The sequence below is a fragment of the Artemia franciscana genome, unplaced genomic scaffold, assembly GCF_032884065.1.
Source record: "Artemia franciscana unplaced genomic scaffold, ASM3288406v1 Scaffold_1338, whole genome shotgun sequence".
In the NCBI taxonomy this organism is placed as follows: Eukaryota; Metazoa; Arthropoda; class Branchiopoda; order Anostraca; family Artemiidae; genus Artemia; species Artemia franciscana.
In genome coordinates, this window is record NW_027062797.1 from 1 (window position 1) to 72,089 (window position 72,089).

The 72,089-nt window shown below is 34.8% G+C and overlaps 1 protein-coding gene and 1 long non-coding RNA gene across 2 annotated transcripts; both read left to right on the top strand.

Annotated features, from left to right (window-relative positions):
• Positions 1 to 2,090: 2,090 nt before the first annotated feature.
• LOC136042473 (uncharacterized) lies at positions 2,091 to 5,182 on the top strand. The gene is made up of 2 exons (XR_010621319.1): positions 2,091 to 2,559; positions 4,748 to 5,182. It is a non-coding gene; the product is annotated as an uncharacterized LOC136042473 (long non-coding RNA).
• A 1,556-nt stretch (positions 5,183 to 6,738) lies between these two features.
• Positions 6,739 to 51,391, top strand: LOC136042474 (kinesin-like protein CG14535). Its single transcript, XM_065727431.1, has 6 exons — positions 6,739 to 6,745; positions 12,345 to 12,384; positions 12,766 to 12,898; positions 16,385 to 16,511; positions 36,130 to 36,282; positions 51,216 to 51,391. The coding sequence occupies exons 1-5, from the start codon at positions 6,739 to 6,741 to the stop codon at positions 36,153 to 36,155; spliced, it is 333 nt and encodes a 110-aa protein (XP_065583503.1). The 3' UTR covers positions 36,156 to 36,282; positions 51,216 to 51,391.
• The last annotated feature ends 20,698 nt before the right edge of the window (positions 51,392 to 72,089 follow it).

The window sequence follows — 72,089 nt, forward strand, 5'->3', positions numbered from 1 at the left end:
AAAAAAAAATTTTTTTAATTTTATATTATTTCCAGAAAATTCCCTTGGGAAGAAGAGATGAATAAAATTAAAATTTCTTGCAAAAGTCAAGCAAATCCTCAACTTTTTTTTTCGAATTTTCGATACGATTTTAGATTTGATTCGGCTTTAACTATATTTGATAACTAGGCATGTCGCTGCAAGACTTCCTTTGCATAATTTACAAATTGTGCTACTGAATTTTGGACCTTAACTTCTGGATCTTGGAATTGGTGATGAAATCGAATTTGAATTTTCGACACTCTGAGATTCCATTTTAGCTTCTCTGTTTTTCCGGAATCATTGTAATTTTTGCTTCACATTTCACTGAATCTCAAAAATTTTGGGTTGCTCCCCCCCTCCCTTGTGACGCCCCTACCTGGTATAATGTAGACAGAAAGCAGAATCAACTCGCATTTACATGCATTGTGGCTTCCATTCGAGTTTGGCTTCTGAATAATTTCTTAGACCACACTGCTTTTCTTTTTACGAAAAATTAAGCAAGTAAAAACAGGTTTTAATTTCAACAAAGCACTGGATAATACTTTTCTATTAACGGAAAATTAAGCAAGAAAAAACGGGTTTTAATTTCAACAAAGCATTGAAAGTAGAGTTGTGAGAAATAGTCAAACTTTAGCGTAAAGAGTGGGGCGTTGAGGAAGGGACAGCCCCTTTCATATACGAAATGATTTCTATTCATTTTAATTGTTAATGTCAGTCCTTGCGCTTTCACCAAGGCATCAAACACTTTGTGGTAACGAACTGAAATAAGGAGCGACCCGGCTCAATAGTAACTGAACTGTAAAAACGGAATATTGATACCGATAGGTAAATCAAAAAAAATTTTTTTTTATGCTGATTTTAAATATATAAGTTTTGTCAAGTTTAGTCTTACCCATCAAAAGTTACAAGCCTGAGAAAATTTGTCTTATTTTAGAAAATGGGGGGAAACACCCCCAAAAAGTCATAGCTCACAAAAGTCGACAATCACACCATCAGATTCAGCATCTCAGAGAACCCTATTGTAGAAATTTCAAGCTGCTATCTACAAAAATGCGGAATTTTGTATTTTTTGCCACCTACTCACTCCTGAAATCCAATGGTCGTTTGATTAGAATAAGAACCTTTTTTAAAGTACTGATACTAAAAACCTTTAGCTTGAAGAGCAAGAGATTAAGGAGGTAGCAGCCCTAATCATATATGGAGTAATTTGTGTTCGTTTTAATTATAATGTTGCTCCTTACTTTCAACTCTAGTTTCTAGTATATTTCATAGCATAATTTTGATTTTTTCAATTTTAATCTTAGATTAACAGTTATCAGTTGCCATATTTCAAGTCACTTAGCATTTCGCGCTGGAATGTGTTTTGGTGCGCTGGATTTAGGATCGTTTTTTCGAGAGGGCGATGGTTCAAATTCTAGTGTACCCAATTATTTGGTTTGGGATAGGGGTCAGTGGTGTGACTGTAAGCTCAGACACAGTCGACCCAGCTCTAAATGGGTAAAGTGGCGTGCGAAAGCACAGGATGGATCGCCCCTAACCCCCCCATTGCACTTCCTGGCTGAAGGGCTGAGAAATGGATATCAGCACCGCCAGTAGGGACTCTTAAAGTCCATTACCATATTCTTTACCTTTACCTTACAGCAAGTATTTGGAATTTAAAGAATTACAAAGTGTCCTTTTTTATACTTTTATACTTTCTCTCTCTCTCTCTCTCTCTCTCTCTCTCTCTCTCTCTCTCTCTCTCTCTCTCTCTCTCTCTCTCTCTCACTCTCTTTCACTCCCTCTCTCTCTCACTCTCTCTCAGGCCTCAAGTTTTAGAAATAGTACTAGTACTAGAAATAAAAATAATACTCTAATACCAGTTATTCTAGTTTCCATGTATTGCTCATGGGATTGTATTGTGTTAGCTAATATATTATGAGCTTATATAATATGAGCTAATATGGAAATAATGGGGCAATGGTTATTATTACACGTTCATAATATTGTAAACCTTTTCCATTATATCTCTGCGATCTGTATGCATCAAGAATAACAGTAAATTCAAACCCCCCCCCCCCCTCTGTGCAAGACAACTAATCAAGATTTTGAGAGGGGCCTCTTGTTTACAAGGGAAGAGAGGGGTGAAACCGTGCATTTAAAGGATTTTGACCCCTACAAGGTTTGTCTCTAAAGATACCAACTTCCTTTTTACACAAATTGATGAAACAAAATCACGAAGAAAGGAGAAAATGAGGACAATAAACAGCCAGTTTTGGTCAAGATTTCGCTTGACCATCCTCAGTACAGAACAAACCTTAAGCAAAACAAAAAACCAAAATAGATTGACCCTTTCTAGGATGGGATTATTATTTAGAAGTTATTTGTAAATATTTCTTTCCTTTGCAGGTTGGGACCTGTTGTACCAGTTGCTGCGTTCAGATTTTTGAAGCCTTTGGCTCTTGTTGTTCGAAACCCAAATTTCAGTTGGAAGCTCCAGGTGTACATGTAGAGTTAAATTAGTACATTAGTATTTTACAAAATTAAAAAAAAAAAAAGGTAAGAAACAGATTTAATTTCCTAGTTTAAATTAGGCTGATTTGGCAACTGTACAAAAATAAAAAAAATAATTTTTTTTAAATTTTATCATATCATTTCCAGAAAATTCCCTTGGGAAGAAGAGATGAATAAAATTAAAATTTCTTGCAAAAGTCAAGCAAATCCTCAACTTTTTTTCGGATTTTCGATACGATTTTCGATTTGATTCGGCTTTAACTATATTTGATAACTAGGCATGTCGCTGCAAGACTTCCTTTGCATAATTTACAAATTGTGCTACTGAATTTTGGACCTTAACTTCTGGATCTTGGAATTGGTGTTGAAATCGAATTTGAATTTTCGACCCTCTGAGATTCCATTTTAGCTTCTCTGTTTTTCCGGAATCATTGTAATTTTTGCTTCGCATTTCACTGAATCTCAAAAATTTTGGGTTGCTCCCCCCCCCCTCCCTTGTGACGCCCCTACCTGGTATAATGTAGACAGAAAGCAGAATCAACTCGCATTTACATGCATTGTGGCTTCCATTGTTCAAATCTTGTCCTAATTAAAGCCTCCAAACTGGGTCTAGTTTAAATGTTATGAGGTATTTGAAAACTGTAGTTGTCTGTTGTTTTTCTTCTTCTTCCTCCAAGGAAACTGAGTCCAAGCTTCTTCTGTTTTCTTCTGCACCTGCACCCAAAGAACAAAAGCTGCTTCGCTATTGTGACAAACGCTAGGTTAAAAGATGTGATACTGTCATTACTTGGTTTTATTTCATATGGAAAGAACAGTCGAGTTTGGCTTCTGAATAATTTCTTAGACCACACTGCTTTTCTTTTTACGAAAAATTAAGCAAGTAAAAACAGGTTTTAATTTCAACAAAGCACTGAACAATACTTTTCTATTAATGGAAAATTAAGCAAGAAAAAACGGGTTTTAATTTCAACAAAGCATTGAAAGTAGAGTTGTGAGAAATAGTCAAACTTTAGCGTAAAGAGCGGGGCGTTGAGGAAGGGACAGCCCCTTTCATATACGAAATGATTTCTATTCGTTTTAACTGTTAATGTCACTTCTTGCGCTTTCACCAAGGCATCAAACACTTTGTGGTAACGAACTGTAATAAGGAGCGACCCGGCTCAATAGTAACTGAACTGTAAAAACGGAATATTGATACCAATAGGTAAATAAAAAAAAGTGTTTTTTAATGCTGATTTTAAATATATAAGTTTTGTCAAGTTTAGTCTTACGCATCAAAAGTTACAAGCCTGAGAAAATTTGTCTTATTTTAGAAAATAGGGGGAAACACCCCCAAAAAGTCATAGCTCACAAAAGTCGACAATCACACCATCAGATTCAGCATCTCAGAGAACCCTACTGTAGAAATTTCAAGATGCTATCTACAAAAATGCGGAATTTTGTATTTTTTGCCACCTACTCACTCCTGAAATCCAATGGTCGTTTGATTAGAATTACATAAAAACTTGTTTTTTAATTGAAAGTAAGGAGTAACATTAAAACTTACAACGAACAGAAATTACTCCGTATATGAAATGGGTTGTCCCCTCCGCAATCCCTTGCTCTTTACGCTAAAGTTTTTAATTTGTTTAAAAAGCAGCATTGTGGCAAAGAGTCTGAAGTTATAGTGCCCTCTTTAAGAGCTAAAGTGATTTATATATATGATAAAATGATATATATATATATATATATATATATATATATATATATATATATATATATTGTATAATATATTAGTTCTTCATCAATTTTTTGATGGTTTTATCTTCGTGGGGCTCTTAGAAAATGTAAATTTTTTAAATCATACCTTATCTACTCATGAAAGTTTTTGCCCAGAAAATTTCTTTTCCGCCAAAAACTTATCTATGCTACCCCCGCCCCTCCTTAGGTAGTGCTCTTTTTCACATTTAGCATTTCTCTTGTATTGACTAATTTAGATTTAAGGAACACATTTGTATCTGTGATTTTCCTATATCACAAAATGTTCCAGGAAAGTCTAAAAGGATCTGTTAATAGCAAGCATAATTACATATGAAGAAAAAAGGTCTTGACCAGACATCGCAACCATCTTGAGGTTATCGCTCTTGTAATGTATTTAGCCAGTCTTCAAAATTTATCCTTTTATAAATTTTTTAGTTCGGAAAAACATATTGTCTATTGTCTGCAAATGATTGACTTTCCTTTTCTTTTCTAGATAATGAAGTAGCTGGGCAGTAAATTTCGTAACTCTGTATAAGCCTGTTTTCTGTTGCATTCGTCTTTTTGTGTATAGACGCTTATTTTTACATAAAAAGACAGTGCAGCAGAACTGGTTTCTTATAATTTTAAAGTTTAAATAAAAAAAACAAGGGTTCTAAACCTCAAGTTAAATAGAATCTGAGTAAAATTCGCGTATATTTTTTTTGCTCCCCTTTTTATATTTTACTAAAAAAATAGAACCCTTAAAAAAATTTTAATCAATTTTCTTTTTTGCTCATCCTTCACCTAACGAATTTACTGCTCATTGAAGCTGTGCAATTATGTGGCCTCTGCTCCTGCCAAAGAACCTCTTCCTGACTCAACATACAAGAACATTTTTTTATTTTATATTTATATATAAATTTAATCAATAAAATATTGTTTCTTTGTATTCTTGCAAACTGCTTGTTGTTCTTAGATTTAGGGATAGTTCATAGGGACGGAGTACAAAATAGGGAAAATTAAAATAAATACATAACTATGTTTATCAAAATAATTAATGAAGAGCATTTATTATACACGAACAACTATTGTATACTTTCAACTTTAAGCATCCCCTTTTAAGAAGGGGATGCCATGGAGGAAAAGTGATTTTGTGGTTATGTTTCAAAAACAGTTTCGACAGACCTATTTCTGGGCCCGCCATTTTATTTTTGTGGATTAATGCTATAACTTAAAAAATGTAGCTAGGACTTTTTTTTATATATAGAGTGAACCTGATAAAAGTAGGAAGGGGATCTTGCTTGTCCAAAAACCCCAATGCTAGGGTTTACTGTATCTATATGCTCACTAATGGCGAAGTTATAATAATTATAAAATGACTAAAATAATTCATTCTGTCAAATATATTGACCATCGGGTAAAGAATAATTTCAATTGAAAATATATTGCGTATTCATTGAAGAGCCAATGCCACTAATTGTTTTGGGGAGTTAAATGAGGGTTGCACTACTCATATTAATGGCCTTTTCCGTTTCTTTTTGTGCTGGATTTCTACTTTCAATATAGGCTGTTTGGTTTAAGATTGTTAACTTAGTGGATTCGACATATGCCCGCTCTGATCTCTAAAATTGTGTCTTTTCTTTCGCAAAAATGTATCGTTTTCATGCATTGAATTTTTAAATGAAATAACAATGTATACAGTACTTTTGCGTTGACGATAGCTTCTGGTCTATGGATGAGCATACTAACCCCAAAAAACCTTTGGGCGTTTTCGTGAGTATCTAGGCTTGTATGAAAAGCCTAGAGGACACTTTTAAGAACCAAATAAAATTATTGAAGAAGAATTTTGATTTTTCAAAAGAACTTTGCAGTAAGGTCGTGGAAATACGGCATATATTTAATGACATTTTCCAAAATGTTGAAGATTAGCAAAAAAATATATAAAACGCCTTTTAAACCGTCGATTGTTGAAAAGACGTTACACTTTTGACTGTGGGGGGAGACCTGTACTTAACGCTTTTGGTCGGTAAAACTCGTGAAAATTTTGTTATAGTAGATTTTGAGTTGATCGTAAATCGAAAGTAACTCTAGAACAAAAGAGGTTATATTATTAAGCGTTAATTATTTATAGCATAAGTGCAATAGTATTTTTCATAAGCTTGCTATATGAGTGGGATCGAATATTAAACCTATTCCAATTTTCGGAATAGACCCTAAAACTTACTTAAAGATGCAAATCAGTGTTGTCAGCTAAGTCATACCACATCTGAAAACTTATACAATTATTGAAAAAATTTAACTCGAGTATAGAATATGAAAAATGGATTCTTAAGAATGTCAAAATTTTAGTTATTTTAGAAACTGCTTAGAGGTCAGAATCAAAATCCTACGGGCAAAACAATAAAATTCTACGGTTGAATCATAGGGTTTCAATGTCACGTGACCCATACGACATCGTTTATTGCTTGATAGCCAATGATTAACGCAGGGGTGGGGAATAAGTGCATGCATGGTAAGTGCAAACAAACACTACTTAGGAACAGTAGGGACATTTTTCCAAGACAGTGGAATTCAATTCAGTGGATATTGATTCAATCCAGTGCATATTATAAGCGCCTGAAAAAAAATGCAGAATAAGCTACTATCGCAATGATCATTTAGAGGATTAGCTCTTAATGTGAGACAAGTCTATATTTAATCATCTTATTGGTACATGCGCAGTTAGTGAATGCTCTATGTTTACTTAGTAATTCAATAATAAAACATAAAACCAGTGAAAGTCGTGCAACCAATGCCAAATTTCCACCGTGCAGGCGTAGTATTTCAGCCCCCCCCCCAATAAAAAAATATTAATAATCTATACCAACTTGCTTCGTTTTAGCTTATACTAGAATCTAATTAACAGAAAAATCACAGAAATTCTATTACGGATAAACCAAAACATGTTGACCATGCTGAAAAAACACATGCTTACCAGGTGTGGAAAAAGTCACCATGCTCTTTGGGAAACAAGTTCTTTCTGCTGTTGTAATTGAAAATACCCTTTATAACAATTTTTTGCCATACCCTTTTAACAATTGATTCGAGATATAAAGCTCAACCCCCTTTTCATAGATTGTTGGCAACTGTAGTATTTTTTTTAGTAATGACCTTAGTGCAATCAGGCTGTCTAAACATAGGAATTGACTATCCCTTGTGAGGTGTTTCTTTACCTACCGTAACGGTGATACTAGTATATAGCTAGTAAGATTGGTGGATACTCAGAAGAATATCCATTGATATCCTGTTATATCTCTAGAAGCCGTATTATTAATCCTTTGGATGAGTATAAACAGCTTTCTATGAGCTCTGCAGAACACGGGCATTCATTTTTGGGAACAAGCTTTGTGTAAAATTTGAAGAGAAATCCCTGCTGGTGTAGAACAAAACAGTAATTGTAATAACAATATCACCCAGATCAGTCGGTAAAGATGACCAGCCAATAAGTAGAAATCCATTGCCCCCAGACATTCTGGCTAAGGCCACCTTTGGTTGGTGCCAGACCAAATCAACGAGGGAGTAATTACTCGTATTCTTTTGTCCCACCTTGTTATTTCTGTGCACTTCTAACATAGGGCAACTCTTCTACAGTTTCCAGTAATTTCGCAGGTTCAAATTATTTTTTTGAACCTAGCTATGATACCATTACTTGAACCCTCCTATGATAACTCCACCCCAAAAACAAGAAAAAAAAATCAAGATAAATAAGAATGTAAAATAAATACTATAGGATATTCTGCCTATATTTTGAAAAGTAGGCAAAATATTTCAAGATTCTTTCTTTTGTTCATATTTTCTTTTTGGCTGTTTAGTTTTGCACGTGGTGAAATTTTCGGCTAGGGGGGGGGGGGGCTCATGGAGGGAAATATTGGAGGAGTTTTCAGAGGGCCACTTTGTTTGATTGGGAATTTTTTTACAGGAGGATATTTCCAAGGGAAAATTTTCCGAGGGAATATAACATCCATTAATCTAAAGGAAAAGCTTATATTTTAACGAGGCTTATTTTGACACGTCGAATTGACGAGTATTTTCACAAGGCCCTATTACCATAAGGTATCCATGCAAATATTTATGTGTTGTGTAATATTTAACACATAAACGCTAAAATAAGCTGAATAAGCTAACTATAAATAAACCACTTTTTATTTCCTTAATCATGTCCAAAGACTATTTGTATAAAACCCAAAAGCACATATATACACTTATTAAAAAAAAAGAAAAAAAAAAGCAAATTTGACATCATGTTACACGTTTAAGGCTAAAAGCCATTTCAATCAAAATGCTTGAGCATTGTGCAAGTTAGGTTTACTTTTGCAGCCATTAGGGTAGCCATTAGTCATTAGGGCAAGGGCCCCCAAGGGTATGAGTAACTACTTATTTTATTCAGAAGGACTAATAAATAAATCCTTGAGGATAAATAAATTTGTTAGACATTGTCGAATTCAAGATCATAAGGCTATTTTTATCCTGAGATGAATATATGTTGTTTTCCAAAAGACATCTCAGGAAAATGACCAAAAGTTATAGAAATAATATTTCTTATGAAAATATTAATTTGTCAATTATATTAGAAAGATGAGAACGTTATACCTTGATAGACTACGAATCGAACAGAAATCTCACTGATTTTTTTTTAAAGATTCCCTTTTTTATACAAAAGAAAAAAAAATGAGGTACATAGCATATTTTAGGGCAAAGGCTCATTGATAAATTTTAAAAGAAACAAAGACAAAGTAACATTTCGAATAAAACATTGAGCAAAAGTAAATCCAATTGCTTGACGGATTATATTCCCTACTATTCTCTATATCCTCTATCAAACTAAGATCAAATAGAGCCTAAATTTTGGAATATTTGGAAAGGACTCTTCTGAAATGGAATAAAAAGTTTTAATGTTTTTTTGTTTTTTTTAATAAGTCAGAAGTGATTGAAAGGTAACAAGGCTCATTAATTAACTCTTTGGCATATAGTCCATTCGCTACAAAACACTAAGTGAAACTGGAGGTCAAAATAGTTTTTTGAATGAGAAAGAATGAAGTGATGTCAAAATTTACTGCTCATGGGCCCACTCCCCTCTATTTGTGCTGTTATTTAGCTCAAATGGCCCACTTATTACGTGTAAGCTTAGACTTCAAGCCGAATCTTCCGATATACCATATCAATACAATTCTACTTACTCTTATCTTACGTCTGCGAACACGATGAAGCCGCGTTGCCAACTGGACAGTGTTCAGCGTCTGGTGATATTCTGTCTGCCCACCAGAAACCCGAGCGTGAGCAATGACTGTTGTCTGGCACGTGACAACAATCCTAGAAAAATTCCATAATAAATCAATTTAGCGATTTAATTCCAAGGTTTTGTTGGAATGGAACCGCAAGAACTGGTAAGAATAATACGGTAAATGTTTAGATTCGTTCCAAGTGCTCTAAAGTGGGTATTATTGCATATAGCAAGATTCTGACGATCGCATATTATTTCTTTTGACGATTATTTCTTTGTCATTATTAGAGAAGCGTAGGCTATTCATTTTTTAGGTTTCTAAAATCCCCCTCCAACGAGACTAAAAATGCGTAAAGTGGGTTTCCTTAGATGTAACATTACCAATAGAGTGAAGGGTATTAGTCCATGAGCCCCGTGGGCAGCGGGCCGAGGTCTGTATTCTGTATTTATTTAAAAGATTGATAAAACTAAAAAAACTCAAACGAGGCTTATTGAATAAATATAGAATACAGACCTCGGCCTGCTACCCACAGGTCTCATAGACTAGTATGCTTCGCTCTATAGGAAATGTTTACTGTAAGAAGGCCCAATTTATACATTTTTAGTTTGCCCCATGGATGAGGAGGGTCAACCAGAAATGGATGCGCTTCCAGAATTGACATTTCTAAGTGCTCTAAACTGGAACGAAACTAAACATTTACCAAGAATACTCTTCCATTCAATTTAAATTCCACCCCCAGGAGTCTTCTTTGCCTAATTGGGAAAGAGGTTGGTATAGGTTACTTCTGCCGACTGGGTTAGGGAGCGGTTTAAATTTGAAAAAAAAAACTGTACTTTCGTTGAAAAGATTAAGAAAAGGAACATATTCTTCATCTCCCAACATTTTCATTAATTTACGCCTTGGCAGGGGAAGGGGCTCAAGTCTAATGGATCAGAATCTTAGAGGTCACAGTTAGATGTGGCTTCGCCTACTAGTCATAAACTATCTGTAAATTTTCCCCTGCATCCTCTCACTCCCCACCCCTAATTGTTTTACAGAAGTAACTTTTTCATTTACCAAATTCACCTTTATTTTTTATCCTCGCCTTTCAGAAATATTGGCTAAGGGCTCCGAGAAGCAAAGAAATCTGATATGGATTCAAAGAATATGCCGACACTCGTCTATTTTCTAGCTAAAACGCTCACTCGGCACCCTGAATGCCTTGTATTCTATGAGGCACTAGCCTACATGATCATAGCTATCAACCCCCATTGGACAGTCCCCCGCCTTAAAAGAGTAGGCTATTCTTACTAAAGGGACGTACAATGTTTTTTTTGGATCGAATAATCATAACAAATCGATGGGGAAGTCAATAATAAAAAATAAATGGTAAAATTCTAGTTAATTGACTTCTTGCTATCTCAGAAAGAGTTTAGGTTAGGAAAATTAAACTTTCAGGGATGAATCTACAGACTAAAGTATGTCCCGGGAAGGTATTTTAAAGTATCCACCTCCACTCCTTCTCCCTCTAGAGGGCCCTGAAATTTGCCTACATGACAGGTCTAAACCTATTGAAATTTTGACAAAACAACATTTTATCTTAATTTTCAGTTACTAGTTGCTTTTTCTCTGCCTTTAGTTCTGAAAATGCAATTCCTGTTATTTGAGTAGAATTTTGAGCCATATCAACATTTTTTTTCAAAATTTAGGAAATATATTTGCATATCTTTAAAACCTTATAAAATAGAACTGAGCAAAGTTATGAAGCTGAAAACAATTTTGTTGTACTTCAATTAAGCAGAAGATCTATTTTGCAAGGTTTCAATTTTATAAGACACATATTTTTAAAGGTCAGCAAAGGTCAGGGCCCTCTAGAGGGAGAAAGAGTAGAGGTAGTTGCTTCAAAATACCTTCCCGGAACATACTTTAGTCTGTAGATTCATCCCTGAAAGTTTCATTCTCTTAACATAAACCCTTTCCGAGATATCGAACGAGATAGTGGGGCGAGGTCTGTAATTCTATATTTATTCAATAAGCCTCGTTTGAGTTTTTTTTTAGTTTTATCAATCTTTTAAATAAATACAGAATACAGTGTAATGACATTGTAGATGATTTATTTATGCATAGAAATAAACTGAGAAAATTTGCAATTTTATAAGAAAGATGTAAAAAAAATGAGACATGGCTCTATTTCATGGTGCTCACGAAAAGATACTACCCTGTTGACATATAGTCAGAGCAAAATTAGAAGTTCAAAATAGCATAAACTGTTCTTCATAAAATGGGGCCAATGCCCCTCAAACTAATGCTGTAACACTATAGCATAATTATCCTTTAACGAAAAAAATGGTGTTCGGAACATCTCTCTAAAATTAGTTTTGAATCTCATCGCCGATTAGAATCATAAATATTTTGTTTCGGCTTTTTAAAGTTGTCGTTAAAGCATTCATTACGATGCAGCATTTCATCAGAAAGTTGGGGTCTCCATATGGCACCCCACTTTCCTCCTGTTCATCCTAGACCCCACGCTGCTGTTTAAAAATTTGTTAGTTGTTTGATTGATGAATTGTGGATACAAAAGGGTTGACTTAGTAAAGATTAATGTTTCTCTTAGCATATGGCCTTATTTATTGTTTATGAAGAAACCCTTTTGTATGTGTCGCAACAAGAGCTGCTCTGACCTTGTTTTGCCAAGTTTTCATCTTCTCTTCAAGTTCAGTGTTGTTCAGAGATTGAAAAGACCTTGTTTTTCAAGCTGCTCTGACCTTGTTTTGCCAAGTTTTCATCTTCTCTTCAAGTTCAGTGTTGTTCAGAGATTAAATATAGAATTACAGACCTCGCCCCACTACCCACGGGTCAGAGATTGAAAAGAAAATAATGTGCATGGATTTTCTTATGTGTTACACAATAGGTAACGAAATATAACACATCCTAGCGATGAGACTGTGGCATTTTTTCCTGTTGTGAGGTAGTCCATTGAGGATTTTATATTACAATTATTTATGCGTTATAGAATAAGCTTAACAACATTCTAAAGGAGGCTCCTCATAGCAATTTCACGATCGGTATAGCCAAACGCAGTTAAAACGGTATAAAAGTACCCGGGGTGGGGGGGGGGAGGTTGGGGTCTTTTCTCTCCGAAATTCTGGATTTTATTTAATTTCTGTTCACATCTTCTTGAAATTAACAAATAACTATTTATTTGGTAAAATTCTTACCGGTTCTTGCGATTCCATTCCAACAAAACCTTGGAATTAAATCGCTAAATTGATTTATTATGGAATTTTTCTAGGATTGTTGTCACGTGCCAGACAACAGTCATTGCTCACGCTCGGGTTTCTGGTGGGCAGACAGAATATCACCAGGCGCTGAACACTGTCCAGTTGGCAACGCGGCTTCATCGTGTTCGCAGACGTAAGATAAGAGTAAGTAGAATTGTATTGATATGGTATATCGGAAGATTCGGCTTGAAGTCTCAGCTTACACGTAATAAGTGGGCCATTTGAGCTAAATAACAGCACAAATAGAGGGGAGTGGGCCCATGAGCAGCAAATTTTGACATCATTTCATTCTTTCTCATTCAAAAAACCATTTTGACCTCCAGTTTCACTTATTGTTTTGTAGCGAATGGACTATATGCCAAAGAGTTAATTAATGAGCCTTGTTACCTTTCAATCACTTCTGACTTATTAAAAAAAAAAAAAATATTAAAACTTTTTATTCCATTTCAGAAGAGTCCTTTCCAAATATTCCAAAATTTAGGCTCTATTTGATCTTAGTTTGATAGAGGATATAGAGAATAGTAGGGAATATAATCCGTCAAGCAATTGGATTTACTTTTGCTCAATGTTTTATTCGAAACGTTACTTTGTCTTTGTTTCTTTTAAAATTTATCAATGAGCCTTTGCCCTAAAATATGCTATGTACCTCATTTTTTTTTCTTTTGTATAAAAAAGGGAATCTTTAAAAAAAAATCAGTGAGATTTCTGTTCGATTCGTAGTCTATCAAGGTATAACGTTCTCATCTTTCTAATATAATTGACAAATTAATATTTTCATAAGAAATATTATTTCTATAACTTTTGGTCATTTTCCTGAGATGTCTTTTGGAAAACAACATATATTCATCTCAGGATAAAAATAGCCTTATGATCTTGAATTCAACAATGTCTAACAAATTTATTTATCCTCAAGGATTTATTTATTAGTCCTTCTGAATAAAATAAGTAGTTACTCATACCCTTGGGGGCCCTTGCCCTAATGACTAATGGCTACCCTAATGGCTGCAAAAGTAAACCTAACTTGCACAATGCTCAAGCATTTTGATTGAAATGGCTTTTTGCCTTAAACGAGTAACATGATGTCAAATTTGTTTTTTTTTCTTTTTTTTTCTTTTTTTTGAATAAGTGTATATATGTGCTTTTGGGTTTTATACAAATAGTCTTTGGACATGATTAAGGAAATAAAAAGTGGTTTATTTATAGTTAGCTTATTCAGCTTATTTTAGCGTTTATGTGTTAAATATTACACAACACATAAATATTTGCATGGATACCTTATGGTAATAGGGCCTTGTGAAAATACTCGTCAATTCGACGTGTCAAAATAAGCCTCGTTAAAATATAAGCTTTTCCTTTAGATTAATGGATGTTATATTCCCTCGGTAAATTTTCCCTTGGAAATATCCTCCTGTAAAAAAATTCCCAATCAAACAAAGTGGCCCTCTGAAAACTCCTCCAATATTTCCCTCCGTGAGCCCCCCCCCCCTAGCCGAAAATTTCACCACGTGCAAAACTAAACAGCCAAAAAGAAAATATGAACACAAGAAAGAATCTTGAAATATTTTGCCTACTTTTCAAAATATAGGGAGAATACCCTATAGTATTTATTTTACATTCTTATTTATCTTGATTTTTTTTTCTTGTTTTTGGGGTGGAGTTATCATAGGAGGGTTCAAGTAATGGTATCATAGCTAGGTTCAAAAAAATAATTTGAACCTGCGAAAGAGTTGCCCTATGTTAGAAGTGCACTGAAATAACAAGGTGGGACAAAAGAATACGAGTAATTACTCCCTCGTTGATTTGGTCTGGCACCAACCAAAGGTGGCCTTAGCCAGAATGTCTGGGGGCAATGGATTTCTACTTATTGGCTGGTCATCTTTACCGACTGATCTGGGTGATATTGTTATTACAATTACTGTTTTGTTCTACACCAGCTGGGATTTCTCTTCTTTCATTGATCAGTCCATTTGCCCTAATACAAAAATTTGAGCGAGGGTACTTTTTACCCTCTAGTACCAAAAGTGGTACTTTGCGTTGATATTTTACCGACTCAAATTTTTCACCCGACTGGCTTGAAACACATAGGTAGGGCTGTCTTCCCTCCACCCGTACGTGACACCTATGTCGACAACTATAGTGTATGATACCAGTTCACCCCTTGCAATCGAGTACATGACCACTAGTTGGGTATCAGAAGGTTTTTCTATTCGAAAAGCCATTAAAGGGTAATTTTTTTTACTTAATTAAATAACAGGCAATCAGACTTTCAAGTCAGAACCAAGCAAATTTTGAATTGACAGATCTTTATTAGAACTAAGCAATCAATAGTTTAAACAAAGAAACTTTTCAAAAAGTCATCAAGCCCTATTCAAAAAAAGTATTGGGTATCGTCCAACAGACGTAAATCAGAAGATTTTCCGGTCTTGAGAGACTTTACTTGAACGGACAACGTGACTTTTTACGAAAGAATGCGCAAAACGCGTGGCATTACTTCCTCTGCAACCGGGAAGCTCAATATCTACTTTTTATATACTTCTAAATTTAATAGACTATCTCGGAATTTTAAATTAACAGCAATTTAGTCCTCAATGGAGCGAAATCGTAGTTTAGTGCCCCAAATTGGCAGAAAACGCTACTTTCTCGTTGCAGAATCTTTTTGATCACTTTGAAAGGGCTTTAGATCATTTTATTTCCGTTCAAAGAAGCCCTCTTCCGATATCCGAGGCCGTCGGTTTGATACAATTGCCCCAGGGAAAAAAAAAAAAAAAAATAAGCACGTATCCTAGATCTTTCATCTGGAAAAAAATTCTACGTTTTTGTAGATTAGAGCTTGAAACCACCATAGTAGGGCTTTCTAATATTCTGGGATTTAATTCTGGGATTTTCATTAATATTTTGTGCCTTTTATGGAGGTCTCTCCGAAGTTCTCGACAATCAGGCAAATTTTCTCTGGCTCGTAGCGATTAATACGTAATATTAGCTTAATGAGCTTTATATATTTAAAATCAGTATAAAAAGTGAATTCTTTTGATGTATCATTTGTCATCAAAAGTTATTTTTTTTAGAGTCGAAATCGCTCCTTACTTAATGTTCGCTGCCACGAACTGTTTGATTTTACAAATTTATTCTAGGCGTGTTTTGGAATATAGTTAGAATTGTCCCGAGTTCCTTCTTCTCTTCTTTCTTTTTTATTTATCTTAATTTCCCTTTGGTTTCTCTATTTTACAATTAGATAAAAATTTTCAAGGGGAATGAGGAGGAAGGGTTATTTTGTAGGAAGAATATCAAATTAAGCCAAAAAAGTATGGGACAACTTCTGCTTTAATTATTTTTCCACATAATTTTTTCCTTTTTTGATATTTTATGATGTGTCAAGATTATATAACAGGACCACTTGAATGAAAGGATGGTGGTTTAGTTATATTTTTATATCTGGTTTAAAGTAAATCTACAAAAACCTCCCAAAAACCAATACAGCAGAGTAACTTATGCACACGTCATTGACTAGAAACAGTTGTAACTTTTAAATTATCTTCAAATTCTTTTGAACTTTGTGTGTTCCATAGATTTTCAACGCTTTATTAGTTTGTCCTTTTTACTGGAATTGATTTGCTTAATGTTTATGTTTAGGGTTTACCAACGTCCTACATGCGAGGAGGATCTCCAGATAATTATATGAAGACCTCTGGAGATGAGGGATCAACCTCTGCTGAAATATCGAGCAGTGAAATGAGTTGTGATACTGTTATTTACCTAGGTAAGTGTGCGTTTCTACGAATAATCCTTGCCTTATTTACCGTGCATAATTTTTGCTGAAAATTGCTTGGGAGTTGAGCCGTATAGATGCCAAAATAAATCTCTCCACGATGGAACTATCTCGATATGATTCGGTCCTCTTGTACGAGAAAGTTGAGTGTGATTCTTTCTTGAGGAAACCTGTAGACATCCAGCTCGATCATCGCTCTGTATTATTCTTGTCTTAGGCTTATTGCCAAATGTGGAAGCTTGCATTTTGCCGAGACTCCTAAAACCCCAGTGGCACCAATCACCTTAACTCTTTGAGCTATCTCGACCAGTGCCACCGTTTTTTTTGGCAAATACTTAGAAACATAATATGGCCAGATTAGCTACAAGTGAAAACATCCTTTACTTTTTTTTCCATTTTTTTTTATTGGCTGAACCCTGATGATTTATTTTGATACATTTTGTTACTTGTGCAGACTGTTGAATGGCTAGACAAAGCATAGACACAACATTGCAAAAATAAATCCTCTTAGACAAACGTGACAGTGAATTTGGTTCATTAACACAAATAAAAAAAGTTATTTTTATTAAAAAAATACGGTAATTTGGTTTAAAAATTTTATTTACACTTCCAAAATATATTTAAATTTGATTTTATCATATTTAGCTACTGCTCGCAAGACATTAAAAAGTACGACTGCTTCGAGCAGCTCACTGGCATCACAATCATTAGCCTTGTTCTAATAATACTGAATTTACTAAAATATCTTCTGCATCTTACTTCTGAAAAAGATCACATTAAAAATTACACTTGGCTAATGAAGATTAATACAAAGGAGGTAACATACAAATTCAATACCAGCGAGAGTCTATATATAAATTTCAGAAATTCATTGTGTAATTGACATAACTTAAAACTTGCTCTTCTTTTATGAGATGTTCAACGTTTGGTGCGAGTCTAAAATTTTTATCCTCTTCATCGTATTGTAATTCCAACATGCTCAAATTTGCACACGCCCAAAATTGTGCTAAGTGGCAACATATTCTGTTACAGAATATCTGTAACAGTCGTTGCCACTTTCCCTATGACTAAAATTCTTCCTGGGATAGTGGCAATCAATCATAAGGAGCATTTATTAGAACTTCATGGTTACATTTTACATTAAAGGAGCATATCTTGGTTACATTTTGAGCATTCTTGGCTATTTTTGGTTCAGTTTGGCGCAAAAGAAAGTCTATTTAGCTATGATTCATTCAGAGGAGTGGAATGCTTTATTTAGTTGTGCTTTTTACCTTGCTTATTTACTCATTTTCTAAAATTTAAGTAAGCGGAAAAAGGCTGTGTCTTAGACAATTTTGAATCTATTTTTGCTTTGTAGGCAAAAGATCTACTCACAGTAGCGTTTTATCGTGGAGAATTTACTGATACTAGACGGCCCCATTAAACTTGCAAAAAAAAAAGTCTGATTCGGGTTGAGTGTAGCAAACAAATAAAACAGAGCAGTAAATAAAGTAATTTCTGTTTTTTAAGTTTTAATGTCGCTCCTTACTTTCAGTTAAAAAAACTAGTTTTTTTTTATGTAATTTCTGAACGTTTCTGAATTAATGCATGTTTGATTTTGGCTCTCCACACATAAATTATTAAAATGAAATTTGCATATTAATTCCTTTTTTGGCTAAATGGCTTTCTCTTAGTTTTGATCAGGATTTTGAGAAATAAGGGATGGGGAAGGAGGCCTAGTTGCCATGCAATTTTTCGGTTACATAAAAAGGCAACCATAAATTTTCATTTTTAACGAATTTTTTTATTAGTAAAAAATATACGTAACTTAAGAAGTAACTTACGTAAACTTTTATATTCTTTAATTTTTATTATGTATATGAGGGGGTTTGTACCCTCGTTAATACCTCGTTCTTTACACTAAATCGTAAGTTTTCTCCCAATTCTTTAAGAATGAACCATGAATCAGAAAGGCCGTAGAATAAATAGTTGAAATTACTAAAAATTCTATAGCATAAAGAGCGAGGTATTTATCTTCTCCTAAATACATCGCTCTTTATGCTAAAGTATTTTTAGAACCCCTCATATGCGTAATAATCTCTATTCGTTTTAAGTTTCAATGCTACTCTTTACTTTCAATTGAAAAAACTTTTCCATGTTTATTTTTTCATTGTTTTTTATAGTAATTTTAGAAAATCCTGCGCCCTTTTCATTGAATTTCTGTTCCCCCATGACATATTTCTCTAAAGAAAGATCCTCCCACGTAGCCCTTCCCCTCAACCCCACCCCCCAAACCAAAAAAGCCCCCTGAAAACGTCTGTACACTTCCCAATAACCATTATTGTATGTAAACACGGGTCAAAGTTTGTAACTTGCAGTCCCTCCCCCAGGGATTATGGGGGAGTAAGTCATTCCTAAAGACATAGTTATTATGGTTTTCGACTATTTTTGAAACATCCTCCCACGTAGCCCCCTCCCCTCAACCCCACCCCCAAAACCAAAAAAAGTCCCCTGAAAACGACTGTACACTTCCCAATAACCATTATTATATGTAAACACTGGTCAAAGTTTGTAACTTGCAGCCCCTCCCCCAGGGACTCTGGGGGAGTAAGTAATTTCCAAAGACATAGTTATTATAGTTTTTGACTATGCGGGACAAAATGGCTATCTCAAAATTATGATCTGTTGACTTTGGAGAAAAAATGAGCGTGGGAGGGGGCCTAGGTGCCCTCCAATTTTTTGGTCACTTAAAAAGGGCACTAGAACTTTTCATTTCCGTTAGAATGAGCCGTCTTGCGACATTCTAGGACCACTTGGTCGTTACGATGACCTCTGAAAAAAAAAACAAAAAAAACAAACAAATAAACACGCACCCGTGATTCGTTTTCTGGCAAAAAATACGAAATTCCACATTTTTGTAGATAGGAGCTTGAAAATTTTGCAATATGGTTCTCTGATACGCCGAATGCAATGGTGTGATTTTCGTTAAGATTCTGTGACTTTTAGGGGGTGTTTCTCCTGTTTTCCAAAATAAGGCAAATTTTTTCAGGCTCGTAACTTTTGATAACAAAGACTAAATTTGATGAAACTTATATATTTAAAATCAGCATGAAAATCTGATTCTTTTGATGTATATTTTAGCATCAAAATTCCGTTTTTTAGAGTTTCGTTTACTATTGAGCTGGGTCGCTCCTTACTACAGTTCGTTACCACGAACTGTTTGAAAAAGAAAGCCATAACAAATTTGTTTTCGCTTTTATTTACTGACACTAAACTTCACGAAGTATGTACTCGAAGATGCCTTATAGAGCCCATGTAATTATCCACACTAAATGAGAGTTGTGATAAATATTACTTCACTGATTTATCTATGTGTGTTTCAATTTTCTTGTCACCTGCTTTATTTTACGTCTGCAGATTTCATAGGTTGCGGTTTTTCATGATTAATTTGTTCTTTATTTTCTCGTGAGTCTCCTTATTCTTGTCCTAAAAATATCTCATCTTGCATTTAAGTATAGGTGTGTACAAGAAAAGTGACCTAATTACTGTGTAGAAAAGCCAAACTCCACCAAATATTGTGAGAAAATGCACAAGAAACCGAACTTCTATCTCCGGAAAGCTAATTAACTAAACTCAATTCCTGTCTTCATTTTCCAATAATTGAATTTTGACATAAAAAGAAACTAACAAACGAAACTTCACGTATAACAAAAGGTTCTAGAATATCCTATCAACTATCAAGGGACAAAACCTCTATGTTTTGCCGATTCACTTGATCGCCAAAGATATCAATTCTTCGCCCTTAACCAGCAGATAATGCCAGAACTGCTGAGTTTGTGTCTTCCCAAGTGGCTGGTTACCTCTAAGGGATACAAGCTAAACTTCACTTAAATTCAATCCAAATATTGAAACAAAATGGATTATATTTTAAGGAATTTGAAGTTGACCACTTCTTTACAATGGTCATTACCAAATACATTACCTGTTCCTTGAAATACTCTTTTCAAGCTTGGAAAGTCGGGAAATTATATTAGCTCAAGAAACGCAATTTAGTGATATCAAACTAGAAAAAAGTTATGGTTTTGCCTCCAATAGTTGCTTAATCAGACAAGAGCCAATATCTGCATTTAAGCATTACCGTCAGGGGAGAGAAAAAGTGCCGTTTGAGGTCAATATTTTCTTTTTTTGAAGGGTCTAGTAGACCTAACTTCAGGGCTTCCTCTTACCCCTCTCCTAGGATCCAAAGATTATGGAATATATTTCAAGGAGCCAACGTTTTCTTCCAAGTACGAATAAAATTAAAAATTTCGACAGCGTTGCCAGGAGAGAAGTTCTTGGCAATGTACTGAACACCGATGAGATTTGAAATGGCAGTATGTTAGTAAAGCATAAAACTCACCCAGGCGTAATAATAACTGCAAACAAATATTAGATAAATGTAGCCTTTCAAAAACTTTTTCTTCTACCCGAATTTGTTTTGAATCGTTGTTAGCGGTGGCCCTCAGCAAAGCTGCTGATGTATAAATAATAGATTTTGACAAATTCAGTCATTGCAGCATTATTTTATGCTAATTTGAGTCATTTTATCTATCTAACTATTTAAATAGTATTTATTACACTTGAATCATCCATATCATTTACCACTACGATTCTCCTACGTCATCATCCACTGAATTACAATTTTTGGTATTCTCGTATAATCCAGAACATACTCGAGAAGTTAAGTTATGTAAATCATAATGAAACATACTAAACATGATGAAAATATCATACTTTAGTTCATATAATAATATAATTTAGGCTATATATTTGCACATTAGAAGGGATGGGGGTAAAGTAACCTAACCTTTCCCCCGCGCCTTAATGTGCAAATATATAGCCGAAATTATACAAGTCTAATAAATTCCGTCACCCGCCATTTGTCTTTGTGGCTATGAAACCGGTTTTCTTAAATCTTACATTCGGCAAACTTCTCGGGTATGTTCTGGATTGTACGGGAGTACTTAATGTTTAAATAATACGATGTCTTAAAACACTTACATAGGAATCTTAAGAAGTAACCCCCTCCCCCAAAGGAATTTGACCTTACTAAAGTCCTTAGAATAATCACTGAGATCTGTGGTGACAGTTGCTGTGTAAATGATGTGTTAGTGATTTTGACAACTTCGGTCATTATAGCATTATTTTGTGCTAAAACAAGTCTAACACATTCTGCCACCCGAGATTTGTCTTTGTGGCTATGAAGCCAGTTTTCTTAGATCTTACATTCGGCGAACTTCTCGAGTATTTTCTGGATTGTACGGAAGTCCCTAATTTTTAAATAATACGGTGTCTTAAAATGCCTATATAGGGATCATAAGCAGTACCCCCCCCCCCCGAAAGGAATTTGATCTCACTAAAATCCTTAGAATAATCACTGATATCTGTGGCGAGAGTTGCTGCGTTAATGATGAGAAGATGCTAAATTTTACCAAACCTTATGCGGGGGAGTTGGGGGGAGGGTTCAGTGATTTGGCGAGTTCGGTGCTTCTGGACGTGCTAGGACGATGAAAATTGGTAGGCATTTCAGGGAGCTGCACAATTTGACTTGATAAAGTCGTTTTCCCAGATTCGACCATCTGGGGGGCAAAAGGGAGAGGAAAAATTAGAAAAAATTAGGTATTTATAACTTACGAGTGGGTGATCGGATCTTAATAAATTTTGATATTTAGAAGGACTTTGTGACTCAGAGCTCTTATTTTAAATCTTGACCGGCATTAAGCCTCTTATTTTCCTTTTTAAATCAATCTATTGATTCATAGAATTTTGTTAGAGCTCATACCATATGATCTCTTGGCTCTTAGCTCTTCTCGCCTCGTCACAAGTGCCATAGGAGCTCTTAGCTCTTATTTTTTTTATGTAATTTCTGAACGTTTTTGAATTAATGCATGTTTGATTTTGACTCTCCACGCATAAATTATTAAAACGGAATTTGCATATTAATTCCTTTTTTGGCCAAATGGCTTTCTCTTAGTTTTGATCAGACGATTTTGAGAAATAAGGGATGGGGAAGGAGGCCTAGCTGCCATGCAATTTTTCGGTTGCATAAAAAGGCAACTATAAATTTTAATTTTTAACGAATTTTTTTATTAGTAAAAAATATACGTAACTTTAGAATTAACTTATGTAACAAAATTTTAAATTCTTTAATTTTTATTATGTATATGAGGGGGTTTGTACCCTCGTTAATACCTCGTTCTTTACACTAAATCCTAAGTTTTGTCCTAACTCTTTAAGAATGACCCCTGAATCAGAAAGGCCGTAGAATAAATAGTTGAAATTACTAAAAATACTATAGCATAAAGAGCGAGGTATTTATCTCCTCCTAAATACCTCGCTCTTTATGCTAAAGTATTTTTAGAACCCCTTATATGCGTAATAATCTCTCTTCGTTTAAGTTTCAATGCTACTCTTTTCTTTCAATTGAAAAAACTTTTCCATGTTTATTTTTTCTTTTTTTATAGTAATTTTAGAAAATCCTCCAACCTTTTCATTGAATTTCTGTTCCCCAATGACATATTTCTCTAAGGAAAGATCCTCCCACATAGCCCCCTCCCCTCAGCCCCACCCCCAAAACCAAAAACAATCCCCTGAAAACGACTGTACACTTCCCAATAACCATTATTATATGTAAACACTGGTCGAAGTTTGTAACTTGCAGCCCCTCCCCCAGGGACTGTGGGGGAGTAAGTCATTCCCAAAGACATAGTTATTATGGTTTTCGACTATGTGGAACAAAATGGCTATCTCAAAATTTTGATCTGTTGAATTTGGAGAAAAATGAGCGTGGGAGGGGGCCTAGGTGCCCTCCGATTTTTTGGGTCACTTAAAAAGGGCACTAGAACTTTTCATTTCCGTTAGAATGAGCCCTCTTGCGACCTTCTAGGACCACTCGGTCGATACGATGACCCCTGGAAAAAAAAACAAAAAAAAAACAACAAACAAACAAATAAACACGCACCCGTGATTTGTCTTCTGGAAAAAAATACGAAATTCCACATTTTTGCAGATAGGAGCTTGAAAATTTTGCTATAGGGTTCTCTGATACGACGAATGCTATGGTGTGATTTTCGTTAAGATTCTTTGACTTTTAGGGAGTGTTTTCCCCTATTTTCTAAAATAAGGTAATTTTTTTCAGGCTCGTAACTTTTGATGACAAAGACTAAATTTGATGAAACTTATATATATAAAATCAGCATGAAAATCTGATTCTTTTGATGTATATTTTAGCATCAAAATTTCGTTTTTTAGAGTTTCGTTTACTATTGAGCCGGGTCGCTCCTTACTACAGTTCGTTACCACGAACTGTTTGAAAACTGCTCCTAGAAATAGATAGGTTGCAATTTCTGCCGTATTGTCTTCTAGTATATTTAAGTGTGTGCTTGCAGCATACCTGCGTCCCCTTAAAAGTTATGTTTCTTACTTTAATATGGGTTTTTCTTTTCAATTATAGGATTAACCAATGCACTATCTAAGATTGGACTGTTAGTTAATGCGTCTAAATGCGAGTTTATTTGATTTAATAGCCCTTATGCGGTCGCTCCATTCGCTGCTGGACTGCAATTCTGCCATGTTCTTCTTTAGTTAGTTGGCTTGGTCTGTGTTACGGTCCAAAACTTTCCACTACCTTTTCATCCCTAGTGAATCAAGCCGTGAAAAACTTATGCGTCGCTTACAGACAAATATCCCCAAACAAAAGCCGTTACAACCGCATCGGTTTGTGCATGATTTATAACGCTTTTTGCGCCCCTGTGCTTTCCTGAAGCATGGCTCATCTGTTTCATAAGAAAGATCGACATACTCTACGTGTGGCTTATTTCAGATATTGCAAAATCCTCCTCCGGCTTCCTAGATGGCACCAAAACAGAAAAATAATGGTTCGATTTGGTTTAATAGATATGCCTTCTTGGATTCGGTCTTCCAGTGATGATATATGTAAAAAGACTATCTACTTTATTCACTGTTACGACCCTCTGCAGCCTTTTTTCCATATTGATGCTGGTTAATTAGTCCATGTTGACTTTTGTTAGTTTGAATTTTTTTCTTGCTGTTTATCGTTTTTGTTTATTTATAATACTCTGTACTTTGTGTTTTTTTATACTTTTACGGATAATAAAGTTCATTCATTGATTCATTCATTCATTCTGCAGTTTGACCAGCCGTATGGAATGCGTCTGAATCAGCGGGCTTGCTGCAAGCCCGTGATTTTATAATATATGTTTGTAGGGAGTTTTACCGACCATCTGAATTGACTACACACCATGCGGCTTGCTTGAGTGAAAACCAGCCAAAGGATATAGATGCCATACATTTTCATAGCGTATCTGAAATTTAACTTGAAAACTTGAGGCCTTTCCTTGTAAAGGTGCCGAGGGCGAGACATGCCATCAATTGATTTTTGACTTTTGATTATTGAGCTTTAGTTTGCAACTAACTCACTTGGCTCCTTATTTTTGAATTTGAGTTTTTTTTTGTTGCTAAGGTTTTTACTTATTTGATCAGAGAATGAACTACTTTATTACCTTTTATCTGTTTTAAAGCCAAACCAAAGTTTTTTTTCTGTTTTCAATATTTTTTCCACCATTCCCATATGTTTCAGAATAACCCTGTATTTTTTCAAACATGCCAGATTTGATTGAACACTAATCGCCAGAAGTTCAACTCTATGTGAATTGTATTAATCCTGTCATGTGATCTGTCGAATCCGATCAGAAGTTTTTTGACTTAGCTTAATTGTTTTGAAAGTCTTTTGCTTTCAAGCTGTTGTGTTGAAAGTTGGTTCAGATTATTTTTTGGACTTCATTGGGTGTGTACCAGCCAAACAATGGAAAACAATACTTTCAGTATTTTTTCCATCATTGTCACATGTTTCAGAATAACGCTGTATTTTTTCAAACGTGCCAGATTTGATTGAACACTAATCGCCAGAAGTTCAACTCTACGTGCATTGTATTAATCCTATCATGTGGTATGCCTGATCCAATCAAGGTTTTTTTGACTGCGCTTAATTGTTTTGAAAGTCTTTTCCTTTCAAGCCGTTGTGTTGAAAATTGGTTAAGATTGTTTTCTTGGACTTCATTGGGTGTGTAACAGCCGAACAAGGGAAACGGTTAAAAACGATAAAACGGAAATTCTGGTTCTTGATTAAGATTTCCAAGAGAAGAATGACAGGGGATATTTTATAGGCAAGGGAAGAGGCTAAGAAGGCTTCAGAATGGCTTTAAAAAGATACCATAGGCTTGATATCATATATGTATATATATATATATATATATATATATATAATAATATTAATATAATATTTGGCAAGTACTTGATATTTGATACTTAAGTAAGAATTTGGAAAGTACTTATTACTTGATACTTAAGTAAAAATTTGGAGTACTTGTTGCAGCACTGGTATACAGTGCTTTTATGTTGGCGATAGAATTGGGTAGATGGAGAAGTGTTCAAAGCTAGAATACTTGCTGTGTTTTGATGGGTATCTCTAGGGTCTTTTTAGAAGGCCAGAGCCAATTTCCAAGATAGAAACGCCAATGAAAATTCTATAGAAGAATCTTAACTATGCTGCAAAAGAACTTTACAGAATCTTAACGGAAAACTGGGAGAGTCCAGCAACGTACTCTTAAATCTTGCCAAAAATTGACCATTAAAAGAGGGTTTTTTTATAGATAGACTATATTATAAAAAAAAAAAAATTACATATGATTCTTGTCTAATTGTTTTTTGTTTTTTTTTTTCTTCTTTTATCCTTTGGTGTTTGTTCCATACTGAGATATTCTAAATGTAAATCTTTTCCTTGTTTTTTCTTCCTTTTCATTTATAGAAAATAAATTTCTTGCCTTTATATATTTCCCACAGTTATCCTACTTTTTTTTCATTATTGTAACTTCTCTAACCTTTATATACTCATAAAATTCCAAAAAAAAAACGGATCTAGTATCAATAAATCCATTGCTGCGAAATTATAGGTTGTAATTTCAATGTTTGTTTTCAATTTGTTTTTGCCACCCATAATTGTAATGATTGTGACTTGTGGACAAAAAAATTTTGACTTTCACACCATTTCTTATTCCTAGCTCCAGCTATTGAGCATAAGCAAAACTTTCCTTTACAGCACGAGAGTTCCTGAACCTTACAGTCTCTTCGGCTCCTGGGCACTCTTTAAAAAACAAAAAATTAAAGTAAGCGTTGAAACAGACAGCAATGCCTAGGTACTTATAAGTGGTGGCTTTTGCAGTAGCATTTTCAATATTTTTGGTAGGGCATTGCACAAATCTTTGGAGACGGTTTTATCCAGATTAATCTCTAATTTTTCACGAATGACCTGAACACTAGTCATTGAGTCATGACCGGGAAAGGCTGTCAAGTAATTTCTTACGCCTTGCTGGATTGTTCACTTCACCAGGTAATTTTTTTTTTTTATACCAATATCAAATTGTAATTTTGATACCAATAGTTACATTAAAAGAGTCGGATTTTAATGCTGATTTTAAATATATAAGTTTCATCAAGTTTAGTCTTACCCATTAAAAGTTACGAGCCTGAGAAAATTTGTCCTATTTTAGAAAATAGGGGGAAACACACCCTAAAAGTTAACAAAAATCACGCCATCAGATTCAACGTATCAAAGAACCCTACTGTACAAGTTCCAAACTCCTATCTTCAAAAAAGTGGAATTTTGTATTTTTTGGCAAAGAGAAAAATCACGGATGCGTTTTTTTTTCAGGGTTGATCGTTTCGAAACAGTGGTCCTAGAATTTTGTGAGAGGGCTCGCTCGAACGAAAATTAAAGTTCTAGTGCCCTTTCTAAGTGACCAAAAATATTGGAGGGCATCTATATCCTCTCCCACGCTCATTTTTTCCCAAAGTCGTCGAATCTAAATTCTGAGATAGCCATTTTATTCAGCATAGTCCAAAAACCCTACACCTATGTCTTTGGGGACGATTTACTCCCCCACAGTCCCCGAAAGAGGGGCTACAAGTTACAAACTTAGACCAGTGTTTGGATATAGTAATGGTTATTGTGAAGTGTACAGACGTTTTCGGGGGGATTGTTTGGTTGGGAGGAGGGGTTGAAAAGAGGGGGTTATGTGGGGGAAACTTTCCATTGAGGAATTTGTCATGGGGGAAGGAGATTTTCATGAAGGGGGCGCAGCATTTTCTAATATTATTTTAAAAAAACAATGAACAATTAGATATGAAAAGTTTTTTCTACTGAAAGTAAGGAGCAGCCTCAAAATTTAAACTTCACCTCACTCTTTACGCTAAAGTATTTTTAGTAATTTTAACTATTTTTTCTACGGCTTTTGGGATTCAGGGGTCATTCTTAAGGAATTAGGACAAAATTTAAGCTGTTGTGTAAAGAGCGAGGTATTGACGAGTGGGCGAATCCTCTCATATATGTAATAAAAACATACGAATATAGAAGTTTGTTACGTGAGCTAATTCGTAAGTTACCTATATCTTTTACTGATGAAATCGTTCGTAAAACTTGAAAAGTTCTAGTTGCCTTTTTAAGTACCAAAAAATTGGAGGGTAACTGAGCCTCCTCCCCCCATCCTTTCTTCTCAAAATCGTTCAATCAAAACTATGGGAAAGCTATTTAGCCAAATAAATAAATATGCAAATTCCGTTCTAATTATTCATCTGCGGAGAGCCGAAATTAAAACACGGATTAAACGTTCAGAAATTAAAAAAAAAACAAATTTATTAACTGAAAGTAAGGAGCGACATTAAAACTTAAAACTAACAGGAATTATTTCGTATATGAAAGGGGCTGCTCCCTCTTTAACGCCTCGCTCTTTACGCTGAAGTTCGACTCTATCTCACAACTCAGCTTTTAAAAAACTCTAGTGCAAAGAGTGGGGACGATTACGATTTCCCAATCTTTTGACCCTTCTAAAGAACTTTCCAGAATCAACAGAAAGTCAAGCCTTTTGATGTATTTATTGCAATTACAATCCAATTTTTTTAGTTTTGGTTACTATTGGACCGAGTCACTCCTTTCTTAAGGGTATATAACCCCAACTGTTTGATTAGCTCACCAGCCTTGGAACTGATCACCTCGTAAAAATATTATGAGACTTCCACGACTTGAATGGTCAGTTTTTTGTGGAACTTAAGACTCCCTATCGAAAATTTACAGAACCTTTATAGATTCGGCTGCTAGAGAAGCATGCATTGCATTGACTACAAGAACTTTTCAGCAATAATAATAATAATAATAATTTTTCAATAATAACCCCCTGCTTCGTTGTAGCATATACCCCTGCTGGTATTTCAATAAAATTCGACATATTCCTTTTGTTTACCCTTTTAGTACTCTCTATACCATTTAAACCATGCTTTTACCCTTTGCCAAAAAATTTGCATATGGATAACCATATTGCTAAATTCAGAAATAATTGTCGAATAAAGGAGAACAACACAGTTTTCCTTATTGAAATACCAGCAGGGGTATATGCTACAACGAAGCAGGTAGTGGTTGCTCTTTCCTTATTTAGTTTTCTCTTTCGAACAAATGCAATAAAAAACAAGAGCCAAGAGCTCATATGGCACTTTTGACGAGGTCAGGACCTAAAATCAGACTCGGTACTAGAGTTACCGATCTCGCTGTTCTTTGTTTATTGGCAATTATTACGAAGATAAAATTGCAAATAGAGTGTTCCTGTAGTCTCTTCTTGTTCGGTATTGTAACGTTTGTCCCACCAAGTTTCCTCTCGATCTCTCCACTCTAAGTGTTTTCCAAGTTTCCCGGTTTCCCCCTCCCGACTCCCCCAATGTCACCGGTTCCGTTCGGGATTTAAAATCTGAGTTCTGAAACACGAACTACAACCGTAACACATTTGATAAACCTCTCATTGCGGAAGGGGGTATTTCCATCACTCCTCAAGAAAGCGCGAATAGTACCTCTCCATAAAGATGGCCCTCAAAATGACCCATCTCAATTCTCTCGGTATTTTCCAAAGTCTTCAAAAAACATATGAAGAATCAACTTTACTCTTTTCTCGAAGCGAAGGGATTCCTCAACCAACGACAATTTGGATTCAGACCAGGGCATTCAACTGAAGATGCGCTGACGTCACTGAGCTTATCTATCTATATATATAAAAATAAGTTGTCTGTGTGTGTGCCGAGTGACGTCATGTTTGTGTGTCGACTGACGTCATGTTTGTCGACTGACGTCAATATAAGGATTGAGCTGTATGCGTCATGAAGCTGTTTGTCGACTGACGTCATGTTTGTCAACTGATGACATTACATACCGGGAAACAAATGACGACCGGGACACAGGGAATATAAATGACGACCGGGAACCTCAAAGAGAAATTACAGACTGGGACACCCGGACACAAATCACGACCGGGACACAGGGAATATAAATGACGACCGGGACATAGGGACAAAACTACAACGGGGACGCCGGGGGCACAGGCGGGATATATAAATGACGATCGGGACACAGGGATTGTTCGAATAGAAATTACAGACCGAGACACAAATGACAACCGGGACACAGGGAACATAAATGACGACCGCGACACTCAAAGAGAAATTACAAACTGGGATACCGGGACACAAATGACGACCGGGACACAGGGAATATAAATGACGACCGGGACACAGGGACACATTATTAGAATAATGAGGTATAGATCTGAATACGGATTGTTTTTCCCATGGACAATTATATGTTGCATGTTCAAGAGTCAGTAAACCTGACAATCTATTTATATGCACAGACAATGGGACAGCGAAGAATGTTGTATATTCGCATGTTTTACGTAGTTAAAAACATATATATATATATATATATATATATATATATATATATATATATATATATATATATATATATATATATATATATATATATATATATATATATATATATATCACAGGTGGGACACAGGGACACAACTACAATGGCGCGTAACGATTAACGCGCGCGAGGGGGCGCGAAGCGCCCCACCAACTAGGTGTTGGGGTGGCGCGAAGCGCCACCCCAACTGCTAGTTTATCAATAAAATTCTTGACCTGGGACTTTTTCCACCTGCTATTTTACTTGATATCAAAAAAAGCATTCGACAGTATGGATCATGGAATTCTACTAGGTAAACTAGAACAAATCAGCGTTAGAGGAGACGCACTGAAATGGTTCCAGTCCTAGCTTAGCAATCGGCGCATGTACATAGGAGAAGATCCGTTGAACGATATCGTGGTAAATTTCGGTGTGCCAAAGGGATCGATCCTAGGTCCACTGTTATATCTGATTCATGTGAATGACTTAAGTCGCGTTCTGAACCCAAATTTCAGGACCTCACGATGCTGCAAACTCTCTTTCGTACGTTTTAAGAGTATTTTAGCAAAAGAATTTGTTGAGGACATTTCTAGCCTCTCTGACTTACTGAATTTAAGGTGCACCAATGTATTAACTGAGTTTGAACTTCTTTTATGATTATCTCCCTTAAAGTTCGCGCTTTTCTTAAATTTTCTGTTTCAGCCTATCTTCATCCTATTAGGTTTTGGGCAGCGTTTCATGATTTTATTGTGGGTCGCCACTACAATGAGACAATTAAAGTGTCTGCAGTGTATGTATTTTAAAAAAGTAGTCGGCTTAAAAGCATTTTGGCTCTTAAAGGTGACATGGGTTTACCCAAGTTATGTCATAAAACTAACAATGATATGAAAAAAAAAACATAAATTAAAAAAAACGGAAAAGACGACACTTCTAAAGAGTATTTCTGAAACAACGCTTGCGCCAATGAAGTACCCATTTGAGTGAAGAAATAGATTGCTTTATTTTTTTCCGATTCTTTCCTACCTTTCGTCCTTGGATGCACTAAAAATAAAATATATTTACGTAAAATGAATTTATGTAAAATAACATAAAATGCATAGAAAAGTGGAATCAAATTGTTGATAGAAAATTTTCCATTCCAAGTAGTCAGAACTCAGAACTAGCCAAACAAACAATCACCTGTTAGAAACACATTGGAATTAGACATATTTTACCATACTCAGATCCTTAAATTTAGTTTATTAATGATTCGTTGTAAATATTAGTAATAAACGGAATATGATAAAAAGAAAAAGATAGGAGGTAATGACAAAAGAAACATAATCAAAATTCATGATATTAACATAAGGCACTAAAAACAAACAGTTCGTGGTAACGAACTGTAAGTAAGGAGTGACTCGGCTCAATAGTAACCGAAACTCTAAAAAACGGAACTTTGATACCAATAGTCAAAAGAATCGAAGTTTTATGCTGATTTTTCAAATATATAAGCTTCATTAAATTTAGTCTTACCCATGAACGGTTACAAGCCTGAGAAAACGTCTGGTTTTTGAAAAAAGGAGTAAAACCTTCTAAAAGTCATAGAACCTGTATGAAAATCACACCATCAGATTCAGTGTATTATAGAATCCTACTGAAGAGGTTTTCAAGCGCCTACTTGAAAAAACGTGGAATTTTATATTTTTTGCCAGAACAAAGATCAAGGATGCGTGTTTATTTGTTTGTTTTTCCAGGGGGTGATCGTATGGACGAAAATTATACTAGAAGGGTAAAATTTGGACGAAAATTAAAAGTTTGTGCCCGATTTAAGTCACGAAAAAAAAAGAGGGTAACCAGGCTCACTCCCATTTCCCTTTTTTCTAAAAATTGTTCGATCAAAATTGAAACTGAGCTATTTTGTTCGGCATAGACGAAAAGCCAAATAAATATATTTTTGGAGATATTAAACTCCCCCCCCCCATAGCCCCTGAGGAAAAGTCTAAGTTACTTTTCCCATTGGGAAAAGTCTAAGTTATAGTATTATAGTACTATTGGGAAAATCCGGCGAATCTACAGGATGTTCACCCAACCTTATTCGCCGGCCAGTGCGATTTAAGGTAAAAAAGTCTAAGTTATAGTATTAAAGTCCTATAGTACTATTGGGAAAAGTCTAAGTTATAGTATTTGCTATTGGGAATTATAATCCAATATTAAACTTAACACCCCCCCCCCTCCCAAGAAGGATAATTTTTCATGGGGAAGGAAGTTTTCAGGGGAAAATTTTTCAGGAAAAATTTTACACTAGGGGAATTTGGAGGAATTCCTATCGGAAATGCTTCTTATTTCTTGCTTTCTCATTGCCTACTTAATTTTACGCATGGAGGTGTTAAGGGTAACTGTCCAGGGTAAATTTTCACCACGATTGAATTGTTTACAGAATATATCCTTGGGGAGAAAGAATTTTTCAGCGGAGTAGCCAGATTCAATCAGAAATTAAATTAAAAAAAAAAATTCACTTGAATTTAAGGAGCAACATTAAAACTTAAAACGAATAGAAATTACTCCGTATATGAATGAAGCTGTTCCTTTCTCAACGCCCTGCTCTCTACGCTAAAGTTTGACTCTTTCTCTCAACTTTTTAAAACAGTAAAAAACCTGATGGTTTCTTGATGAAGCTTATATATTTAAAATCAACATTTAAATGCGATTCTTTTGATGTAACTATTGGTATCAAAACACTATTTTTTACAGTTTCGGTTACTATTGAGGCGGGTCGCTCCTTACTACAGTTCGTTACCACGAACTGTTTGAAAAAGATACAAGTTTGATTTATAGAAATATCTTGCATACAATATACTACGAATTCCATTAGTAGTGTTTCATATAGTTTTGTATAAACCAGAGAGCCATATGGACTATTAAGAGGTGGATGGAGAGAAGATTTGCTTTTATAACATAATAAATATGTTTCGGAAAAAGAGTAATAGAGAATCGAATGGCGTCATTTCTTTCTTATGTTTTCTTCAAAAGAACCCCTCTCCTTCACTATTTTGCGCTTTTTATTAGAAAACCTGACATGGCACTAATTTCTATTTTAATCCCTTCGCGACCACTTTATAATAAATTCATTCTAGCTAATGAATTTATTCATTCTAACTAAAGAATAATAAATTCATTCTCCGAAGTATTCTGTATAAAGACGAACATATGGTAAAGAATTAACTCCTGGGATTCAGACAGACAGAAGAGTTATTCAAGTAAGACATAATTTATATATTATTTTTTGTTATGTATAAACATGTACTGTCTGTCTGTTACACTGTCTTCTGTAAGAAAAAGAAGAAAAAACTAAGCTAAAAAAAAAAATAAACACAAATAAAAAATAGGAAAAAAACACCTAGGTCTAGGGGTTTAGGGGGTGGGGTGGTGTCTGATGGGATTAGGAGGGAGACTAGCTGATTCTCTACGTGTTGCTGGGGTGCGAAGCGCCACAACAACGCGTGGCAGGGGTCAGCTAGTACCCAATATGACATCATCCTTATTATATTTTGTATCTTACGAAAAGATGAAAATATGTGTAAATATTTTTCAAGTGAATGTTTCTAAAAAGCTCTCTAGGATATTTTGGTACCTCATTAACGGAGAAAAACTAACAAAAGGGAATGAGGATATATCAATGCTATCCATACAAAACAATGATTTCCCTTATGGTTAAGGCCAGTGGGCTGTAAATTTTCTAAATAAGGTTTTTGGTAATAGCGATTTCAATGTTACATTTGTTTTTCTACCCGGTGCAGTTGGTCAGGGGTTTCAGGTTATTTTTGAAATTCCCTCAAGACCAATCAAAATAGTAATCACCTATTTTGACTCCTACACGATCTCCAAATGACAATTTTTCTCTTAACTTGTGTTTACTATGTGCCATTGCTCATTCTCTACTAGGTTGGAGCTATTGATGAAAACATGATAACAATCTGTGTCAAATTGTCCCAGTTCTCTGGACTCTTTGGGAGACCAGTTATGTTTTATCAAGACCCAAAATGAATTTCTAGCAAATACAATAAAACGTTTAGTTTTATTTTGAAGTTTCAGTACTTCCGTTTTAAGTAAGAACTTGTATTTTGTAGTACATTTGCACGAAAATATTACTTTCCTGGACAATTTTCGCTACTATTCTTAAAAGCAAATGAATAAGAAATTGTTAATTTCTTGCAATCCCTTCAAGATTTTCAATTTCAAGATGGCCATATCGCTTTGACCCCAGTCACTTTGCAATGACTATTTCACGTGGATACGCAGCAGAGCTAAGCTTGTTAATTAGGTGAAAAAATTCAATTATTTATAAGCTTATTTATTAGGAGTTATATTTGTTCATTTTGTATGTCACTTCTACCTAATGCATTATTTTTGTGTATTATCCCATTTGATGCCGTAGTTCTTAGTTGTCCTTTTGTGGCTCATTCAGGAGAAGGGTCCACGTCACACAAGAACTAGGAACTGATTTTTTTTATATACAGGGTTTCGAAAAAAAATATACAATCAGATCTTGGAGTTCTTCCAAAACTCTGGAAAGTCATATTTTTTCAAAGTCATATGTCGAATCATAAAATGTAGTCTGAAGATCTGAAACCCTCTCCCTATTTCATATACTATTAGTTTTTATTCGTATATGAAAGAGGGCACTTGTATGATATACTCCTTACCGCTCAAGAAGTGAAGTTAGGTTAATCCTAATAAAATATACCCAGGTATGATAAAAATACTATACTTTAGAGACAATTTAGGGCTATATATTTGCATATTAAGGGAGGGGGAGTATAAAGTACAGTGAGTCTGCATGCAAAATTTGTTATCTACACTTATTCCGATATTATGAAATAAGAATTGTTTTACACTGTCCAGATACTTTACCCCTCCCTAATATGTAAATATATAACCCGAATTGTATATTTCTCATCTATTCTGTCACTTTTCTTTGTCTTTTCTCATGCTAATTTTAAAGAAACTAGCAGAAGAATCGGTTTACAGTGCGTCAATGCATGAACAACTTCAGCGATGGGGGTACATCATACAAGTACCAAAAAGAGTCTTATTCAGCTCCTGTATCATGTATATAGTTTTTTTTCACCGAGGGATTTGAATGCAAAAAGAAAAATTCCCTTTGAATTTGTGAAATTTCTCTCCTTTAAAACCTGAAATTATGCTCCTTTTCTTTCTTTTTTTAAATAGTTAATTGAGATTTTTTTTCATAATTTTTATGAATGGGACACAGGGCTGGTGCATACCAAAAACAAAAGTGGTTTATGGAGCTCCCGTCTCATGTGTATGATTCTATTTTTATTGAGACACCAGGGGACAAATCCCAAAAGAAGAAACACCATTTGGATTTGAGCAATTTTGCTCCATCAAATTTGAAATATCACTAATATGATCTCTAAATTTGCAGGGATCATTTTTGGATATGGGGGATTTTTGCGTCGAAAGTATTAGTACGGTTTGGCTCATTAAGAATGGGTCTCTTTCCGTATAAGTATATTTTCTTTTTATAGAAAAACTCTTACAGAAAAAGGCATCGAATTTTTTTTTTTTTTTTTTTTTTTTTTTTTTACACACAAGAGTGACTAAAAGTCAAGTGTACTCAAGTAATATGTTTTAATTTTTTTTTGAATGTTTTCTTATTTCTAGATTTAATTGATTTGACTTCTGAGTCGCTCCTTTCTGAATTTATTGGCTGACAGAATTCAGTTAATGTTAGCTTTGATGTACAATTTTTACATTTTTAAAGCATATTTTCATTTATTTTTTTAGATAGTGAGGTCTTTCACGTCAGGTAAAAGAGAAGGTGGTGATTTCGTTGCGTGCGTTGTATCACCCCGTGGCGAGTGGATCTATTGCGTTGGTGAAGATCATGTGCTGTATTGTTGTTCAACTCTTACTGGAAATTTGGAAAAAACTTTGGAGGTATTTAATTCCCTCTTACTGTGTTTGTAAATGTATTGAGTTCAGCTTGGGTCTTAATTAGGCTTAACATATTAACAAAATCTTATTTCCATTTTTTTTTATTGTTTTCAGACTCTTACTGAAAAGTAGGAAAAAAAACTTTGGAGTTATTTAATTCCTTCCTACTGTGTTTATAAATGCATTGATTTTAATGTTGGGTCATAATGGATATCGATATTGCGGACCAAATATGGATATTAAATATCGAAACGTAAATATCGAAAACGATATTTGGGTATTTTTGAATATTTTCAGCTTTTTCTGGTGTCTACCGGTGAGCGTCCAGTAGAAGAGATCCAACGTAGAAAATTGTGTCACAAATGGTCAAGAAGAAGAAGATTTTCTTCAATGTATTGACTCGTACATGCTGATATACAATATACTTAGCTGTAGCCATTGGCATAGCCATTTCTCAAACCGAAACTACGTTTAGTGAGGGTGGACTCTCAAATGGTGCTGAGGACCTCCGAAAGGCTTGGCTAGATAAAATGCCTTCTAGGCTTGTAGGGCCTTTTCACATCACACTCGTCGCGATTGCCACCTACTTTGATCCACGTTTTAAGAAATTGCATATTCCTCATTTGGTTTCGGTTTTGTTGGAATATGTATTAACAGATGCAAATCACCAATGCTACTTCACCATCAATATCGTCGGTCATACCTCTCCAGATTTTCACTAGAGAGTTTTATTTACAAGAGAAACTGATCTAATCAAGCCGTAAAAGTCTCGTAATATGGGTCTTAGAAAATTTTGATAACATGGATACTTCAAAAGGATTGGTTTTGTATGCTGTTTCCGGATATATAAAATCCCTCAAGTTTAATGTATCCATCAAAAGTTACGAGCCTGAGAAAACTTGCAAGATTTTCAAGAAAAGGTGGAAACTATAAGTCAACAAATGTTCATAAAAATTGCACTGGGAGATTTATCATATCAGAGAACCCTATTATAAGGATTTCTAGCTTCCATCTGCAAAAAGTTCAAACTGAATTTAAAGTTCTTATTCCCTATTTTGTGACCCAAAATATTTTAGGCAATTAGACCCTTCTCCCTACCTCCAATGCTCCTTTTTTCCCCAAGTAATCTGATTGAAATTTTGAGATAGTCATTTTGATCAGTATAGTTGAAAGGCCTAATAACTATGCCTCTTAGGATGATCTAACCCCCTATAATCCGTGGGAAAGAATTGTAAGTTATGAGAATTACCTAGTTTTTACATATAGTATTTATTATCGGGGAAACAAACATTTTATGGCATAATGTTTTCGTTTGGAGGGTCTCCGCGGATGAAATTTCAAAGGGAAACTTTACGCGGAGGATTTTACCTGAATTCTTATACGAAATTCCTTATATTTGAATTACTTTTTCATTGGCAATTCAATTTAATGTGTGGATGTATTGTATTCAGGGCAAATTGCCCGTGGAAAATTTTCAAAGGGGTTGATATTTTGGGCGGATAAATCCGTGGGAGAAATTCTCCATTGGGGAATTTTGAGGAAACAACTTTCCTTTGGGACGAGAGAATTTTCCACAAGATATACTTTCTATTGGAAAAATGGGAGGGGAGAACTTACAGGTAGAATTTTCCACAGAGGGAGGATTTCCGACATGGTTTGAAAAATGATTAGAAATTAAAAGAAAAGCAAGTCTTTTTCAAATAAAAGCAGGCTAAAAAAAATTATTAGGTGGAATTATCCGCAAGAATTTTTTTTAAGGATGATTTTCAGCGGGGATGGAATTTTCTGGGGAACGGGGATATTACGTGGGAAAAACTTTTCAAGGAGGAATTTTTGTGGGGGTGGAGGTGGTGGGAGAAGAGGGATATTACACGAGAGGAACTTTTCAAGGAGGAATTTTCAAGCGGATGGGATTTTCTATGGAGGGAAGAGGCAGATTTGCCAGTATTATTTGAAAAAAGATCTGAAAAAAAATGATTTTTCAGTTTAAATTAAAGAGCAACATTGAAGCTTAAAACGAATAGAAATTATTACATATATGAGGGGGGATGCCCTTTACAAAACCTCTCTTTTTGTGCTAAATTTTGACTGTTTGTCCCAATTCTTCAAGAATTGTATTTGTTTTTGGGAAGAATAGACATTTATCTGGGAGGGGAATTTTCTATGGGAGAGACTTTGCAAAGGGAGTATTTTCTATGGGAGGGTAGTCTCCGAATATAATTTTTAAATGGAAACTATATGCTAGGGAATTTATCAGAAAATTATTTGATTAACTATCTCTTTGCCAATTCAATTTTGCCTGCGGAGATATTCCGGAGAGATCGTCCGGGGAAAATTTTCAAAGGGGTTCAAATTATCTGAGGGATTCTCTTATGGGGGGATTTTCTGCAGGAGAAATTCTCCATGGGGAGTTCTCCAGGGGAGAATCCTCTCATTTGACATTGGGAGGTGAAAGTTTCTAGGAGAAAAATCCACAGATAGAGGTCTTTCTTTCAAATTAAAGTAGGCTAAAAAGAATTTTCCAGGTGGTATTTTCCTCAAGACATTTATTGGGGGAATTTTCAGCAGGTATGGAATTTTCTTGGGGAAGGAGGATCTTGCGTGGGTGAAACTTTAAAAAGAGTAATTTTCGTAGGGATGTTATTTTCTATAGAGGAAGAGGCAGATTTTCCGGCATTATTTGAAAAATGATCATAAATTGGAAAAGACAACAATTGTTTTCAAGTAAGAGTGAGGAGCAATATTAAAACTTAGAACGGATATAAATTTCCCCCTATATGAAGGGGGACGTCCGTTCCTCAATACCTCACTCTTTACGCTAATTTTTACTTTTGTCCCAATTCTTTAAAAACGGTTCCTTAAAGACAAGGGCCGTTTATTTAGAGCAAAAACCTTTTTTTTTAATGCAAAAGACTTAGGCTTGAATAGCGAAGTATTGAGGAGGGGTTACCCCCTCATATACAGAATAATTTTCCTTTCTCAAGTTTTAATTTTGCTCCCTTCTTTCCCTTGAAAAAAAAAATTTTTTTTTTTTAGTCACTGGAAGGCAGAACCAATTTTCAGGGGAAAATATTGACATGTTACTGATTTTTGATAACCAATAATAGCCAGTAGTTTTATGTTTCCTTATCCCGAGCCAGAATAGTTCAAAATCTGGGTTTTTATGACATTGATTCATGTAGCCTAATCGCAGTTTTTTTGTATTTTGATATACTTTAGAAAAAAAAATGCGCAAAATACTCTTTAATTACTAATTTGGCAATTGAACTTTTGCAAAACCACGAGTAAATTGGAGCAAAAATTGATCGGAAATATCGAAATCGATATATCGATTATCGAATATCGGAAATAAAAATATTGATGTATCCTTTAAGCAAATTATCGCCCACCGATAAATTCAGATAGTGTTTTAATTAGGTTTAATATATTAACAATATTTTTTTTTGTGTAAAGAAGGCTCATTAAAAAAAAAAAAAAAAAAAACTAGACTTGAAAAAAAAATTCTGCTTTTTATATAATTTTGGCACCTGAACATTATTGCTTTGAAAATTGCATATTTTTATAGATGGGGTGTGCATTTTTTTTTTTTTTTTAATGAATTTCAGAATTGATTGTATAGCCTGTATGCTGTGTACTTACTGGAAAGTTGAAGAAAACTTCGGTGGTATTTGTTTAATTATTTCTTACTTTGTTTGTAAGTTAATTAATGTCAGGAAGTGTCTCTGTTAGGGTTAGTGTTTGAATAACATTTTTTCCCCCTTTTTGTATAAAAAAGGCTCATCTAAGAATAAAAAATTAGGCTTAGGCTCGACTGGCAGAAAAAGTTTCCACTTTTCTAAGAAGGCTTTGGAGCCTGAATATCTGTTTTTAAATTTGCGTATTTTTATAGATGAAATTTTTAGATTTTAAATGCTTCGATACGCATTTTCGAATGTGTTAAGACCACAAAGAAACGGTAATCACTCCTAATCCCTATTGACAGAGTTAAATAATTATAATCGGATGAAACGAATATTTTGAGAATAGAATATAATGAAAAATCAAACTAAGGACAACATTTTAGTTCGGTGACAAACTTTTGGTAACGATATGAGGCTTGTTGTTTCCTCAGTTATAGATCATATTCGGTAGAATAAGGATAGTGACACAGTTGTGTAACTAGTTAATGATTGTGTAGTTATTTATGTGAACCGATTATTATTATTATTTTTAATATTACCACAGACAAAAAAGAACAAATAAAAGAGGGTGTTTTCAAAATCCGTAGATAAACAAAAATGTGTGCATTGAAAATGATGACATACTTCTATGTAATTTATGGACGTATTTTATGGGGTATACTGACTTGTCATATATTGCTTACGCAGATGATATTTTCCTTATCAGTAGATGCAAATCTTCTCAGTCCCGCACAGTTAAAACGGCTGAAAAAGGTTTCCTTGATATTGGACTTAATCTGAATCTTGAAAAATGCGAGTATATTTGTTTTAACGGTACCTTGCCAAATACCCCACTTCAGATTAAAAATACATCCATTCCTTCTGTTGAAAATTTTCAGTGGCTTGGCTAAACAATTTAAAAAAATATTTTATCCTTCCGCCAGACTGCAATGTCTGAAGCTTCTAAGATTGTGTCAAACCGGTCTAAACATAATCGAAAGGACCTGGTTTCTTTGTAGTCAGTTTTTTTTAGATCATTCTGTACTTTGTCTTTCTAGACCCTTCATTCTACTGAAAAAGAGTGATTTATGTTAATATAAGTACTATAAATACCTGCTTTATCTACCTCTATCTTACCGAAATTGGAGAATAATCCGAAAATACAAAGCTCCCGATATAACTGCGAAACTTCAGGAGCTTCATGATAAGTTATCGGCACAAGCATATGGACTGCTTACCCCGTATCACGGGCTCATTCGTTTGTTCTGTTGACTTTATTCCTTGTTGATTATGTTGTACTTATTGTGTTGTACGTTTGTTCTCATCCGTTTGTTCTGTTGAATTCGTTTTCTGATGTTTATTTTGTTTTTTCTCTTTTTACTCCACTATCCTCACATTGTTTTGTGAAGTGGGTTATAAATGAATTAATATTATTATTATTATGTACAGATAAAATTACCGCTAGGACCTGCCATATTCAGTAAATTTTTCCTGAAAGCATTAAAGTGTGAGTGAAATGATGTCAAAATAAATGTGAATTCATTGCTAAATGTGCATAAAATCTTGGCATCAAAATAATAAATTCTTAACGAGTTTTCCTAACAGGTGCAATCACCCTACATCTGCTATGTTTGTTTCAGCAAATAGGTCCCCATCATATTGACCAAGTGAGCCTAGGCTGTCGAGAGAGGGCTCATTTTAACGGAAATGAAAAGTTCTATTGTATTTTTAAGTGACCAAAAAAATAGAGAGCAAATAGGCCCCCTGAATGTAAATACGAAAGTAAACAATGTTTCATTCAAATAATAAATATACAAACGTTGCTCTTAGCAATGGTAGAGACCAACAGAAAGCTATTTGGCTTAGGAAGGGTGTCAGTGGTCTGACCTCTAACCCCAACCAGAATAGACCCAGCTCCAAATGGGTATGAGGAGAAACCTGAAGAATATAAATACGACAGTAAACAAAGTTTCATTCAAATAATGAATATACAAACGTCGTTGCTCTTAGCGCTGGTAGAAACCAATAGGAAAGTATTTAATTGGAAAAATAGGTGAGTGATGTGATCAGTAAGCTCAGCCAGAATCGACCCAGCTCTAAATGGGTGTTTTGAGAAATCTGAGGAATACAAACACGAAAGGTGTGCAAAAGTATTGGGTAGCTGGCCCCAATCCCCCCTTGCACTTTCTGGCTGGAGAACCGTGAAGCGGCACAGTGGGTTTTTACTATGAGGTTGAAAAATCTGGTTTTACTATGAAAAATTTAAGAAAGACAAATCCCCTCCCCCAATAATTATATTTCTGGAAAAGGCATGAGGATTAACAACATTGGCTTAAGGGAGTAGGATAAAGATCATCTAGAGCCATTGACGGGGCTCATATGGCATTGAACCGGCACTTTAGCTTCTGTTGTTTTTTTTTACAGGTCAGGTAGCACCCTTAAAATTTAAAATTTTAAAACTTAAAATTTTTGAAGTTGTTGTAAAAATTGTTTCAAGAGTAAAAGGGAGTGTGAAAAAAAATAAATATAATGTTTATGTAAATATTAACACCTGGATTAAAATAAGAAGTAAATGCTTGTTTACAAAAACAGTTTAGATGGATAATACTAGAATATTTGTTCCAGATGCAGAGAAATGGCTACTCTTTGAATTATGATAAAAAAAGGTATTTTGTGTAAAATCTGGTTTAGGCATAATCTAGTTTTAAAGCTGACATAGATGTGGCAGATATTTAGTGGCTGATACACTATTTCATTTCACAGAGTCAATGTAACTAATTTTAGTATTTCAGCTGAAATAAGTCATGGAGTCAAGAATTCAATTTTACAGTCTAACTAACTAGAAAAAGTGGACTCGTTAATTTGAATGAAAGTATTGAACTACTTCGACAGTGATTTGATGCTTATTGAACTTGGGCTTGACGAGGGATTTGTAATGTATATATTAACAATAATTAAAAGAATAAAGGAATTGAGTCAGGCTTTTTAGGATTATTACAAATCATCCTTCCAATTCACTTTTGCTGTTGTTTTAAGCAAATGAAAAAGAGGTGTTTTGTTCTATACAGCATTTCCGAGCCTGTAAGTGTTCTTCGGTTTTATTGGTTTATTTTTGTGACATATTACCATCAGTTTTTTTTTTTAATCTTGTGGCAGCTCAGTAGATCAACGTTGTGTGTTACAATACAGCCCGAGTCGTTTGATTACTGCTGCCACGATATTTGTTGGTGTGTGTACTGAAAAGTCCCAGCTATGAGACGTTGATTCAGCGCCCTAGAGGATCTCTGTCCTTTATCTAATTTCGGTAGGCCCGGTTTGGTGGTATATGTGCTATCTGTTAAATAGACCTAGCAACTAAAGTGTTGACTCAGCGACCATTAATGGCTCTATGTCTTTTATCTTATTTCGGTACATAATTCTCACAGAAGCCCCGAGAGTCAGCCCTACGAGACAGAAGCTAAAACTTGGGCCTGTGTGTGCTCGGACAAACAGCTTCTAGAACTTTTTCGTCCCTTTTTTTACGTCAATATATAATAGTGCATAATAACATGTTTTATATTTCAACTTCAAATTAGCCATGTGAGCTACAATTTTCTTTTTAAATAAAACTTTCTCTCTTTCTCTCTATTACAGCCCTAAACTTTGTAAATGTGTTAATGCAAAAAGTATAAATGCAGAAAAATGTATTACAAAAAAAGTTGCCCTTTATTCATGGCCTTATCCAGGATTATTCTTTCCAGGGGTGTTTTACACAAGGATTTTTTCAGGGGGTGGGGGGGGGGTCTACACAAAAAAATCCTCAAGAAAAGCATAAGCCTTTGGGCATACGGTTGAAAACATGTCTCGTGAATTTATTATTTTAGTTCATTTCAATCTTTGCTTGAGAATTTGGTTTACCTTTTGAAGTCAATTTTTTTTCTTTTTGAAACTGCCAACTATTATACTAATATTATTTTTATTGGGTTTTCCTTTGATTAACTAATACCAAGGCTACCTTTTTTTGACGAAGCCAAGTGGGATTCTAATACCATTCATTTAATGGTATATTCTATTATAGTTTGTAGTACAACCCAGTGGTTCTAATACTTTTCAGGTCAACTAGCATCCCCCAAACTTTCTTCAACCCCAGACGTGAGCCCCCCTAATAAAAGTTATTGTAATAGTCATGTTTAGAGTACGAAAAAGCTAAAAAAGAAAACAAACATAACCAAATTTTGATATATACATTACAAATGTGTTTTAACCTAAAATACATTTTTTTTTTCAGACAGTTTGGTGAAGTGAGGGGAGACATTTGATAAAACTACTCTAAATTTATTGCTGGCATCTAGGTATTAGGCTTTATTATCTTCCACGGTATTTATGCTGTATTGATGCTAGGGCCGAAAATCCTGGGTTACATTGTAACTTGTGAAGAAGTTACAATTTGCAGTATGACATGGGCGACACTGTATTTTTAGGAGCCCAATCCAAAAGGATTTGGGTTTAAAGGTTGAATAAGCCTATGGAGGGCCGCTAAATACCTGTTTTTAGGCCCGCTAAAACTGCTTTTAGGGTCGTTTCTTATGGGCCGTTGGAAACTGTTTTAAGGGTCGCTAAAACTACGTTTTTATTTTAGTCATAGAGGAATTCAATATTTTACATTTAATGCTTAGCGTTATTAATGAATTAAAGACAAAATTATAGCTCAAGAGGCCTTCAGTTTTATTGGCTGTTATGTTTCTGTTTTCAAGTGCAAATTTCTATCGACCAAAAAATAAAAAATAAAATGATATACTTCAACTGTTAGAACTTATAAGCTTCAGCCTAATTTATGTATTTATGAATTCTGAGCAAAAAAACAGATAAATAAATTTAAAATAAGTTTCACCATTCAATGAGTTATTAAAAATTAGTTATAAGGATAAAATTCATTTTAAAAGATATTGTTGAAAATACATTTGTTCCCTGATAACTTAAGTTATTAAAAACCTTTATAAATAAAAATTTTCATTATGGCTTATCTTCATTTACTCTACTCTCTATTTCTTTATATATTTATTTTAATTCTTTTCTTGGATTTTTATTTATTATCTATTCTTATTTAGTTCTTTTAAGATGCTTCGCAAGGCATAAGCTTTGAAAGACGTTAGTCCTACTTACAAGCTATCCAAAATTTTTACTGAATTCGGTTCCATTGATATTACACAGTGTGATAAAATTAATAAAAAAAAAATAAACTAATTAATTCCTGTTTTTCTTTCCTATAAAGTTCAAGTTATCCTATTACGTTTTTCTTTTTTGTTCTTGTAATTAATGCGTGATCAATATTCTTTCACAGATGAAAGTTTGGAAAATTACCACGGGTCAGTGTTTAAGAAGATTTGAGAAAGCCCATTCGAAAGGTGTCACCAGTATTCATTTTGGAAAGGCCAATTAATCATTATATTTAAATTAGCTCAATAATTTAACTTAATTCAATTAAGTATATTCATTATTATTCAAATTAAGTTAATTAATACTGACAACAATTGGTTGTGTGCTATTTTTTATTGCAGACTACGTTTCGCTGTCTAAAACTAATGCAGTTGTGTGCAAGGACAGGTGAATTTCCTTTTAAAAACTAATTAACTTAATTATTCACGTTAAATTAATTAATACAAACAACTTTTTTTTTTGCAGAAAATATAGTACAGTTGTCATTATGAATTGGGAAAGACAGGTAACTTTCCTTTTAAAAATTACATTTTGAACTAGTACCTGAGCTTGGTGGAAAACAGGAAAAGAAAGTCAAACCACAGAGTATCCCCTTTTGTGAGGAATGGAGAGAAAAAAAATTCATAAAAATTTCAGTTCAGTCTCCCACCCTATGAGACAAAACAACGTAGGCTTACCAAAATGTAGATATAACAGACAAGTACCGATTATTCATTTTAATTTCTGTTCGTTTCTGTTTCATTTGTTCATTGACACCAATTTTTTCATGTTTTTCAAAGTTTTACCTCCCTCTGACACGTTGGAACTTTCCAAAACAGTTTCCTGTGTCCGTACCTGGTAGTGAATGATATACAGATGCATTTTTGCCTGACCTATTGTTTATCATCAAGGCCCATTCGGGCTACACAGTTTCTTTTCTTGGCGCAACAGAAATTTTGTAACGACCTGAAAGTATGTGTGTGTATCTATCTTATCTTTTTAGGAAAGCCATCACCTGGCTTGACAAATTTGAAAATACATATACACTCTCTTCAGACTTCTCTACTATCGACATGTGCTGTATTGTTTTCCAACTCTTATTGAAAAGTAGGAAAAAAAACTTTGGAGTTATTTAATTCCTTCCTACTGTGTTTATAAATGCATTGATTTCAGCTAGTTTTAGGCGATAATGGATATCGATATTGCGGACCACCTATCGATATTAAATATCGAAACGTAAAAATCAAAAACGATTTTTGGGTATTTTCGGGTATTTTCAACTTTTTCTGGTGTCTACTGGTGACCGTCCAGTAGAAGAGATCCAACGTAGAAAATTGTTTCACAAATTGTCGTGAAGAAGAAGAATTTCTTCAATATATTGACTCATACATGCTGATACACAGCATACTTAGCTGTAGCCATTGGCATATCCATTTCTCCAACCGAAACTATGTTTAGTGAGGGTGGACTCTCAAATGTTGCTGATGACCTCCGAGAAGGCTTGGCTAGATAAAATGCCTTCTAGGCTTGTAGGGCCTTTTCACATCACACTCGTCACGATTGCCACATACTTGGATCCAAGTTTTAAGAAATTGCATATTCCTCATTTGGTTTCGGTCTTGTTGGAATATGTATTAACAGATGCAAATCACCAATGCTACTTCACCATCAATATCATCGGTCATACCTCTCCAGATTTTCACTAGGGAGTTTTATTTACAAGAGAAACTGATCTAATCAAGTCGTAAAAGTCTCGTAATATGGGTCATAACATGGATACTTCAAAAAGATTGGTTTTGTATTCTGTTTCTGGATTCATTAAATCCCTTAAGTTTAATGTATCCATCAAAAGTTACGAGCCTGAGAAAACTTGCAAGATTTCCATGAAAAGGCGGAAACTAAAAGTCAAGAAATGTTCATAAAAATTGCACTGGGAGATTTAGCATATCAGAGAACCCTATTATAAGGATTTATAGCTTCCATCTGCAAAAAGTCTCAACTGAAAATAAAGTTCTTATTCCCTATTTTGTGACCAAAAAAATTTTAGGCAATTAAACCCCTCTCCCTACCTCCAATGCTCCTTTTTTGCCCAAGTCATCTGATTTAAATTTTGAGATAGCCATTTTGATCAGTATAGTTGAAGGGTCTAACAACTATGCCTCTTAGGAAGACCTAACCCCCTATAGTCCGTGGGAAAGAATTTTAAGTTATGAGAATTGCCTAGTTTTTACATATAGTATTTATTATCGGGGAAACAAACATTTTATGGCATAATTTTTTCGTTTGGAGGGTCTCCGCGGATGAACTTTCAAAGGGAAACTTTACACGGAGGATTTTACCAGAATTCTTATACGAAATTCCTTATATTTGAATTACTTTTTCATTGGCAATTCAATTTAATATGTGGATTTATTTATTCAGGGCAAACTGCCCGTGGAAAATTTTCAAAGGGGTTGAGGGCGGATAAATCCGTGGGAGAAATCCTCCATTGGGGAATTTTGAGGGAAAACTTTCCTTTGGGACGAGAGAATTTTCCACAAGATATACTTTCTATTGGAAAAATGGGAGGGGAGAATTTACAGGTAGAATTTTCCGCAGAGGGAGGATTTCCGACATGGTTTGAAAAATGATTAGAAATTAAAAGAAAAGCAAGTCTTTTTCAAATAAAAGCAGGCTTTTAAAAAATAATTAGGTGGAATTATCCGCAAGAAATTTTTTTAGGGTGATTTTCAGCGGGGATGGAATTTTCTGGGGGAAGGGGGATATTACGCGGGAAAAACTTTTCAAGGAGGAATTTTTGTCGGGGTGGAGGTGGTGGGGGAAGAGGGATATTACACGGGAGGAACTTTTCAAGGAGGAATTTTCTTGGGGATGGAATTTTCTATGGAGGGAAGAGGCAGATTTGCCAGCATTATTTGAAAACGATCAGAAAAAAACAATTTTTCAGTTTAAATTAAAGAGCAACATTGAAACTTAAAAACGAAAAGAAATTATTACATATATGAGGGGGGATGCCCTGTAGTCAAAACCTCTCTCTTTGCGCTAAATTTTGACTGTTTGTCCCAATTCTTCAAGAATTGTATTTGTTTTTGGGAAGAATAGACATTTATCGGGGAGGGGAATTTTCTATGTGGGAGATTTTGCAAAGGGAGTATTTTCTATGGGAGGGTAGTCTCCGGATGGGAATTTTTAAATGGAAACTATAGGCTTGGGAATTTATCAGAAAAGTATTTGACTAAATATCTGTTTGCCAATTCAATTTCGCCTGCGGAGATATTCCGGAAAAATCGTCCGGGGAAAATTTTCAAAGGGGTTCAAATTATCTGAGGGATTTTTTTATGGGGGGATTTTCTGAAGGATAAATTCTCCATGGGGAGTTCTCCAGGGGAGAATCTTCCCATTTGACATTGGGAGGGGAAAGCTTCTAGGAGAAAAAAAATCCACAGATAGAGGTCTTTCTTTCAAATTAAAGTAGGCTAAAAAGAATTTTCCAGGTGGTATTGTCCTCGAGACATTTATTGGGGGAATTTTCAGCAGGCATGGAATTTTTCTGGGGAAGGAGGATCTTACTTGGGGGAAACTTTAAAAAGAGTAATTTTCGTAGGGATGTTATTTTCTATAGAGGAAGAAGCAGATTTTTCCAGATTATTTGAAAAATGATCAGAAATTGGAAAAGACAACAATTTTTTTCCAGTAAGAGTGAGGAGCAATATTAAAACTTAGAACGGACAAAAATTTACCACTATATAAAGGGGGACGTCCGTTCCTCAATACCTCACTCTTTACGCCAATTTTTTACTTTTGCCCCAATTCTTTAAAAATGACTCCTGAAAGGCAAGGGCCGTTTATTTAGAGCAAAAACTTTATTTTTTAAATACAAAAGACTTTGCATGAATAGCGAAGTATTGAGGAGGGGCTACCCCCTCATGCACAGAATAATTTTGTTTGCTTAAGTTTTAATTTTGCTCCCTTCTTTCCCTTGAAAAAGATATATTGTTTTATTTAGTCACTGGAAGGCAGAACCAATTTTCAGGGGAAAATATTGCCATGTTTCTGATTTTCGATAACTAATAATAGCAAGTAGTTTTATATTTCCTTATCTCGAGCCGGAATAGTTCCAAATCTGGGTTTTTATGACATTGATTCATGTAGCCTAATCGCAGTTTTTTTTTTATATTTTAATATACTCTAGAAAAAAATTGCGCAAAATACTCTTTAATTACAATTTAAGCAACTGAACTTTTGCAAAACCAAGAGTTAATCTGAGCAAAAAACTAATCGGAAATATCGAAATCGATATATCGAATGTCGGAAGTAAAAATATAGATGTATACTTTAAGCAAATTATCGACCAACACTAAATTCAGATAGTGTTTTAATTAGGTTTATTATATTAACAATATTTTTCTTTTTTGTGTAAAGGTGGCTCATTGAAAAAAAAAACTAGACTTGAAAAAAACATTTCTACTTTTCTATATAATGTTGGCACCTGAACATTATTGCTTTGAAAATTACATATTTTTATAGATGGGGTGTGCAATTTTTTTTTTTTTTTTTTTTTGTATGAATTTCAGAATTCATATTCATGCCGTATACTCACTGGAAAGTTTGAGAAAACTTCGGAGGTATTTGGTTAATTCTTTTCTTACTTTTTTTGTAAATGTATTAATGTCAGGAAGTGTCTCTGTTAGGGTTAGTGTTTGAATAACATTTGTTTTTCCTTTCTTGTATGAAAATGGCTCATCTAAGAAAAAAAAAGTAGGCGAAAAAGTTTCCACTTTTCTAAGTAGGTTTTTGTACCTGAATATCTGTTTTTAAATATGTGTATTTTTATAGATGAAATTTTTATAGTTTAAATACTGCTGTACGCATCTTTGAATGTGTCAAGACCACCAAGAAAAGGTAACTTTTGGTAACGATATGACACTTGTTGTGCCCTCAGTTATAGATCACATTTGGTAGAATAAGGATAGTGACACAGTTGACTAGCTAGATAATGATCGTGCAGTTATCTACGTGAACCGATTATTATTATTATTGTTAATATTACCATCGACAAAAACGAACAAATAAAAGAGGGAGTTTTCAAAATCTGTAGATAAACAAAAGTGGGTGCATTGAAAATGATGACATACTTGTATGTAATTTATGGACGTATTTTATGGGGTTTACTGACGTGTCATATATTGCTTACGCAGACGATATTTTCCTTATCAATAGATGCAAATCTTCTTAGTCCCGCACAGTTAAAAGGGCTGAAGAAGGTTTCCTTGATATTGGACTTAATCTGAATCTTGAAAAATGCGAGTATATTTGTTTTAACGGTAGCTTGCCCAATACTCCTCTTTAGATTAAAAATACATCCATTCCCTCTGTTGAAAATCTTGCGGTAGCTCAGTAGATCAACGTTGTGTGTTACAATACAGCCCGAGTCGTTTGATTACTGCTGTCACGAGGTTTGGTGGTGTGTGTGCTATCTGTTGAGAAGTCCCAGCTACTGAAACGTTGATTCAGCCCCATTAATGGCCTTTAAGGATCTCTGTCCTTTATCTTATTTCCGTAGGCCCTGTTTGGTGGTATGTGGGCTATCTGTTATATAGACCTAGCAACTGAAGTGCTGATTTAGCGCCCATTAATGGCTGTAGAGGATCTCTGTCCTTTATCTTATTTCTGTAAGCCTGGTTTGGTGGTTTGTGTGCTATCTGTTAAATAGACCTAGCACCTAAAGCATTGATTCAGCGCCCAGTAATGCCTGTATACGATCTTTGTCCTTTATCTTATTTCCGTAAGCCAGGTTTGGTGGTATGTGTGCTATCTGTTAAAAAAAAAAAAAAATTGCAACTGAAACGTTGATTCAGATTTCATTAATGGCTCTAGAGGATCTCTGTCCTTTATATTATTTTTCGTAATCCAATCTTTCTAATTTTTAGTCTTATTTTAAAATGGAAACCAAAAAGCCCGGTTTTTTTTACCTATTGTTGCTATATCTCATTTTGAGCCAGGAACAGTAATGAAAAGTTTTTTAGCCGCCATGTTTTTCCAAGTAAATATGGTGCTTGTGACTCTTTCTCTGTGACTTGAGCACAATTGACTTAATTTTAGGTCCACGACCAAGACGTCATTGGAATGCACCATCATCCACATCAGAACCTGATCACGACATATTGCGAAGATGGGTTGTTGAGACTCTGGAAACCGTGAAATCTTGGATTGTTCGATATTTATATATTTTGTGAAAAAAGTTCGTTTACTAATACAATTCTTTTATCATTTTTCAACTAGGTCTTATTGATTGTTTCTGCAAAAGGCTATGCTGCGACCATTATGGCGCCCATTATATATATATATATATATATATATATATATATATATATATATATATATATATATATATATATATATATATATATATATATATATATATATATATATATATCAGTTATCTTCTATCAGAGACTGTTGCTGCAGTGAAGGAAGAGGCATTTAAATCATCCTCCACCGCTTGTCCCAGTTTCAGGTAAGCTTTAGCATAGTTGTTTTGTCTTGCCATATTTCTTCCGAGAGATTCATTGGGTTACGAGATATCCAAAAATTTAAAGGATAAGGAATGTTTAACAGATTCATCAGGGTCTAAAAAGTATATTTGGCCATATGCATGTGGTTCAAAATCATCTTCAGGGGGTTTTTATGGCACTTGGTATTAACCAAGTGACATAGCAATCGCAAATTCTGTCGGAATGTCAGTCCCGGTTTTGCTACTTTAGGCACTTCCAGGTAAGCTAGGACGATTAAATCTGGTAGGCGTATCAGGGGCCGGACCAGATTAAATTGTAAATAGTCATTTTCTCGATTTGACCATCGGGAGGGGAGTGGGGGGGCCCGTTAATTCGGAAAAAACAGAAAAAATGAAGTATTTTTAACTTACGAACGGGTGATGGGATCTTAACGAAATGTAATGTTTGGAAGGATATCGTGTCTCAAAGCTGTTATTTTAAATCCCGACCAGATCTCGTGACATTGAGGGGGGAGTTGGAAGGGGGAAACCTAAAATCTTGGAAAACACTTAGAGTGGAGGTATCGGGATGAAACTTGGTAGGAAAAATAAGCGCAAGTCCTAGATAAACGATTGACATAACTGGAACGGATCCTCTCTCTTTGGGGTAGTTGGGAAGGGGGGTTAATTCGGAAAAATTAGAAAAAATGAGGTATTTTTAACTTACAAACGGGTGATCGGATATCAATGAATTTTGATATTCAGCAGGATATCATGTCTCAAAGCTCTTATTTTAAATCCCTACCGGATCTGGTGACATTGGGGGGGGGGGGTCTAAAATCATGGAAAACGCTTAGATTGGAGGGATCGGGATGAAACTTGGTGGGAAAAACAAACAGAAGTCTTAGATACGTGAGTGTTATAATTGGAACGGATCCGCTCTATAGGGTGGTCAGGTTAGTATATCTATTGGGGGGTCAAATATTTGGTAAGTGCCCCCCCCCCCATCAAAACATAAAACATTTCCTTTTGTTTATTACATCTTAAATGTATTTCGACATTTTGGCTTGTACCAAAGCTAATATTCTTCCCTGCAAAAGAAAAGCCTTCCTACGTGCCTGGTAGATTATTATCTAAATATCACTTTTTACTACAGTATCATTTTCTGGCATATATTTTGTTAATTTTCTCTACCTTGGGGTATACTTCCTCCAAATGGTGTCTCTTGCAAGTTCTGAAGGACTGTTAGGGAGCAAGGATGAGTGATACCCCTCCTTCTAAAAACCTGGCCATCTCCCCTAACCAAATTCTCCAAAGTAAATTTGAAGTTGCCCTGACTGAAGACGGTAAATTTTTATGGAGGGTGCCTAGGCCTGGCCTGTTCCTGCATTTAGACAAATCATGAATACTTCCTTTATCTCAATTTCAACCTTGTACGGTCTATATTTTGATAATAAAAATATATATAAGTTGGGATCCTGGCTATCGTATTGCTTTTCAGTCTTTATTTTCCTCTAAGTGTTTTTTGTCGGTAATAAAACCGTACTGGTAATTCAACAACAGATGAGTACCGACATTTTATCGATAGGAGGAACGTGACCTCGTCCAATATCCCCCAAATCACTTTATAAAAAAATAACTTCCAATAGTCAAGGAGCCTTATGAGAAAAATGTTGATATTTAAGGTTAATGATGCTGAATACGAAAAATCAGAGTTACATAGTCGAAAATGGATCCTCCATCTCCATTTCGTCGAATTCCCTAAAATTTGATCACAACTGACAAAAATTCACTTGAAATTAATAATAAATTCCCAACTGCTCCAAAACTGTTCCATTTTTAGTCAAATTAAAGAGAATTATTAATGTTCAATATTCTTTTCCCAAAATTACTTTATCTCTTACTGTTCAATTGTATCTTGGAAAATTGACATAATCTATAGCTTCTTGGGAAATATTTGGATCCATCTGGAAAATTTACTTTAACTAGGTGTATTATTATTAATTGTCTACAAAATGAGCGATCAAGAAACTGTATAACCCTTTTCATTTTTTAACTATCAGTGAAGAGACAGTGATCCAATTTTTTGCTCGGTGACATAGGCAATTATCCATCACGATTTCACTTGTCTTTGTGGATCCCTGTGACTTAGCTGAATAGAAAAACTCTTCCAAAGCAAAATAATCCATGCACGAGCATGCTCCTGCTACTTTAATGGAGCCTGATGCAAGAGATATAATAACTGATGGCAAATTTTCCGCGTAAAACTTATGAAAAAGAAGACATTTCAGAAACAAAATTTGCATAAATGGAGTAGAATCTCTTCTCTTCATCTTCAAATCTTTGTCAGAAAGGAAAGTGTGGTAAGATCTACATAAAGCAAAACATGCAGATGACAGCAAAATACGGAGATCTCATTTAATCAGAGTTTACCATTTAATCAAAATGATCCTTTTAAGACTTTTTTGCCATCTTGCTTCTTTGTAGAGCGTTGCCAACGCAGCTCATGAATGTCTTAAATGATTCAGGAGAATTTGGACCATATTTCGTTTTAAAAAATATTTCTCAGCTGCATGTGACAATAAGGCTGATATTCCTATTTCTAGGATTGGGTGCCAGCCAGTGGTTCTCCACTCTTCCTTTGACCCAGCAGTAGTGGAAGAACCCCTTGAGTCTTTCAAGAAAGCTGTTAGAGAACTAGGACTGAGTTTCCAACGTTGTCACATACGACCAGGCTGTATTTGTACATGCTGTGAGAGTAAAAAGTCCGGCAGTATATTCTGACGTTGTCCTCAGAATGGAGTATCATTATTTTAATGAGCTTTTCGGGTACGATTAGCCACATAATGACGTGCTCTGGTTTAAAAGAGTTGATTTATGAGGCTAGAAATCCACTTGTTTTGTGTATGTCACCATGGCACAATTGGGCTTTTCGTGTGAATAAATCTATCTATCTATGGAATTGATCCGCTCTCCTGCTGGAGATTCTAGCCCACAAGGAGTTTTTTAAGACGTGAGTCTTTGTGAAGCTCACAAAACTGCGACGTACACAATTTTGCTGTTGAAAATACATGACTTGAATGGGAACTTAAAAGCTCTGCAATAGGGTTTTCTGAAGGGCTGAATCTCAGGGTGTAATTTTCAACAAGATTTCTTGACTTCAGTCTGTCAATTGGCCTTTTTAATCATTTTCTTAGTGTCATTTGGTTCCAATATGGGCCATGTCCTAGTTTTTCACTTGCAGGAATTAGTAGTAAGCAATGTCTCCGGTACCAAAATTTTCTTTTCGACCTTTGAAGCACTGAAAAAATTTGTTGAAAAATCCTTTGATTTCCCTCCCTGCTAATTTGTAACTAAATATAACAATTATATTTGATATAAAATCGCGCTTATGTTTTGTCAATAATGCTCTCCATAATCTCCTACCAAATTTGGTTGTCTGTATTCATCTACCCCCTGATTGACTCCCTCATTCTGCCTCCACTAAATAGTAAGCAATGTCTTTGGTACCAATTTTTTCTTTTCCAGCTTTAAAGCACTGAAAAAAAATTTGTTGAAAAATCCTTTGACTTTCCTCCCTGTTAATTTTTTTGTTATATTAAATATTTAAAATTGTTGCAATACAGATTTTGGTCGTACAACGCAAATGATTTGTTTGTGGTAATAATAAATAATAATTAGTTCATTATTGTTAATAATAAATAATTAATAATTAACGAAAAGAATAATTAATTGGTAGGTGTTTATAACTTCCAACCCATCAGTAACCTTCAGATCTGAAAATAGTCGTATGACGTAACGCTAATGGTACATGAAACTATAGGAAGCCAATCAGTAATTAATAATTAACGAAAAGAATAATCAATTGGTAGGTATTCATAACTTCCAACCAATCAGTAACCTTCATATCTGAAAATAGTCGTATGACGTAACGCTAATGGTACATGAAACTGTAGGAAGCAGTTTACAACTGATGGTAATTCAGGTTTACAATGATCCCTTTAATAATTGAGGACTTTGTTATACTAACAGGGGATCGATTTGATGTACAATCGCACTCATGTTTTGCCAATAATGCTCTCCATTATATCCTACCAAATTTTTTTGTCACTATTCATCTCCCCCTGATTAACCTTGACTACCTCATTCTGCCTTTGCTAAATTCTCCAATTATACCAGAATAAAAATCTATTTCTCTAGCGGGAAAACAATCGCTAAACATATACCTACAACATAGTCTTTTTTCACGCCCATGTTCATCGCTCAAAAGGACGCATGCCTGAAGCCGTGGCTAGTTTAGACCATTGCTCTAATGGTAACCCACCACTAGAGTATTGTTGGTATGATTTTTATACCAACAATATAGTCCTTTTCTCAGTCTTGTTCTTTTTAGTCTTTGTTTGTATAGTTCTTCATTCAGTCTTTGACCTATCAAACAGTTCGTGGTAACGAACTGTAGTAAGGAGCGACCCGGCTAAATAGTAACCAAAACCCTAAAAAATGGAATTTTGGTATCAATAGCTGCATCAAAAGAATTGCATTTTAATGCTGATTTTAAATATATAAGTTTCATCGAGTTTAGTCTTACCCATCAAAAGTTACGAGCCTGAGAAAATTTGCGTTATTTTAAAAAATAGGGGGAAACACCTGCTAAAAGTCATAGAATCTTAACGAAAATCACACCATCAGATTCAGCGTATCAGAGAACCCTACAGTAGAAGTTTCAAGCTCCTATCTACAAAAATGTGGAATTTTATATTTTTGCCAGAAGGCACATCACGGATGCGTGTTTATTTGTTTGCTTGTTTTTTGTTTTTTTTTTTCCAGGGGTGATCGTATCGACCCAGTTGTCCTAGAATGTTGCGAGAGGGCTCATTCTAACGGAAATGAAAAGTTCTAGTGCCCTTTTTAAGTGACCAAAAAAATTGGAGGGCACCTAGGCCCCCTTCCACTCACATTATTTTCCCAGAGTCAACGGTTCAAAATTCTGAGATAGCCATTTTATTCGGCGTAGTCGAAAAACCTTATAACTATGTCTTTGGGGACGACTTACTCCCTCACAGTCCCCATGGGAGGGGTTACAAGTTCAAAACTTTGACCAGTGCTTAAATATAGTAATGGTTATTGGGAAGTGTACAGGCGTTTTCAGGAGGATTTTTTGGTTGGAGGCAGGGGTTGAGAAGAGGGGGATATGCTGGGGGAACTTTCCATCGAGGAATTTGTCATAGGGGAAGAAAATTTCCATGAAGGGAGCGCAGGATTTACTAGCATTACTTAAAAAAAAACAATGAAAAAATAAATATGAAAAGTTTTTTTTTTTCAGCTGGAAGTAAGCAGCAGCATTAAAACTTAAAACGAACAGAAATTATTACCCATATGAGGGGCTCACCTCCTCCTAATACCTCACTCTTTGCGCTAAAGTATTTTTAGCAATTTCAACTATTTATTCTGCGGCTTTTGTGAGTCAGGGGTCATTCTTAATGAATTGGGACAAAATTTAAGCTTTAGTGTAAAGAGCGAGGTACTGACGAGGGGGCGAACCCCCTCATATATGTAATAAAAACATGAGAATACAAAAGTTCTTTACGTAAGCTAATTTATAAGTTACGTATATCTTTTAATTATAAAAAGATTCGTAGAAAATTAAAAGTTCTAGTTGCCTTTATAATTAACCGAAAATCGGAGGGCAACTAGGCTTCCTCCCCCGCTCTTTTTTCTCATAATCATTCGATCAAAATTATGAGAAAGCCATTTAGCCAAAAAAAAAAAACAAATATACAAATTTCGTTTTAATTATTCCTCTGTGGAGAGCCAAAATCAAAACATGCATTGATTCAGAAACGTTCAGAAATTAAATAAAAAAACAAGTTTTTTTAAATGAAAGTAAGGAGCGACATTAAAACTCAAAACGAACAGAAATTACTCCGTATCTGAAAGGGGCTTTTCCTTCTCAACGCCCCGCTCTTTACGCTAAAGTTTTTTACTGTTTTAAAATGTAGAGTTAAGAGAAAGAGTCAAACTTTAGCGTAAAGAGCGGGGCGTTGAGAAGGAAAAGCCCCTTTCATATACGGAGTAATTTCTGTTCGTTTTAAGTTTTAATGTCGCTCCTTACTTTCATTTAAAAAACTTGTTTTTTTTTATTTAATATGGATCAAAACCAGTTTATATTGGTTGGTCTATTTACAGAGGATTATTGTTTGGATATTTATTTCATTGCGCAACAATTAAAATTGAGTACAATGCTGTATAGTGCTGTGAACAATTTGCTTTCGATAATTGGATAATTAAAATCGTGTACGCAACTATTGAAGTTGTGGAACGTGCTGTATAGTTCTGTGAACAATTAGCTTTGAATAATTGGATATTTTGGATAATTAAAATTGTGTACGCAACTTGTGAATATTGCTACCTGATTTGCTATTGCTCTTAGTGACAACTACTGTGGCCCCGCCCAAGAATTTTGATGAAATTTGATTATTTCACCGGATGATGCCAGGTGAAAGACACGTCTTGAATCCCGTGTTGAATTTCATTTCGCGGGCTATTGGTGGCTCTGGTGGGTCTGTACCCTTAATTTATCTTGTTCATGTAATTCGGTTGCAGTTTCATAACATACAATGTCTCTGCCCTTGATTAGACACCACTACTTGTTCATTTACAACGAAATTAAAAAATGTGGCATCATTTTCCAGTAGGGCGATAAAAATTAGCTGAAGAAACTTTTTTCACCAATAATAATAAAAATCCAAACATTGTTGCCTTGTACATTACGATGTGTAAAAGGTAGAATTATCCCAGATGAAGAGATTACTTCAGATGACGTTTTACATTCAAGGGCTGTACTGTCTCTAGGCATTAAGATGGACGCGGTTCCGGGTCGACTTAACCAATCCAGACTTCTAGTAAATATGCCCGGAGTATTCTACGGATAATTTTCTGAAATTTGTGGATCTGGAAATAGTTTTATACCTATTGTAATTAAAGCTGTTGGGGAGAGAGACTTTCTAAAGTCACTTGAGTTACAAATTTCATAGGGTGGCTGAAGGTCAAGCTGTAGCCTCTTCAGCTCTCTTATGGTAATTACCCCCTATGGGATAGAGACTCAGTTTAATAATCAACATAAGGATTTTCAACATTTTTTTTATTTGACAGCTTAATGTGGACCGACGCTTTGTTTTTAATTAGTGAAAGATCAATTAAGATTATTTCTTCTTGTTTTTTTTTTTATGCGGTGGACGTAAGAAGTGAATTCAGCTCTCTTAGAGTGTATGAGGATAGTCTTTTTGAAATAGATATTATCTTAAGCTTTTCAGAAGCAAATCTAACCAAATCCATTTTTGCTTTCTTTTTTTATCCTGCTGTCATAAGAATTTGATGCAGGAACTAGAGTATGTCGAAAAACGGGCAACCAGGATCATCCTAGGTAATAGAGACATTTCCTATAGCAATGCCCTAGCAAACCTTGAGCTCCAAATTCTTCAACTCCGTTTGGGTGAACTTATCCTGAAGTTTGGCAAAATGCTGCTGTCTAACCGTGCTCATCGTGAAATTTTGTCCACAGAAGCCCCAACAGTCAGCCCTACGAGACAGAAACTAAAACTTTTGCCTGTGTGTCCTCGGACAAACCGCTACCAGAACTCTTTCGTCCCTTTTTTACGTCAATATATAATATTGCATAAAAAAATGTTTTATATTTCAACTTCAAATTAGCCATGTGAACTACAATTTTCTTTTTAAATCAAACTTTCTCTCTCTCTCTATCTCTCTCTCTCTCTCTCTCTCTCTCTCTCTCTCTCTCTCTCTCTCTCTCTCTCTCTCTCTCTCTCTCTCTATTACAGCCCTAAACTTTGTAAATGTGTTTGTGCAAAAAGTATAAATGCAGAAAATGTATTTTAAAAAAGTTGCCCTTTATGCAGGGCCGTATCCAGGAAATTTTTTTCCGGGGTGTTTTACACAAGGATTTTTTTCGGGGGGAGGAAGGAGGGGGTGATCTATACAACAAAATCCTCAGGAAGCGCATAAGCCTGTGGGCATATGGTTGAAAACTTGTCTCGTGAATTTATTATTTTAGTTCATTTCAATTTTTGCTTGAGAATTTGGTTTACCTTTTGAAGTCAATTTTTTTTCTTTTTGAAACTGCCAACTATTATACTAATATTATTTTTATTGGGTTTTCCTTTGATTTACTAATACCAAGGCTACCTCTTTTTTGACGAAGCCAAGTTGGATTTTAATACCATTAACTTGGTGGTATATTCTATTATAGTTTGTTGTAGAACCCAGTGGTTCTAATCCTTTTCAAGTCAACCAGCCTCCTCCCCACTTTTTTCAACCCCAGACGTGAGCCCCCCTAATAGAAGCTATTGTAATAGTCATGTTTAGAGTACAAAAAAGCTAAAAAAAGAAAACAAACATAACGAAAATTTGATATATACATTACAAATATGTTTTAACCTAAAATACATTTTTTTTTTCAGACAGTTTGGTGAAGTGAGGGGAGATATTTGATAAAACTACTCTAAATTTATTGCTGGCATCTAGGTATTAGGCTTTATTATCTTCCATGGTATTTAGGCTTCATTGATGCTAGGGCCGAAAATCCTCGGTTACATTGTAACTTGTGAAGAAGTAACAATTTGCAGTTTGACATGGGCGACACTGTATTTTTGGGAGCCCAATCCAAAAGGATTTGGATTTAAAGGTTGAATAAGCCTCCTGAGGGCCGCTAAATACCTGTTTTTAGGCCCGCTAAAACTGCTTTTAGGGTCGTTTCTTATGGGCCGTTTGAAACTGTTTTAAGGGTCGCTAAAACTACGTTTTTATTGTAGTCATAGAGGAATTCAATATTTTACATTTAATGCTTAGCGTTATGAATGGATTAAAGACAAAATGATAGCTCAAGAGGCCTTCAGTTTTATTGGCTGTTATGTTTCTGTTTTCAAGTGCAAATTTCTACCTGCCAAAAAATTAAAATAAATTGACTTACTTCAACTCTTAGAACTTATAAGCTTCAGCCTAATTTATGTATTTATGAATTCTGAGCAAACAAACAGATAAGTAAATTCAAAATAAGTTTCTTTATAAAACCTTTATAAATAAAAATTTTCATTATGGCTTATCTTCATTTACTCTACTCTCTAGTTCTTTATATTTTCATTTTAATTATTTTCTTGGATTCTTATTTATTATCTATTTTTATTTAGTTCTTTTAAGATACTTCGCAAGAAACAAGCTTTGAAAGACGTTAGTCCTACTTACAAGCTATCCAAAAAATTTCTGACTTCGGTTCCCTTGATATTACACAGTGTGATAAAATTAATAAATAAAATTAACCAATTAATTTCGGTTTTTCTTTCCAATAAAGTTCAAGCTATCCTATTACGTTTTTCTTTTTTGTTCTTCTAATTAATGTGTGATCAATATTCTTTCACAGGTGAAAGTTTGGAAAATTACCACGGGTCAGTGTTTAAGAAGATTTGAGAAAGCCCATTCGAAAGGTGTCACCAGTATTCATTTTGGAAAGGACAATTCGCATATTTTGACGTCTTCATTTGACATGACTATTCGTATTCATGGATTTAAATCTGGCAAAACACTAAAGGAGTTTCGAGGTCACTCTTCATTTGTTAATGAAGCGATTTTTTCATCTGATAACCATTACAGTATTAGGTATATCGCTGTTTCTTCGGACAAATGATATTAAATTGATAATAATAACACAAATTAATAGATAGTTAATGATAAATAAAAAGTGAATAGATAATTAATTGAAAATAAAATTAAAGAAAATAAAATTTAAAATACTCTGATACGCTTTATAAAATAAATTAGAGACCTTGTGTCCTGTGGTGGCGCAGTGGGTTTGACCTTAGCTTGGTATTACAGGACCAAGAGATCGACGCATGCTGCAGGAATGCACTGCAGGGCCGACGCAGGGACCTTAGTAGTCAAGAAGCGTCGTTAATCAGATATAATACAAAATGAATTCGATTATATAGAATAACATATACATTTTGCATGTTGACCAATAGTCCGTGTAGCGCAAATGACTATTCTAAGCCATGGGCTGGGAGTGCTGTGCGGGGTTAAGATAGCCATTACATTATCAGGCACATCCCTGTTTTTTGGACGAATGATATTAGACTGATAATAATAACACAAATTAATAAATAGTTAATGATAATAAAAAGTAAATTAATAATTCATTAAAAATAAAATTAAAAAAATAGAATTTAAAATAACCCGATTTGCTTTATGAATAAATTAGACTAAATAGAATAACACATACATTTTACATGTTGACCAATACTTTGCGTAGCCCAGGTGACTATTCTAAGCCATGGGCTGGGAGTGCTGTGCGGGGTTCAGATAACCATTACATTATCAGATGCATCGCTGTTTTTTTTTCCGATAAATGATATTAAATTCATAATAATAACACAAGTTAATAAATAGTTATTGATAATTAAAAAGTAAATAAATAATTAATTTAATTTTTTTAAATAACCTAATACGCTTTATAAAATAAATTAAATTAAATAGAATAATACATTTTGCATGTTGACCAATAGTCCGTGTAGCGCAGGTGCCTTTTCCAAGCCTTAGACCGGGAGTTCTGTGTAGCGTTCGGAGCTGATCATCCGACTTTTCACTCTTTCCGTAAAAACCACCGAGGTTAGACCCTTTATACTTTCTAGGAATAAGCTGAAAGCTGGGTGCTAGGAAAAAAAATACGAAAAAATTAAAGTGTTGCTCTCGCAACACAATTAGATTAAACAGAATAACACATACATTTCTCATGTTGATCAATAGTGCGCATTGCGCAGGTGCTTAATCCAAGCTTTAGACCGGGAGTGCTTTGTGGGGCTTGGAGCAGATCATCCGGCTTTTCAGACTTTCCGTAAAAACCGCAGAGGTTAGACCCTTAACGTTATCTAGGAATAAGGTAAAATCTGGGTGCTCGGAAAAAAAACACGACAAAACCAAAGTGCTGCTCTCGCAACACAATTAGATTAAATAGAATAACACATACACTTCTCATGTTGATCAATAGTGCGCGTTGCGCAGGTGCCTATTCCAAGCTTTAGACCGGGAGTGATGTGTGGGGTTCGGAGCAGATCATCCGACTTTTCACACTTTTCGTAAAAACCGCAGAGGTTAGACCCTTGACACTTTCTAGGAATAAGCTGAAATTTGGGAGCTAGAAAAAACAAAAACATGACAAAACTAAAGTGTTGCTCTTGCAACACAATTTTGATTAAATAGAATAACACATACATTTTGCATGTTGACCAATAGTCCGCGCTGCGCAGGTGCCTATTCCAAGCCTTATACCGGGAGTGCTTTGTGGGGCTTGGAGCAGATCATCCGGCTTTTCACACTTTCCGTAAAAACCGCAGAGGTTAGACCCTTAACGTTATCTAGGAATAAGCTAAAATCTGGGTGCTAGGAAAAAAAAACACGAGAAAACCAAAGTGTTGTTCTCGCAACACAATTAGATTAAATAGAATATCACATACATTTCGCATGTTGACCAATAGTCTGCGTTGCGCAGGTGCCTATTCCAAGCTTTAGACTGGGAGTGCTGTGCGTGGTTTGAAGCAGACGATCCGACTTTTCACACTTTCCGTAAAAACCGCAGAGGTTAGACCCTTAATATTATCTAGGAATAAGCTGAAATCTGAGTGATAGGAAAAAAAAAAAAAAAACACGACAAAACCAAAGGGTTGTTCTCGCAACACTATTAGATTAAATAGAATAACACATACGTTTCGCATGTTGACTAATAGTCCGCGTTGCGCAGGTGCCTATTCCAAGCTTTAGATCGGGAGTGCTGTGCGGGGTTTTGGAGCAGATCATTCAAAGCTACCCATGCTGTCACCCAAGATCTCTCCTAATACATACTTTGAAGCTAGGTCAACTCGGGCTGAGCTTACCCGCTAATACCGCTATATGAGCTTATACCGCTAACCCGCGTTTCAAATCACCTAACCAGCGGTACCGGGATTTGAACTCCTGCCCTAATGTACACAGCAGCTCAGGTTTGGCCTGCCATCCACTTGTAAAATAAATTAAGGAAGATAAAACAATAAATAATATATAAAAAAGACTAAGCTAATAAATAACATAGGTTGATAGCTTAAACTTTCCTAAAAACCATACCATAAGATAATCTGTGGGGTTCATAATTAAAGTGGATTCAGTCAGTTTTATAGCATATCCATGAAACCTGTGGTAGCACAGTAGATTGATTCTCTGCTTTGATTCCCTCTGCCACGAGGTTTGGCAACAGGCTTGCTACCTGTCCTTTAATAGAAGACCCAGCGACTGAAACGTCGAGTAACCCGTCGACATCTTGCGCAGTGCCATCAAAGGGTTTGGAGGATCTTCATCTCTTATCATTTTATTCTATTTGATGAGACAGTAGGATCCTATTGGTGGCACACTATATCCTATTTATGGCACATGAGAGATTGACGGTAGCCTTGCGACACCTTACGTGCCATCATGGGCCATGGAGGATCTTCATCTTTTATCTTTTTATACTATTTGATGACACAGTAGGACCCTATTGGTGGCACATTATATCCTATTTATGGCACATTAGTCATTGACAGTACCCTTGCGACGCTTTATCTGCCATCATGGGCCATGGAGGATCTTTATCCTTTTATCCTATTGATGGCTTAATAGGACCCTGTTGATGACGTAATAATATATATGGAACATTAAGCGTCAACAGTGTCCTGTCGACACTCTATGTGCCATCACCGGCTCTGGAGAATCTTCATCCTTTTATTCTGTTTGATGGTATAATAGTATCCTATTGATCAAACACAAGGAGTTGACAGTATCCTTCCGTCGTCTTATGTGCTATAAATGGCTTTGGTGGGTCTTTACCCTTAATTTATATTGTTCATGTAATTCGGTTGCAGTTTCATACCATGCAATGTCTCTGCCCTTGATTAGACACCACTGCTTGTTCATTTACAACGAAATGGAAATTAGAAAATATGGCGTCATTTTCCAGTAGGACGATAAAAATTAGCTGAAGAAACTTTTTTTCACCAATAATAATAAAAATCCAAACATTGTTGCCTTGTACATCACGATGTGTAAAAAGTAGAATTATCCCCATGGATGTTACTAAGAAACAGCTTTTTAGTATTTGTTTATATTTTCCCTTTTTCATTTTTCCCCACTTTCATTTCCCATTTAATTTTGTTATTTGTGGTTTTTTCCCTTTTCTTGTTTTCCTTTTTCTGTTTGGTCTATTTTGGGTTACTTTGTTTTTCCCTTTTCTTCTTTTCTTTCTCGTTGATAAAGGCTTCCAAACGTGAAGCTGAAATATTCAGAATTTTATTATATTGGAGAAAAAAAGTTTTTGTTTTTTTCCATTACCTTATTGGAAAATTTTACCAGTTTTTCTATATTTTCGCTTCTCTTCACTGTGAATAATTTTCCTCTCTTATCACCTACTTCCGTACTGATGAAAGTCCATATCCCTTGTAGCCAGCTTTACAGTAAGTGGGTGTCAGTTCGTATTATTCCACATTATTTCATTCGTTATTCCACGTATTCCACATAAGTTTATACGTTTTACTATTATTTCCTATATGTTTTCTAGTATTATGTCATATGAGGTCTTGTATCGTTTCAAATTTTGTATTTAAAAATTTTAATAATTCCTGTCTCCTCTCATTTTCATATCACATCCCATATTAAATTTTGACAATACTGTTGACCCAATGTTACTATTTCTAATTTTGCTTGTTAAATATTCTTCATTATTAATTATAGTTTATTATAATAATAATAATTACTTCTTGTATTATATAGAATTGTTTTATGTTACATTATCGGACTATTACTATATTACTTAATAATTATATTCATTTTTTTTTATTTTATAGTGTTAATTATTTCTTATTTCTTTATTATTAACATTTCTTGTTTTTTAGTTCTATCATATCCTTAGTTTTAATCATTGATAATTATGTTACTTGTATGCAATCAATGGTATCTGTAATTCATATTGTTAAAATTCTAATTTTACAGTGATGTAAAATTTGATTTAAAAGTGATGTACTTTTTTGATTAAAAGTGATGTACTCTAATTTGATGTAAAAGTGAAATAAAATTGTGTTTCGCATATTTCTAAGTTTTTGGCGTAAATAGCCAAACAGAAAGTACATAAAAAAAGAAATATGACCCATTTTTAAACTGAAAATTAGTCAAAAAATTAAAATTTTAATTTTTCGTACGTTGTTTGTAGAATTGTAAAGTTTTCTGTTTAGAAACTAAACGTTTGGAAATTTTGATTCAACTTGTACTCTCTTTTCAAGTCCCATTATTGTGTCAGTATTTTTCTAAATTTTTTTCATAAAATTCAAATCGTCCTCGTAAACATGGGTGGACAGAGGTCTAGCTTTAAGAAGAAGCAAATAATTTTTACAAAATGTGTTTTTGTGGTCAAGCAGTAAGGTGCCTTCTTTTATGTTCGCGCTTTTTTCTTGCCCTGGGCAACTTTCAGACAGCCCAATTTAAAGAAGTAGGTGGTGTTAGCTCGCGAGTTTTTTTTTTTAAGTCTATATGTCTTCACTGCCCTTTTAGGAGATCCGTTTGATAAGTCCAAGAGGGATAAGCGAACCCTTTGTTGACAGGCAATTTATTAGCTTTTCTTTAGAAATTCAAGAAAATTCCAGGAGGGAGGGGTCAGAAGCATAAAAACAAACACACAAATCTTATTTTTTTAAATAATTTTCTTTTAGGGATCTCTTAGTCGCATAGAATGATACAGGGGAGAGACGATGATGATGAACAGCCCTTCCCTTCTCAAAAACAAATATTATCTTATCTGTTGTGTTTTATTGGCCTTTCCGTATAAAACTGACTCAAGCTACGACACTTCTTATCCTTGTGATTTTAATTTATATATTTTCTTATTGATAAACTTGTCAAATCATAAAATGTAATCTGAAGATCTGAAACCCTTTCTCTATTTCATATACCATTAGTTTTTATCCGTAGTCGCATAGAATTGTAGCAAAACACTTTTTCTTCTAGTGCTTCCAATGACGGAACAGTGAAAATTTGGAGTCTCAAGTCAGGTAAATGTACGGCCACCTTTAAGACACTAGGCGGAGTCACAGTATTAGATGTCACTGTCAACGGTATAATTCCACTGCCGAAGAACCCTGAACAATTTGTTGTCTGCAATAAAACTAGTAGAGTTGTTATTATGAATATGCAAGGACAGGTACACTTCCTTTTTAAAACAAATTAAATAATTTACTTTAATCATTGTATTTAAATTAGCTCAATAATTTAACTAAATTCAATTAAGTATATTCATTATTATTCAAATTAAGTTAATTATTACTGACTACAATTTGTTGTATGCAAAAAATATAGTACAATTGTTATTATGAGTATGCGAGGACAGGCACATTTTGTTTTTTAAACTGAATTAAATTTTACATTGCAGACTACAATTCGCTGTCTAAAATGAAACTAATGCAGTTGTGTGCAAGGACAGGTGCATTTCCTTTTAAAAACTAATTAAATTAATTAACTTAATTATCCAAGTTAAATTAATTAATGCAAACAACTTTTTTTGTTTGCAAAAAATATAGTACAGTTGTCATTATGAATTGGGAAAGACAGGTAACTTTCCTTTTAAAAGTTACATTTTGAACTAGTACCTGAGCTAGGTGGACAACAGGAAAAGAAAGTCAAACTTCGGAGTATGCTCTTTTGTGAGGAATGGAAAGAAAACAAAATTCATGAAAATTTCAGTTCAGTCTTCCCAGCTATGAGACAAAACAATGTAGGCTTATCAAAATGTAGAAATAACAGACAAGTACCAACTATTCATTTTAATTTCTGTTCGTTTCGGTTTCATTTGTTCATTAACAGCAATTTCTGTTCGTTTTTAGTTTGAAAACGAACCAATTTACCATTTAAACCAATGAGTATGAGTGAGAGTGCGTTATTAAGCATATTGTCACCTAACTTCCTTATTTCAAAAGCTCATGTAGCCAAACTAATTTAGTCATTATTTTTTAGTCACTTCCTATCTATTTAAATATACCAAAGAAGGTTAAATCTTAATCTAGATTTACTTTGAATTATTAGGCTTATTATGCTAAAATTATTATTAGGCTTGAATTATTAGGCTAGATTACTTTGAATAATGTAGGCTTACCAATGTAGGCAAATTATATTCTGAACTAGCATCTGAGCTTGGTGGACATCAGGAAAAGAAAGTCAAACCTCAGAGTATCCACTTGTGAGGAATGGAAAGAAAAAATATCTCATGAAAATTTTATTTCAGTCTCCCCAGCTATGAGACAAAACAATGTAGGCTTACCAAGACTATTTTAATTTTGATTCGTAGCTGGTTTAATTTTTGAATTACTAATTTTACAGATTGTTTTAGTTAATTTTTAAGTGATTTTGATTGACAATAACTTAATAAGATTGATTGACGCAATTAAATGGATTTAATTTGATTTCCCAATGACAAATGCACATTTGACTCGTTTTAGCTCCCGCTTCGGAATGGCATGTGATTATTGTCAGTTAAAGATTAGTGATTGGCTGGGCGTTATTGACATAGACAATTATATAGGTATGCTAGTTCGCTCTGACTGATTTCGGTTTTCAAAACTTGTCAAAGTTCACTCAAATAATCTTTTCTAATTATATTATTGATTGTGTTCTAATTTCTAGATTTAACTGATTTGACATCTGAGTCACTCATTTCTGAATTTATTGGCTGACAGAAATCAGTTAATCTTAGCTTTGATGTACAATTTTTACATTTTTAAAGCATATTTTCATTTATTTTTTTAGATAGTGAGGTCTTTCACGTCAGGTAAAGGAGAAGGTGGTGATTTCGTTGCGTGCGTTGTGTCTCCCCGTGGCGAGTGGATCTATTGCGTTGCTGAAGATCATGCGCTGTATTGTTTCCAACTCTTACTGGAAAGTTTGAAAAAACTTTGGAGGTATTTAATTCCTTCCTACTGTGCTTATAAATCCATTGATTTCAGCTAATGTTGGGCGATAATGGATATTGGTATTTCGGACCAAATATCGATATCAAATATCGAAACGTAAATATTGATATCAAAATGGATTTTTTTTTTTTTTTTTTTAATATTATCAGATTTTTCTGGTGTCTACTGGTGAAAGTCCACTTTAAGAGATCCAACATAGAAAATTGTTTCTAAATGGCCAAGAAGAGGAAGAATTTCTTCAATATAGTGACTCATACATACTGATACACAGCATGTATAGCTGTAGCCATTGGCATAGCTGTTCTCCAACCGAAACTACGTTTAGTGAGGGTGGATTCTCAAATGTTGCTGAGGACCTCCGAAAGGCTTGGCTCGATAAAATGCCTTCTAGGCTTGTAGGGCCTTTTCACATCGCACTCGTCACTATCGCCACATACTTGGATCCACGTTTCAAGAAATTGCATATTCCCCATTTGGATTTGGCCTTTCTGTAATATGTGTGAACAGATACAAGTGTCGTGACAATTCCTTCGATTCGGCCACTACAGGATCAAGCCAGTCTATGGGTGGGGCGGGTTGAAGTTTCACTATTTAATGTAAGGCCTTCACCATCCTGTGGTATCTGGCACCATCTTATGACTCAATGCAAGGCCTTCACCACTGCGACTTCATTATCAGTATCATTGCTCCAGATTTTCAGTATGGAGTTTTTAGTTACAAGAGAAACTAATAAAATCAAGTGGTAAAAGTCTCGTAATATGGGTATTGGAAGTAGTCATAAGCTTGATATCCCTTCCTGTCACCAATGAACCTTTTGAGAGTGGATTCAAAGTCTGATCAGTTAATCAAACAGTTTGTGGTACATTTTGTTTTTTAAACTGAATTAAATTTTGTCATCTGCATGTTTTGCTTTATGTAGATCTTACCACACTCTCCTTTCTGACAAAGATTTGAAGATGAAGAGAAGAGATTCTACTCCATTTATGGAAATTTTGTTTCTGAAATGTCTTCTTTTTCATAAGTTTTACGCGGAAAATTCGCCATCAGTTATTATATCTCTTGCATCAGGCTCCATTAAAGTAGCAGGAGCATGCTCGTGCATGGATTATTTTGCTTTGGAAGAGTTTTTCTATTCAGCTAAGTCACAGGGATCCACAAAGACAAGTGAAATCGTGATGGATAATTGCCTATGTCACCGAGCAAAAAATTGGATCACTGTCTCTTCACTGATAGTTAAAAAATGAAAAGGGTTATACAGTTTCTTGATCGCTCATTTTGTAGACAATTAATAATAATACACCTAGTTAAAGTAAATTTTCCAGATGGATCCAAATATTTCCCAAGAAGCTATAAATTATGTCAATTTTCCAAGATACAATTGAACAGTAAGAGATAAAGTAATTTTGGGAAAAGAATATTGAACATTAATAATTCTCTTTAATTTGACTAATAATGGAACAGTTTTGGAGCAGTTGGGAATTTATTATTAATTTCAAGTGAATTTTTGTCAGTTGTGATCAAATATTAGGGAATTTGACGAAATGGAGATGGAGGATCCATTTTCGACTAAGTAACTCTGATTTTTCATATTCAGCATCATTAACCTTAAATATCAACATTTTTCTCATAAGGCTCCTTGACTATTGGAAGTTATTTTTTTTATAAAGTGATTTGGGGGATATTGGACGAGGCCACGTCCCTCCGATCGGTAAAATGTCGGTACTCATCTGTTGTTGAATTACCAGTACGGTTTTATTACCGACAAAAAACACTTAGAGGAAAATAAAGACTGAAAAGCAATACGATAGCCAGGATCCCAACTTATATATATTTTTATTATCAAAATATAGACCGTACAAGGTTGAAATAGAGATAAAGGAAGTATTCATGATTTGTCTAAATGCAGGAACAGGCCAGGCCTAGGCACCCTCCATAAAAATTTACCGTCTTCAGTCAGGGCAACTTCAAATTTACTTTGGAGAATTTGGTTAGGGGAGATGGCCAGGTTTTTAGAAGGAGGGGTATCACTCATCCTTGCTCCCTAACAGTCCTTCAGAACTTGCAAGAGACACCATTTGGAGGAAGTATACCCCAAGGTAGAGAAAATTAACAAAATATATGCCAGAAAATGATACTGTAGTAAAAAGTGATATTTAGATAATAATCTACCAGGCACGTAGGAAGGCTTTTCTTTTGCAGGGAAGAATATTAGCTTTGGTACAAGCCAAAATGTCGAAATACATTTAAGATGTAATAAACAAAAGGAAATGTTTTATGTTTTGATGGGGGGGGCACTTACCAAATATTTGACCCCCCAATAGATATACTAACCTGACCACCCTATAGAGCGGATCCGTTCCAATTATAACACTCACGTATCTAAGACTTCTGTTTGTTTTCCCACCAAGTTTCATCCCGATCCCTCCACTCTAAACGTTTTCCATGATTTTAGACCCCCCCCCCCCAATGTCACCAGATCCGGTAGGGATTTAAAATAAGAGGTTTGAGACATGATATCCTGCTGAATATCAAAATTCATTGATATCCGATCACCCGTTTGTAAGTTAAAAATACCTCATTTTTTCTAATTTTTCCGAATTAACCCCCCTTCCCAACTACCCCAAAGAGAGAGGATCCGTTCCAGTTATGTCAATCGTTTATCTAGGACTTGCGCTTATTTTTCCTACCAAGTTTCATCCCGATCCCTCCACTCTAAGTGTTTTCCAAGATTTTAGGTTTCCCCTTCCAACTCCCCCCTCAATGTCACGAGATCTGGTCGGGATTTAAAATAACAGCTTTGAGACACGATATCCTTCCAAACATTAAATTTCGTTAAGATCCCATCACCCGTTCGTAAGTTAAAAATACTTCATTTTTTCTGTTTTTTCCGAATTAACGGGCCCCCCCACTCCCCTCCCGATGGTCAAATCGAGAAAACGACTATTTCCAATTTAATCTGTTCCGGCCCCTGATAAGCCTACCAGATTTAATCGTCCTAGCTTACCTGGAAGTGCCTAAAGTAGCAAAACCGGGACTGACATTCCGACAGAATTTGCGATTGCTATGTCACTTGGTTAATACCAAGTGCCATAAAAACCCCCTGAAGATGATTTTGAACCACATGCATATGGCCAAATATACTTTTTAGACCCTGATGAATCTGTTAAACATTCCTTATCCTTTAAATTTTTGGATATCTCGTAACCCAATGAATCTCACGGAAGAAATATGGCAAGACAAAACAACTATGCTAAAGCTTACCTGAAACTGGGACAAGTGGTGGAGGATGATTTAAATGCCTCTTCCTTCACTGCAGCAACAGTCTCTGATAGAAGATAACTGATATATATATATATATATATATATATATATATATATATATATATATATATATATATATATATATATATATATATATATATATATAATGGGCGCCATAATGGTCGCAGCATAGCCTTTTGC

Excerpts from the sequence above, each read along its gene's own strand:
- LOC136042474 (XM_065727431.1), top strand. Across the intron at positions 12,385-12,765 it reads TCTTATGTGTTACACAATAG|GATTGTTGTCACGTGCCAGA; the intron begins GTAACGAAATAT and ends GAATTTTTCTAG. Across the intron at positions 16,512-36,129 it reads TGATACTGTTATTTACCTAG|ATAGTGAGGTCTTTCACGTC; the intron begins GTAAGTGTGCGT and ends TTATTTTTTTAG.